The sequence below is a fragment of the Nycticebus coucang genome, chromosome 10, assembly GCF_027406575.1.
Source record: "Nycticebus coucang isolate mNycCou1 chromosome 10, mNycCou1.pri, whole genome shotgun sequence".
Lineage (NCBI taxonomy): Eukaryota > Metazoa > Chordata > Mammalia > Primates > Lorisidae > Nycticebus > Nycticebus coucang.
In genome coordinates, this window is record NC_069789.1 from 111,858,586 (window position 1) to 111,930,674 (window position 72,089).

At 43.2% G+C, this 72,089-nt stretch overlaps 1 protein-coding gene across 2 annotated transcripts; it reads left to right on the plus strand.

Annotated features, from left to right (window-relative positions):
• The first annotated feature begins 12,911 nt into the window (after positions 1-12,911).
• LOC128595857 (zinc finger protein 83-like) lies at positions 12,912-43,681 on the plus strand. Of its 2 annotated transcripts, XM_053604930.1 has the most exons (5): positions 12,912-13,045; positions 21,618-21,733; positions 26,121-26,207; positions 32,177-32,303; positions 41,000-43,681. In XM_053604930.1, the coding sequence occupies exons 3-5, from the start codon at positions 26,193-26,195 to the stop codon at positions 42,988-42,990; spliced, it is 2,133 nt and encodes a 710-aa protein (XP_053460905.1). In that variant the 5' UTR covers positions 12,912-13,045; positions 21,618-21,733; positions 26,121-26,192; the 3' UTR covers positions 42,991-43,681. The 2 variants fall into 2 exon arrangements, with proteins under 2 accessions (XP_053460905.1, XP_053460906.1); XM_053604931.1 differs by lacking the exon at positions 32,177-32,303.
• Positions 43,682-72,089: the final 28,408 nt, after the last annotated feature.

Sequence of the window (72,089 nt, forward strand, 5' to 3'; positions counted from 1 at the left end):
CTCTTACTGCACATCACTGTACCCAGGCACATCATTTGAAGATCACCACAATTAGGCACTGTTGGTTGAGACACTTAGAACAAATTTTTTGGTGAAATCCAAGAACAGATTCTTTGGTGTACATGCCCTTAGGTAGGTATGATTGCTACAATGTCATTGTTCTCAGTTGGAAAGTTATTGTCTCTAAGCTTGCCCTAGGATACTTAGGTAAGTCCAGTGAAAATTGCAGAGATACGACTTCAGACTCTTAGACCCTCAAACATGCATCATTGTGGGTGAACGTGCTCTGTGTGATGATATTTCTACACGCTTCTCTCCTGTTCCAAGTATGCTGCTTGGCACGCCCCTGGGTTTTCCTTAAGCAAAATGCACATATACTAATATGGAAGTTACGATGAAATAAAGGGATGTCTGGGCAAATAAGAATAAAAATAAATCAGCTTCCCTTTGTTCTTGGAGGACTCAAGGACATAATTTATTTATTTTTTTGGTGATGGAGTCTCAAGCTGTCGCCCTGGATACAGTGTTGTGGCATCACAGCTCACAGCAACCTCTAACTCCTGGGCTTAAGGAGCCTGCCACAATTCCCAGGTTTTTTTTTTTTTTTTTTTTTTTTGAGACAGAGTTTTACTTTGTCACCCTTGGTAGAGTGCTGTGGCGTCACAGTTCACAGCCACCTCCAGCTCTTGGGCTTAGGGGATTCTCTTGCCACAGCCTCCCGAATAGCTGGGACTACAGGTGCCCACTACAACACCCAGCTATTTTTTGTTGCAGTTTGGGCGGGGCCAGGTTCAAATTCTCTTGCCTCAGCCTCCCAAGTAACTGGGACTACCAGCGCCACTCCCGGCTATTTTTTGGTTTTAGTTGTCATTGTTTGGCAGCCCAGCCTGGATTCGAACCTGTTGGCTCTGGTATGTGTAGCTGGAGCCTTAGCGCTTGAGCTATGGGCGCCAAGCCAAGGACATAATATTTAAATATTATCCCTTATGCATTTCCTGTGTAGAATCAGCACTGAAAATGGGACTTTGTTTTGCTGGATAAACTAGGAGCCACCTGTATTCACTCTTGTCACACTGTACCTGGGTTTTACTTTTCACTCCCCTGGATCTTGGTTGTTCACATGCACCTGACCTTTGGTTGAGATATTGACAGTGGTGTGTACACGGAAGAGGTGTGAGAGTTTGTATTGCACAGTGAGGTTTCTGAGGTTTCTCTCCACCTGCAGGTGCACACATGGCTTGAGAGGAGCTGTCATGTAGGGGGTGTTATGAAGTTTATGGTTGGGGTGGAGGTGGAGTACCCACATGTGGTTTACACCCATCCCTGGTGCCAAAGGAGGGAGCACTCAGACATTGCTGGTAGCCGCTCAGATGAGCAGATGAGGAAAAGAGGAGACAGAGGTACAAAAGGTGTTAATAGTCAAATATCACATGGTGCAGTTTGACTTTTTTTTTTGTTTTTTTCTAGAGACAGAGTCTCACTTTATGGCCCTCAGTAGAGTGCTGTGGCCTCACACAGCTCACAGCAACCTCCAACTCCTGGGCTCAAGCGATTCTCTTGCCACAGCCTCCCGAGCAGCTGGGACCACAGGCACCCACCACAACGCCCGGCTATTTTTTGGTTGCAGTTTGGCCGGGGCGGGTTTGAATCCGCCACCCTCATCATATGGGGCCGGCGCCTCACTGACTGAGCCACAGGCACCACCCCAGTTTGACTTTTTAAGGTAACAGAGTTTTCTCCTGAAATCACTCAACGTGGTTAGGAAAGACCATGTTAATCACACACCACATTCTTTGGTTGCCCCAGAAGTTATATTGTACAGTGTGTGGGAGGTGGAGGCGTGGGGATCACTTAAGCACGGGAGTTCATTAATGGTGTGAACAAGTACAAGACCCTATCTCTACTAAAAAAAGAATAATTACCCTGATGGGTAGAGTGGTGGGCACCAGTGTTACCATCTGTTCAGGAGGCTAAGGCAGGAAGATCACTTGAGTCCTGGACATTGGGGTTGCTGTGAGCTAAATTGATGGCACAGCCCTCTACTCTGAGCAACAGAGGGAGATTCTGTCACCTCAAAAAAGTGGGGGAGGAGATATAATTTGGTTAAATTTCCTAAATTTTTTTTCCAGTTTTTGGCCAGACTGGGTTTGAACCCACCACCTGCATATGGGGCTGGCACCCTACTCCATTGAGCCACAATTTCCTAAAGTTTTTAAATGGTAGAAACCAGATTATTCTGTGGAAATGTGTATTATATTATAAAGATAAAGGAATTTTACAAAAGAGGATTTTTTTAAAAATTAAGGGGACAATTTTTAGATTATGATACAAAGAAATATATACCATCATTCATTTTCAAGTCTAATGAAATAATCTGGTTTGTATATGATATTTTAAGCTAAATTTTTGTCTTTAGAATACTGTCAGTCTGCATGTACATTATATATATGTATATACATATATATGTATATACATATATATATTTTGAGACATAGTCTCACTTGTTGCTCTCAGCAGAGTGCTGTGGCATCACAGCTCACATCAACCTCCAACTCTTGGGCTTAAGCAATTCTTTTGCCTCAGCCTCACAAGTAGCTGGGACTGCAGGTGCTGGCCACAACGCCGGCTATTGTTTGTTTGCAGTTGTCACTGCTGTTTTAGCTGGCAGGGGCCATGTTCAAAGCCACCACCCTTGGTATATGGGGCTGGCACCCAACTCACTGAGCCCCAGGCACTGCCCAATATTTAATATATTCTTTTCTATATTACTCTAGTGACAAATTTAGAGTTTGTAAGTTAGGTGTAGGTGTGAATACCAATGCTGCAGAAGGACAGCCCTGCAGCCTTTAGGGTTAAGCTCACTCTTGTAATTTTAAGAAATAAGGGCAAGAAACGGACTACATAGCATGGGATGGCATGTAGCAAAGTTCTTTATTCAGGGATTTGATTTTATACACGTTTAGTTATGTACACACTTTTCATTTGTTAGTTTCATCGTTATCTCATTTTATCTATATGAAATTAACTTGTAAGGAAATATCCTGTTACTACATCAACACAATCACTTTTGTAGTAAATATTCTTTTTTAGATACTGACTAATCTCTTGGGTAGGTATCTCAATAAAAATCACAAAGAAGAAAGCAGCCACAGGGGAACAGTTAATAGAAGAGTACCTTCAAGCATTCACTCAGTTTACTCAGCATGAAGTAACGACTGTGTCTCTCCTCAGGGCAGAGCACCTATGGACCTCCGACAATATGTTTTTAACATTTGTCAACCCTCTGGCCCGTATCTCTGAGGAAGGGTGGCATGCCCTTTGGCCTCAGGCTTAACGGGGTGCACAACTTCAGAGAATTGGCTTGTGGAATTTTAACTCCAAGCAAGTTAACTCTGCGTGTGCCTCAGGGGGGGCCAGGTCCCTTAAGCCTCTGTAAGAATAGCAAGCTGTTTTAAACTCACACTGAGTTCACTTTGTGTGCTTGAAGAAGGATATGTTTATTTCCAAATATTATCCTACAGTTAGGGTGCTGTTTGGAGACAGATTTTGTGACATGAGCATGAAAAAGTAGTGTACCTTAAAGTCATTAGTGTAGGCATAGCTTTGGGAGAGTACAAGATAGTGAACTGAAATTTCTTTTCTTCTTTTTTTTTTTTTTTGTAGAGACACAGTCTCACTTTATCACCCGTGGTAGAGTGCTGTGGCATCGCACAGCTCACAGCAACCTCCAATTCCTGGGCTAAAGTGATTCTCCTGCCTCTGCCTCCCAAGTAGCTGTGACAGGTGCCTGCCACAACGCCTGGCTACTTTTTGGTTGCAGCCATCATTGTCGTTGGTGGGCAGGGCTGGATCCGAACCCTCCAGCTCGGGTGTATGTGGCTGGTGCCTTACCTGCTTGAGCCACAGGTGCCAAGCCGGATGTTTTTGAACCCCTGTGGCAACCTGGTCCATGTGTACTGGATAGCAATTCCCGGGTCTGGTCTCACCCACTGGAAGGCAAACAGCCTCTGGCTTCCGGCAGCCATCCTTATACTGAAAAAGGCATCGTTTAAATCCAGGCAAGTGAACCCCTTAACTTCTGCTGGCAGCAGACCCAGTAGAGTATACTGATTAGGCACAGTAGAATGTAGTGTTACAGTTACACAATTTTTTGGGAAATTCTCATTTTAGGTTCTAATTTTTCCTGTGGCATATATACAGACACAGCAGATAACATTTAATACTGTACAAAGTTTTCCAGTGTAGCCAACAGGCAACCTTTGTTGAGTCTTAAGGCTTCAGAGCAAATATAACTACTGTATATAATTCTATACTCTTTGGCCAGTGTCTTAGTCCCATTTAACAGATCAGTTTAGTAAAACAGTTATGTCTCATTTCATGAGTTGACAGTGTAGACCAGGCGTCCTCAAACTGCGGCCCGTGGGCCACATGAAGCAGTGTGAATTGTATTTGTTCCCGTTTTGTTTTTTAATTCAAAATAAGATATGCACAGGGTGCATAGGAATGTGTTCTTTTTTTTTTTTTTCTTTTTTTTTGTAGAGACAGAGTTTCACTTTATTGCCCTCAGTAGAGTGCCGTGGTGTCACACAGCTCACAGCAACCTCCAACTCCTGGGCTTAGGAGATTCTCCTGCCTCAGCCTCCCAAGTAGCTGGGACTACAGGTGCCCACCACAATGCCCGGCTATTTTTTTGTTGCAGTTTGGCCGGGGCTGGGTTTGAACCCACCACCCTCGGCATATGGGGCCGGCGCCCTGCTCACTGAGCCACAGGCGCCACCCTGTTCATTTTTTTTTTTTAAACTATAGTCCAGCCCTCCAACAGTCTGAGGGACATGAATTGGCCCCCTTTTTAAAAAGTTTGAGGATGCCTGGTGTAGACAAAGCTGGGATTTAATACAGGTGGGGCACAGCCTTTTCTCTCTCTCTCTCTCTTTTTTTTTTAGAGACAGAGTTTCACTTTGTCACCCTCAGTAGAGTGCCGTGGCGTCACAGCTCACAACAATCTCCAGCTCTTGAGCATAGGTGATTCTCTTGCCTTAGCCTCCCAAGTAACTGGGACTACAGGTGCCCGCCACAACACCTGGCTATTTTTTTTGTTGCAGTTTGGCCAGGGCCGGGTTTGAATCCACCATCCTCAGTATATGGGGCCAGTGCCTACTCACTGAGCCACAGGCGCCTCTCCCTTTTTTCTCTTTGAATCATTTTTCTTTCCTCCATTTCTCGCTTTACTAAAGACAAATTATAGCAGAACTAAGTTACTTGCCAAAATAAACTTCAGTATACTGGGTCTGATTATTTGTATAAAGCATAGTAAGAATAATTATTAGTTATCTAGGCTCTCCTTTCCTTTAAAATTGGCTTTGCTTGAACCTTTTATAAGGAATCTAAGATTAACACTTGGAAGCCTTTCAGAGCCCAGGTTTCATCTGTGCCATTAGATACTTGTATGCATTGGGTAAATTCCTCTTCTCTTGAGGTCCCCAAGCACATTTTTGATTCCCAGACCAGTCAGCAAGTGACCTTCGTTACTTACTACAGATCAGGAAATGTTACTGAAAGGTATCTGGCCAGTGTTCCAAAGGGCTTTTTTTTTATTGGCCTTATAAAGTCAACCTTATTTATTTATTTATTGTAGAGACAGAGTCTCACCCTATGGCCCTTGGTAGAGTGCCGTGGTCTCACACAGCTCACAGCAACCTCCAACTCCTGGGCTTAGGCGATTCTCTTGCCTCAGCCTCCCAAGTAGCTGGGACTACAGGCGCCCACCACAACACCCGGCTATTTTTTGGTTGCAGTTTGGCCGGGGCTGGGTTTGAACCTGCCACCCTTGGTAGATGGGGCGGGCGCCCTACCGACTGAGTCACAGGCGCCGCCCTAAAGTCAACCTTAATTCTTTAATGCAGTCTGGACACCTCTGGAAATGCTAATTCAGCCAAAGCCTTGGTAAAATAACTAGTGCCTTCATCATGTCCTATAGAACAAAACAGATTTTTATTGAACTTATGCAAATGACTGTTTTGTCAGAAATTAAGAATACTTATAAATGGTTTTTAAATTCCGGAGAAATCAAGGAGAGAGAAAAAAATACATGTTTCAAATTCTGCTTATAAGAACATACATTGCTTGAAAAGCTACAAATAGCTCAAAAGACAGAAAATTCTTTTCCTGACTTCTGGAAAACAGAACATGGAAAGAATCAATATTTCAAACAAAAAGTTATAACACCATTCACACAAAAGTGCCAAAGAAGATGAAATATTTGGGAGTTTACCTAACAAAGGACGTGAAAGATCTCTATAAAGAGAACAATGGAACTCTAAGAAAAGAAATAGGGCAGCGCCTGTGGCTCAGTTGGTAAGGCGCCGGCCCCATTATACTGAGGGTGGCGGGTTCAAACCCGGCCCCAGCTGAACTACAACCAAAAAATAGCTGGGTGTTGTGGCAGGCGCCTATAGTCCCAGCTACTCGGGAGGCTGAGGTAAGAGAATCGCTTAAACCCAGGAGTTGGAGGTTGATGCCATGGCACTCTACCGAGGGCCGTAAAGTGAGACTCTGTCTCTACAAAAAAAAAAAAAAAAAAAAATGTTACTAAGAAAAGAAATAGCTGAAAATTTTAACAAATGGAAAAACATACCATGCTTATGGCTGGGAAGAATCAACATTGTTAAAATGTCCATACTACCCAAAGCAATATACAATTTTAATGCAATCCCTATTAAAGCTTCACTGTCCTACTTTAAAGATCTTGAAAAAATCATACTTCGTTTTATATGGAATCAGAAAAAAACCTTGAATAGCCAAGACATTACTCAGAAAGAAAAACAAAGCAGGAGGAATCACGCTACCAGACCTCAGACTATACTATAAATCAATAGTGATCAAAACAGCATGGTACTGGCACAAAAACAGAGAGGTAGATGTATGGAATAGAATAGAGAGCCAAGAGATGAACCCAGCTACTTACCGTTATTTGATCTTTGACAAGCCAATTAAAAACATTCAGTGGGGAAAAGATTCCCTATTTAACAAATGGTGCTGGGTGAACTGGCTGGCGACCTGTAGAAGACTGAAACTGGACCCACACCTTTCACCATTAACTAAGATAGACTCTCGCTGGATTAAGGATTTAAACTTAAGACATGAAACTATAACAATACTAGAAGAAAGTGCAGGGAAAACTCTTTAAGAAATCAGTCTGGGGTGGTGCCTGTGGCTCAGTGAGTAGGGCGCCGGCCCCATATACAGAGGGTGGCGGGTTCAAACCCAGCCCCTGCTGAACTGCAACCAAAAAATAGCCGGCTGTTGTGGCGGGGGTCTGTAGTTCCAGCTGCTCAGGAGGCTGATGCAGGAGAATTGCGGAAGCCCAAGAGCTAGAGGTTGCTATGAGTCCTGTGACATCATGGCACTCTACCAAAGGCGGTAAAGTGAGACTCTGTCGCTACAAAAAAAAAAAAAGAAAAGAAAAGAAAGAAAGAAATCAGTCTGGGCAAATATTTTATGAGGAGGACCCCCCAGGGCAATTGAAGCAGCTTCAAAAATACACTACTGGGACCTGATCAAACTAAAAAGCTTCTGCACAGCCAAGAACACAGTAAGTAAAGCAAGCAGACAGCCCTCAGAATGGAAGAAGATATTTGCAGGTTATGTCTCCAACAAAGGTTTAATAACCAGAATCCACAGACAACTCAAAAGTATAAGCAAGAAAAGAACAAGTGATCCCATCTCAGGCTGGGCAAGGGACTTGAAGAGAAACTGCTCTGAAGAAGACAGGCACACGGCCTACAGACATATGAAAAAATGCTCATCATCCTTAATCATCAGAGAAATGCAAATCAAAACAACTTTGAAATATCATCTAACTCCAGTAAGATTAGCCCATATCACAAAATCCCAAGACCAGAGATGTTGGCGTGGATGTGGAGAAAAGGGAACACTTCTACACTGCTGATGGGAATGCAAATTAATTCATTCCTTTTGGAAAGATGTTTGGAGAACTCTTAGAGATCTAAAAATAGACCTGCCATTCAATCCTATAATTCCTCTACTAGGTATATACCCAGAAGACCAAAAATCACATTATAACAAAGATACTTGTACTAGAATGTTTATCACAGCCCAATTCATAATTTCTAAGTCATGGAAAAAGCCCAAGTGCCCATCGATCCACAACTGGATCCATGAATAAATTGTGGTATATGTACTCCATGGAATATTATGTAGCCTTTAAGAAAGATGGAGACTTTACCTCTTTCATGTTTACATGGATAGAGCTGGAACATATTCTTCTTAGTAAAGTATCTCAAGAATGGAAGAAAAAGTATCCAATGTACTCAGCCCTACTATGAAACTAATTTATGTGTTTCATATGAAAGCTATAACCCAGTTATAACCTAAGAATACGGGGAAGGAGGAGAGGGAGGTGAGGGAGGGGCGGGGATGGGTGGAGGGAGGATGATTGGTGGGATTACACCTATGGTGCATCTTAGAAGGGTACATGCGAAACTTACTAAATGTAGAATATAAATGTCTTAACACAATAACTGAGAAAATGCCAGGATGGGTATGTTAACTAGTGTGATGAAAATATGTCAAATGGTATATAAAACCAGTGTATGGTGCCCCATGATCACATTAAGGTACACAGCAATGATTTAATAATTAAAAAAAAAAAGCTATAACAAACTAGCCCAGTTCCATAATTGATTTCTGTTCTATTTGATGTTAGGTTAGCAATACTCATAGATATGTTAACGTTCCAATAAAAGTTCTAAAAATCTGCTTTTAGTCCAAAGGTATTCAATTTCCAAAGACATCAGGAATTTGAATTCGAGAGAATTCATCAGCCTCTCTTAGTATTTCTTTTTCTTTTTAGGATAAACTTTGGACTCAGCCAGTTACATAAAAAAACTCTTTTTTTAGATGAATTAAAATTATTACCAACAATATATGTTAGGACAGACCAATGCTTTATAGGTGAGGACAAACCAATGCTTTATATATTAGAACATATATATATATATATACATATCCATAACCCATACAAAATTAATCACCATTTCATATTTGACAATGTTTCCTATATATTTTTAATAAATTGAATAAGTTTAATTTGTTTTCCTATGACTTTCAGTGGTCTTAATATTTCAAGAAGACCAAATTTAGAGTTGTGCTTTTTTGGGTATTTTTGTTGGCTTGGGTGGAGTTCGAACCTGCCAGCCTCGGTGCATGTGGCCAGCGCTGCAACCACTGCACTACATGCGCAAAGCCCTAAATTTAGAGTTTGGATTTTGGAAGTTTTGTCAAATATCAAAGGCCTAAATCATTGGTTCAAATAAGATTACAAGCCAAAAGATTTTAAAGGAAATACATAGTCAACTGGATCACATGTAAATTCTTTCACAAATTCCTTTTTATCAGCTTCGTTTAACCTGCACAGACAATCTACAAACATTCTAAACATTGTGTAACTTTTGCCCTGCCTTTCACTTTCTTACCCAAACATTTAGTTTCAGGATGAAATTTATCACACAAGATTTTTTCTTTACATAGTGCCATTCTCCTTTCTGTCTAATTTTTCTTCCTCTCAGAAACTCACTTCCCACAAAACAGGATCCCAGTTTACTATGAAGTCACCCATATACTAGGCCAAACTGATAATTAGAAGGTTTAAAAGGCAAGAATCTTATCCTTTGACAAACACTCAGTTTCTCCAACAATTTAAACAACCAAATTATTACAGTTTACAAATGAGGGACATTTTATGAGATATAATATTTATACAGGATTTTTACCACTCGGGCTGAACAGGGAGCTCCCATTTTTCAAGCTCAGGTGAGCTCAGACATCAGACTCCCATCTCCAGGCACAAACATGTTGCAGGCCATGCCCTCTGAGCCCTTTGTTCAGGTCATGAACAAAGCAGTCCCAAATGTTTTGGATGGCTCCACCCTGACTAGGGAGCACATGCCCTAATGCCTTCCCCAGACAAAAAACGGCTACAAAGACCTAATAACCTTGCCCAACATGAGGGACTACATTCATTCATTTGCTAGAACACCTATTCAGTTTATAAAGGTATTTTTCCATCTACCAAGTCCTGGCCAAAATATCTCTCAGGGCCAATTATTTACCCCTAGACAAAGGACTCATGCAGGAAACCTCCAACCTGGGTCTCCTCCCCCCTTCCAGAGGCTGTTCACCTTGGAGACATGCTGTTGATATGGAAGAAGCCCTTCCCATCATGAGATTTATACTTTCTCCCTCAGATTTTCAAGGGCCATCCAGAGCTCAATGGACTGCCCGAACCACAACATTTTCCAAGGTATGACCCCTCTGCCAATAGCTCTGGCATCGGTCAATCCCTCTGCATGCCCCTCAGTCCAACAAAATCCCATTTAATCACTGATCTGTGGCTTGTGGGCTCAATTCTCAAATTCCTGAGACCAAGGACTCACTGAAGAAATTCCACTAACAAAACCACAACACAGTCATCCTTTCTAATGTCTTTTCATTTCCCCCCAATTCCCACATGGCCAGAGACAGACAGCGGAAAACCTGGAACTTCCAGTTTCTCTCAGAATAGCCACAGGGCAAAGTTGGAGCAGGGAAGAAGCAGACACCCACACATTTGTTTCACCCTGTGAAGAAGGGTGGGGTCGAAACCTGACCTATTGTTACCCATCTCAGTCAGTCTCCAAGAATGCACATGCACACAATTCCAACTCACTTCTTAACCTGGGCAGCCTCGGTTTCCCACTCGAGCTGCCACTTAGCCATAGGAAGCAAACCAACAATCCTCTAGGCCCTGTGAAGGGAGGTCAACTCCACCCTTGGAGTTCTCTCAGTCACACCACATCCACAAACTCTCATACAGACCTGCTAGCAGTCGAATGCCAAAGGAGTTGATCAGGCTCCATCTTCCACTAAAACTATAGTGGGACCCCCAGATCAATCATACCTTACCTTAGACGTCTCCCTGTGTAGGTACCCGTTCCTGCATGCCAGTTCCTCCCAGTGTTTGACTCCTTGATTCCCACCGAGTGGATCCTTTCTCCACCCAGCTGAGACATCCACACAGGGATGCCAAGTTGCCTCCCTGGCACACTCAGTGGTTCTTGTCGCCCAGGCTGATCAGGGGCCCCCAAATGGGTGTCCAGAGGATTGGTGGCAACTACCAGTTCTCTGGTGCATGTTCTCTCCAATGGTGACCTTGCTCCCCAGTCAGGGAACCAAAAATGTTGCAGGAAGACGAGGCCCAACAGAGAGAAACAGCACCCAAACACCATGTTTATAAACGAAAGGGCTTTATTCACCAGCCGGGAGCATAAGGCATAGAATTCCAAATGGCCATGCTTCCCAATTGGCTTGGTCTTTCCCTTTTTATCAACAGTCAAAAAGTTCCACCCCACAGCTGCCACCCCTCTCATTGGCCAGTTTGAATCAAGAGGGAGATGCTATTCCAGCTCCTATAGTACTACAGGATTTCACAGAACTTGGAAATTTCCAAGTTCCAGGAAGTTAAGTTTACAAATTCCCAAGAGCTGAGTCACCGTGGAGAGGACCCTGCAGGTGTATCCTTGAGGTTTCCTTGAGAAGACCTGTTCTCCTAGACCTCACCCTGCTGGGGTATCCTCTCTCAAGAGGATGCCTTGAGCTCAAGATTTTAAGGTGGCTGTGTGCTATGATACCATATTCACTGTACCCAGGTGACAGAGTAAGATATTCGCTCTTAAAATATATTTATATAGATATACGTATATAAAACAATTTTTAAAAATGTATATTCTAACGACCCTCATATTGAACTGACATTCACATGGATTTACAGAACGTATTGATGTGAGCCTACAATAAGGCCAACAAATTTTAATTTAAAGGTACATAATCTCAGCTTGGCGCCTGTGGCTCAAGCGACTAAGGTGCCAGCCACATACACCTGAGCTGGAGGGTTCCAATCCAGCCCGGGCCACCAAACAACAATGACAGCTGTAACCAAAAAATAGCCGGGCATTGTGGCAGGCGCCTCCCTGGCATGCTCAGTGGTTCACATCACCCAGGTTGATCAGTCCCCACCCCACCCCCATGGTTGTCTAAAGACCTTCATATTGAACTTACATTCACAGGAATTTATGGTACATTCAGAAGTAGTGTGAAGAACACCTACGTAATTCCCATTTACATTCAAGAGTTAGTGCTTTTCAAAGCATTCCTTGGTGACCACCTTAATCAGCCCTGAACCCTACAGGCCCCTACAGGGTTGTCCTTCTGACAGTCTCTGAAACTGAGCTTGGGCTTGAAGCCCTCCTTCTGGAATGAACTGGGAATAGAAACAGAAAGGATTTCTAGTGTGTTCTGTCGGGCATCAGCCTGAAACTGAACATTCAGACAGGGAAGGTTGTGCAATTCACAATGTAGTTTGCCTCTCCTACACAGACATTCCTGGATATTTAATGTGATTACAGGACTTAATTTTTTTTTTTTGGAGACAGAGCCTCAAGCTGTTACCCTGGGTAGAGTGGCTCGGCCTCACAGCTCACAGCAACCTCCAACTCCTGGGCCCAAGCGATTCTCCTGCCTCTGCTGGGACTACAGGCGCCCACCACAACGCCTGGCTATTTTTTGGTTGCAGGCCTCATTGTTGTTTGGAGGGCCGGGCTGGATTCGAACCCGCCAGCTCAGGTTTATGTGGCTGGCGCCTTAGCCGCTTGAGCCACAGGCGCCGCGACAGAACTTAATTTTAATTCCAGAAACGTTCCTGGATTTAATCACCACCGGACGTTGACGCTCCTAGCTACATTCCAATTCCCTAACTACTGCACAGCTCCTGCTGCTTCCTATGTTTTGTCCCATAAACGCCTGAAATTGGGCACCTTGGGAAACAAAAACATTAGAAACGTAGGCCCCGCCCAGACCCGCCCCGCTCACGCGGCCCCGCCCCTTGTCCGTGCCCGCCCACAAGCTGTCCAGTTCCGCGCCTCTCCTGCCTGCGCAGTTCCTGCAGAACCGGAAGCCGCTGACTGGAACGGAGGCGAGCTGCGGCCGGCAGGTGAGTTTCTCTTTGCGATCACGTGTTTGCTTCCCAACCCCCGAGCCCCTCTATACCCGGGTTTCTGGGGTCGTAGCCACCTCAGACCCCCGCGCGGCTCCTTCCACTCCGAGTCAATTCACGTCCCAGTGAGCGTCCCGGGTCGCTTCCCTGTGAACTGAGTCGCCCTGAGGCAGGTCCTGGCCCCGGTCTTTCTGCCACAGGCATGGGAGACACCCCATTTTGCACCGTGTCGCTCCTAAAGCCCCTGGGTGACCCCTGCACTCCCTCCGCGCCCCCTAAATTCCTCACTTGGGAGGGGGTTCACGCACTTCCGGGTCCCCGGCCTCGCCCGAGTGTCCTTGGGTGGGCAGCGCCGCAGCCCCGCTCTCCCGGAGCCCCGTCCCGTCCCTGTTCCGGGGGTTCTGCAGACCCCACCTCTGCCCTAATCCGTCCCCTCATCCCTACCCCGCCATTGTTCTTGGCGAGTCAGCTCCCTGGGACAAGTCCTCAGTCCTTACAGTTCCTGTAAGTGGCGTGTGACACCAAATGTCCTCTCAGAGGTAATTCTTGTGCGCTGTTCAGGCGAGCATGTTATTCCTATTTATTAGGAATGTTATTCCTATTTATTATGATGAATGTGTGGAGTAACAGAGACGGAGAGGAAGAGGGAGGAAATAGGAAAACTTAGAGGAAGAGTGAGGGAGACCCAAGGAGAGAAGAAACCCTAGAAAAGTGAGGCCCCTGAGAACAGAGGGCTCTCCAGAAGGCCCCAAGGCCAAACCTGCAAGGTTCCCCCCGTGGTGACTCAGCTTTGAGAATTTTTTTTTTTTTTTTTTTTTTTTTTTTTTTTTTTGAGTTCTTTTTTTTTTTTTTTTTTTTTATTTATTTTATTTATTTATTTTTTTTATTGTTGGGGATTCATTGAGGGTACAATAAGCCAGGTTACACTGATTGCAATTGTTAGGTAAAGTCCCTCTTGCAATCATGTCTTGCCCCCATAAAGTGTGACACACACCAAGGCCCCACCCACCTCCCTCCTTCCCTCTTTCTGTTTCCCCCCCATAACCATAATTGTCATTAATTGTCCTCATATCAAAATTGAGTACATAGGATTCATGCTTCTCCATTCTTGTGATGCTTTACTAAGAATAATATCTTCCACGTCCATCCAGGTTAATACGAAGGATGTAAAGTCTCCATTTTTTTTAATGGCTGAATAGTATTCCATGGTATACATATACCACAGCTTGTTAATCCATTCCTGGGTTGGTGGGCATTTAGGCTGTTTCCACATTTTGGCGACTGTAAATTGAGCTGCAATAAACAGTCTAGTACAAGTGTCCTTATGATAAAAGGATTTCTTTCCTTCTGGGTAGATGCCCAGTAATGGGATTGCAGGATCAAATGGGAGGTCTAGCTTGAGTGCTTTGAGGATTCTCCATACTTCCTTCCAGAAAGGTTGTACTAGTTTGCAGTCCCACCAGCAGTGTAAAAGTGTTCCCTTCTCTCCACATCCACGCCAGCATCTGCAGTTTTGAGATTTTGTGATGTGGGCCATTCTCACTGGGGTTAGATGATATCTCAGGGTTGTTTTGATTTGCATTTCTCTAATATATAGAGATGATGAACATTTTTTCATGTGTTTGTTAGCCATTCGTCTGTCGTCTTTAGAGAAAGTTCTATTCATGTCTCTTGCCCATTGATATAAGGGATTGTTGGCTTTTTTCATGTGGATTAATTTGAGTTCTCTATAGATCCTAGTTATCAAGCTTTTGTCTGATTGAAAATATGCAAATATCCTTTCCCATTGTGTAGGTTGTCTCTTTGCTTTGGTTATTGTCTCCTTAGCTGTACAGAAGCTTTTCAGTTTAATGAAGTCCCATTTGTTTATTTTTGTTGTTGTTGCAATTGCCATGGCAGTCTTCTTCATGAAGTCTTTCCCCAGGCCAATATCTTCCAGTGTTTTTCCTATGCTTTCTTGGAGGATTTTTATTGTTTCATGCCTTAAGTTTAAGTCCTTTATCCATCTTGAATCAATTTTTGTGAGTGGGGAAAGGTGTGGGTCCAGTTTCAGTCTTTTACATGTAGACATCCAGTTCTCCCAACACCATTTATTGAATAGGGAGTCTTTCCCCCAAGGTATGTTCTTGTTAGGTTTATCAAAGATTAGGTGGTTGTAAGATGTTAGTTTCATTTCTTGGTTTTCCATTCGATTCCAAGTGTCTATGTCTCTGTTTTTGTGCCAGTACCATGCTGTCTTGACCACTATGGCTTTGTAGTATAGACTAAAATCTGGTATGCTGATGCCCCCAGCTTTATTTTTATTACAGAGAACTGCCTTAGCTATACGGGGTTTTTTCCAGTTCCATACAAAACGCAGAATCATTTTTTCCAAATCTTGAAAGTATGATGTTGGTATTTTGATAGGAATGGCATTGAATAGGTAGATTGCTTTGGGAAGTATGGACATTTTAACAATGTTGATTCTTCCCATCCATGAGCATGGTATGTTCTTCCATTTGTTAATATCCTCTGCTATTTCCTTTCTGAGGATTTCATAGTTTTCTTTATACAGGTCCTTCACCTCCTTCGTTAGGTATATTCCTAGGTATTTCATTTTCTTTGAGACTATGGTGAAGGGAGTTGTGTCCTTAATTAGCTTCTCATCTTGACTGTTATTGGTGTACACAAAGGCTACTGACTTGTGGACATTGATTTTATATCCTGAAACATTACTGTATTTTTTGATGACTTCTACGAGTCTTGTGGTTGAGTCTTTGGGGTTCTCTAAGTATAAGATCATGTCGTCAGCAAAGAGGGAGAGTTTGACCTCCTCTGCTCCCATTTGGATTCCCTTTATTTCCTTGTCTTGCCTAATTGTATTGGCTAGAACTTCCAGCACTATGTTGAATAGTAAAGGTGACAGAGGACAACCTTGTCTGGTTCCAGTTCTAAGAGGAAAAGCTTTCAGTTTTACTCCATTCAGTAAAATATTGGCTGTGGGTTTGTCATAGATAGCTTCAATCAGTTTTAGAAATGTGCCACCTATGCCTATACTCTTCAGTGTTCTAATTAGAAAAGGATGCTGGATTTTATCAAATGCTTTTTCTGCATCTATTGAGAGGATCATGTGATCTTTATTTTTGCCTCTGTTAATATGGTGGATAACGTTTATAGACTTGCGTATGTTAAACCAGCCTTGCATCCCTGGGATGAAGCCTACTTGATCATGATGAATGACTTTTTTGATGATAAGCTGTAATCTATTGGCTAGGATTTTGTTGAGAATTTTTGCGTCTATGTTCATGAGTGAGATTGGTCTGAAATTCTCCTTTTTGTTTGGGTCTTTTCCTGGTTTTGGTATCAGGGTGATGTTTGCTTCATAGAATGTGTTGGGGAAGATTCCTTCTTCCTCAATTTTTTGGAATAATTTCTGCAGTACAGGAATAAGCTCTTCCTTGAAGGTTTGATAGAATTCTGGAGTGAAGCCATCTGGACCAGGGCATTTTTTGGTTGGAAGCTTTTTTATTGTTTCTTTGATCTCAGTGCTTGAAATTGGTCTGTTCAGGAGCTCTATTTCTTCCTGGCTGAGTCTAGCGAGAGGGTGTGATTCCAAATATTGATCCATTTCCTTCACATTGTCAAATTTCTGGGCATAGAGTTTCTGGTAGTATTCAGAGATGATCTCTTGTATCTCTGTGGGATCAGTTGTTATTTCCCCTTTATCATTTCTGATTGAGGTTACTAGAGATTTTACTTTTCTATTCCTGGTTAGTCTGGCCAATGGTTTATCTATTTTATTTATTTTTTCAAAAAACCAACTCCTTGTTTCATTAATTTTCTGAATGATTCTTTTGTTTTCAATTTCATTGATCTCTGATTTGATTTTGGATATTTCTTTTCTTCTACTGAGTTTAGGCTTAGATTGTTCTTCTTTTTCCAATTCCATAAGATCTCTTGTGAGATTGTTGATGTGCTCTCTTTCTGTTTTTCGAATGTAGGCATCTAAAGCGATGAATTTTCCTCTCAAAACTGCTTTTGCAGTATCCCACAGGTTTTGGTAGCTTGTGTCTTCATTGTTGTTATGCTCAAGGAAGTTAATGATTTCCTGTTTTATTTCTTCCTGCACCCATCTGTTATTCAACAGAAGATTGTTTAGTTTCCATGCCTTTGGGTGGGGTCGAGCATTTTTGTTAGAGTTGAGTTCCACCTTTAGTGCCTTATGGTCTGAGAAGATACAAGGTAAAATTTCAATTCTTTTGATTCTGTTGATATTTGTTTTGTGTCCCAGGATATGATCAATTTTGGAGAATGTTCCATGGGGTGATGAGAAGAATGTATATTCTTTATCTTTGGGATGGAGTGTTCTATATGCGTCTATCAAGCACAGTTGTTCTAGAGTCTCATTTAAGTCTCTTATATCCTTGTTTAATTTCTGTTTAGAGGATCTGTCCAGCTCTGTAAGAGGAGTGTTAAAGTCCCCTGTTATGATGGTATTATCAGATATCATATTGCTCAGACTGAGTAAGGTCTGCTTCAAGAATCTGGGAGCATTTAAATTGGGTGCATAAATATTTAGAATTGAAATGTCTTCTTGTTGTATTTTTCCCTTGACCAATATAAAGTGACCATCTTTGTCTTTTTCGACTTTAGTTGCTTTAAATCCACATGTGTCTGAAAATAAGATTGCAACTCCTCTTTTCTTCTGAATTCCATTTGCCTGAAAAATTGTCTTCCAACCCTTGACTCGGAGCTTTAATTTGTCTTTTGAAGCCAGGTGTGTTTCTTGCAGACAGCAAATGGATGGCTTGTGTTTTTTAATCCAGTCAACCAATCTATGTCTCTTCAGTGGGGAATTCAAGCCATTAACATTTATTGAGATAATTGACAAGTGTGGTAGTATTCTATTCATCTTATTTTGTGAGAGTCCATTGCTTAGTTTTATCTTTTGCATCAGTGTGGAGGTTAGGTTCTGTCCTTTAATTTCTGAGTTCTTACTTTGCTGCTGATCCATTGTGGTGGTCAGTGTGCAGAACAGGTTGAAGTATTTCCTGTAGAGCTGGTCTTGTTGTGGCGAATTTCCTCAATGTTTGTATATCCGTAAATGATTTGATTTGTCCGTCAATTTTGAAGCTTAGCTTAGCAGGGTACAGAATTCTGGGCTGAAAATTGTTCTGTTTAAGTAGATTAAAGGTAGATGACCATTGTCTTCTTGCTTGGAAAGTTTCATTAGAGAAGTCTGCGGTCAATCTGATGGATTTGCCCCTGTAGGTTAACTGGCGCTTACTCCTGGCAGCTTGCAGAATCTTTTCTTTGGTCTTGACTTTGGACAGGTTCATCACAATGTGTCTTGGAGAAGCTCGGTTAGAGTTGAGGCGACCTGGGGTCCGATATCCCTCTGAAAGCAGTGTGTCAGAATCTTTGGTGATATTTGGGAAATTTTCTTTTATAATATTCTCTAGTATGGCTTCCATTCCTCTGGGGCATTCTTCTTCCCCTTCTGGAATTCCTATAACTCGTATGTTGGAACGCTTCATAAAGTCCCATAATTCTGACAGTGAACGTTCTGCTTTCTCTCTCTTCTTTTCTGCCTCTTTTACTATCTGAGTTATCTCAAAAACTTTGTCTTCTACCTCTGAAATTCTTTCTTCTGCATGGTCTAACCTGTTGCTGATACTTTCCATTGCATCTTTAAGTTCCCTGATTGACTGTTTCATTTCCTTCAGCTCTGCTATATCCTTTTTATATTCTTCATATCGTTCATCTCTTATTTGATTCTGTTTTTGAATTTCCTTTTGGTTATTTTCCACTTTATTAACAGTTTCCTTCATTGTTTCCATCATTTCCTTCATTGTTTTCAACATGTGTATTCTAAATTCCCTTTCTGTCATTCCTAACATTTCTGTATAGGTGGAATCCTCTGCAGTAGCTACCTCATGGTCCCTTGGCGGGGTAGTTCTGGACTGGTTCTTCATGTTGCCTGGAGTTTTCTGCTGATTCTTCCTCATGGGTGATTTCTTTTATCTGTTTACTTGCCCTAATTTTCCTTTCACTTCCTCTTGCTCTTTAAGTTCTTGTGCCTGTGGACTAAGGGTTACAGGACCAGAAGGGTGAGAAGGTTTAAGAGCAAAAAAGTGATGAAAGAAATGAGGACCAAGTGATAAGAAAAAGAAAAAAAAAAAAAAAATGAAAAAAAAGAAAAATAGAGAAAGGAGAGTGGTTGGGTGAAAGGAATATTGACAAAAAGAAGAGAGGCACAGAAAGAGGGAGACAGAGCAATATAGGTGTACAGTAGGGTACTTTGATACAACCTTAAAAAAAAAAAACACCTTCTGGGGGTGCCCAGTGGGGTGGTTCCCTTGAGGTCAGCAGCTCTTTGCTAACCTGATCAGACACAGTACCCCACCTCCACCAAGTAGAGAGGAAAGACAAAAATGCTATAAATCAAACCAAAACAAGCAAACAGAAAACTTTACGGGATAAAATTGGCTGGAAAAACCAAATAATAGTGGTAGAAACACTAACAAAAATGAAGTTCTGATTATTGAAATAGGCAGCAATGGGAAATTATAATTAAACTAGAAAAATTGAGAAAGAAAAAGGATGTGTATGGAAAAGGTTGAACTTAAAAAACAAAACAACAATCTAGAACGTCAAAATAAACAAAAAAAACAACCAAACCAAAAAAAAAAAACCAAACAAACAAAAAAAAACATACACGCAACCAAAAACAAAGCAGTATGTATATGGAATTGAATATTGTCTGGGCAACACGTGGTCTTCTGGGGTATGAGATGTTAATCACAGTTCTGATACGACTGGAGGCTGCTAGTTTCTCGAACCCCAGCAGGTAGACACCCTAAATCTCTCTTCAGCCCACTTAAAAGGCACTTTGAACTTGTTCACTTACTGAGCAGAAGCTTTCTCAGGGAAGTGCTTGTTGCTGGAATCACTGCTGAAGTGGCCATCCACTTACCCTGTGTGTCAAAACTGGTCTCCCTCTGCCCCCGAGGGTTAGGGCTGCAAGGCAGCTCAGACCCCGCCCTTAGGCTACTTGGTCGCTGGGTTACCAGCTCCCACCCAATTCCAGCTCTGCGACCCTGAGGGCGGAGCTTGCCAGGGCAGATCGCTCACAATGTCTGCCTGTGACCCAGAGCTAAACTCTATTAGCTCCGTCTGGCTCAGCGGCTCAGACTGGGGCCCTAGACAAAGGCCAAAGTTCTCCGCTCTCCCGCTCAGGCTCTCCCCAAGGCAGTTCAGCTGAGTGCCAAGTCCAAAGACACCAAAACAGTTCACAGGTAAGGCCTTTCTGGTTTGCAGTCTCGCTGCTACTGAACTTACAGTTGCGGGCGGGTTTAGGCGGATTGAACACACGCGACCACTTGCCGGTTTTCCACTGTTTTAGTCCTCCTCTTGGGGTCCAGAAGTCTCTCGCTGACTCCCTGTATCCTCTCAGGGGTGATGATAGGCAGATCCCACCAGCCAGAGATGCCTGGAGTCCTATATCCCCAGACTCACGGTGCCCAGATGCAAGGAAGCTGTTACTCGGCTGCCATCTTGCTCCACCCTCAGCTTTGAGAATTTTAAGACACTTAACTTCCTGGGACCTGGAAACTAATACTCGGTTCCAAGTCTGTAAAAGTCACAGCGGGCTTCTCTAGCTTGATACAAAGTCACCAATGCGAAAGGTCCCCTTGGGCTGGAACTTTCGACTGGACATAAAAAGAGGATGGAGCGGAGCCAGTTTGGGAGTGCGGCCATTTTGGACTCTATCAGCATTTGCTCCCCTGGTTGGAATAAAGCCCGTCCTCTTTTAAATTGCAGCCCTTCCGATTTTTTTTTCTTTCTTTCTTTTTTTTTTTTTTTTTTGAGACAGAGGTGGCATCCAACTTTTGTGCTTAACCAATTCTCTTGCCTCAGCCTCCAAAGTAGCTAGGACTACAGGCCCCCGCCACAACGCCCATCTATTTTTTGTTGTAGTTGTTATTGTTCAGCAGGCCCAGGCTTGGTTCCAACCCGTCCCCGTTGGTGTATGTGGCCGGCACTGTAACCACTATGCTACAAGCGCCAAGTCGAGCCCTTCCTCTTTTGAAGAGGGTGTTTGGGTGTTCTTTCTCTCCTCTGGGCCTCGACTTTCTGCAACACCATGAATACTGTCCACTAGAGGACATGGCAGGGATTTGCAAAGAGACTGGAGAGTGAAAGGGAAGGTATAAGATAGCAGTGGAGCCAATCAAGTCACAAAGCCTGATGTACAGCCAATAGCTAAAGTTTATTTGGTCCCTCAGTGAAGGTGGGCTGAGACTCAATAGGTACCATCTTGGAAAACCAAGAGTGCTTACCTTTTAAAGGTTTTAGGTAGACTGAGTAGGGAGAGTGTTACTTTGGTGTCCTAGTGACTGTTGCAATATAGGATTCCAGCTGGCTTCCTGCTGAGACCATTCTGTTTAAGGTTCAGCCTCCCCTGGTGCCATTGTGTTCCATAGTTCCTCCTTCCTTCTGGTTGAGTTCCTGAAGGGGTTGGTTTCAGCAGAGGTCACTGAACAACCAAGATGGAATTGGATAATGTATGCTTGCTCTGATTTTGCAGTGCTTCTGACAGACTTATCAGAAGGAAGGACACCAGCGATTGTGGGGAGCATAAGGGGAAGTCCCTGAAGCAGTTTCTGGAAAACCTCAATGTCCTGACAGTTGAAGAAAACCAAGGTAGGGCCATTGGCAGCAAATGGAGAGGTGTCTCAGACAGAGGGTCCTGGGAGGGCAGGAATGATTGGGAGTCAGGGCAGACAGGGAAGCCTAGTTCTGGGACACCAGAAGTGGGTACCTGGTGACCAGGAGAACATACATGGAACCAAAGCTGGATGGGAGAGAAGACTGGGTGTGTAACAGGGAAGAGGAAATTTAACAGGGGGAGCAGCTGGGGAAAAAAGAGGGAGAGGTAAGTGAGACTGGGATAGTCAGAAGATTGGGGAGAAAGAGCTGCAAAAGGTAACACCTTTTACAAACGGAGCAGAACAGTTAAAAAAAGAATAGAAGGAAGACAGGGAGAAAGAGCAAGGGTGGGGGGGCAACAAAATGAGCAGAAGCCCAGGGGGAGCCACAGAGGAGAAGAGAAAAGTAAGAGCAGGGGAGAGAAGGTGAGGATGAGAGGTTTGTGGAGAATTACGGGGAGAAACACAAGGAAATGAAGACCGTAGGGCCCTAATCCCAGATGAATCTTTTTTCTTTTTTTGAGACAGAGCCTCAAGCTGTCACCCTGGGTAGAGTGCCATGGCATCATAGCTGACAGCAAACTCAAACTCTTGGGCTTGACCCATTCTCTTGCCTCAGCCTCCCAAGTAGCTGGGACTACAGGCTCCTGCCACAATGCCCAGCTATCTTTTGTTGCAGTTGTCATTGTTGTTAAGCTGGCCTGGGCCGTGTTCTTTTCCATCAGCCTCAGTGTATGTGGCTGGCCCGGTAAACTACTGTGCTACAGGTGCTGACCCTTTTTTTTTTTTTTTTTTTTTAAGAGACAGAGTCTCACTTTATCGTCCTCGGTAGAGTCCCATGGCATTACACAGCTCACAACAATCTCCCAACTCCTGGGCTTAGGCGAATTTCTTGCCTCAGCCTCCCGAGTAGCTGGAACTACAGGCACCTGCCACAACACCCGGCTATTTTTCTGTTGCAGTTTGGCCAAGGCTGGGTTTGAACCTGTCACCCTTGGTACATGGGGCTGGCACCCTAACCACTGAGCCACAGGTACTGCCCTGGTGCCGATCCTTTTATTTTGTTTAATTTATCTGTTGATGTTTTCAGACAGTGTCACCTGGTAGAGTACGCTGGCATTTCATAACTCAGCAACCTCAAACACTTAGGTCAAGAGATCCTCTTGCCTCAGCCTCTCCACTAGCTGAGAGTGGAGGTGCCCACCATAACACTTGGGTAGTTTTTCTGATTTTAGTAGACACAGGGCCTAACTGTTGCTCTGGCTGGTCTGGAACTCCTGAGCTCAGGGGATCTTCCTGCCTTGGCCTCCCAGAGTGCTAGGATTAGAGGTTTGAGGCACCAGGCTGGCCCAAAATTTCCTTCCTGAATCATTTGTCATTTGTGTCCATACTCTGCCTTTCCTTATATCTCATGGTTTAAACCATGACGTGTCTCCGTTTCCCCTATTACTCTCTGCCCTGAACTCTGGAATTCGTTGTCTCATTGTGTCCTCACCTCTCTGGTGGGCCAAGTAACAAGCATCTTCACCTTCATGAGTCTTAAGGGGACTTTCTCAGTTCTGTGAAGTATGTTCTACAGTCCTCATGTCTTGGGGCAGAACGACCCTGTGCTCCCTGGGGCTCATGGAACTTCTTTTCAAATATTTAACATGGTAACCATTATGTGAATTGTATTTGAATTATGCATGTTTTGAACCTGGGCCCTCTGAGTATAAAGTATAAAGAGAAATGTATACTTTCTATACATATCTCTTGACCTGTCCACATAAGGAAACACTGGCCCCAAGGAACAATTTTGTTATACTGTGTTATAATATGTAAGACATGGTAAATCTTGCTGTGTCACTTGAGCTAGAGTGTCATGGCATCATCATAGCTTACAACGACCTCCTTGGGAATCATGCCATGCTCTTATCTCAGCCTGCCTAGTACCTGGGAATACAGGTGCCCACCATGACACCTGGCAATTTTGTTCTATTTTTAGTTGAGACGGGGTCTCAGTCTTTTTTTTTTTTGGACAGAGTCTCACTCGATTGCCCTTGGTAGAGTCCTGTGGTGTCACAGGTCACAGCAACCTCCAACTCCTGGGCTTAGCTGATTCTCTTGCCTTAGCCTTTCGAGTATGTGGGTCTACAGGTGCCTGCCACAATGCCCGGCTATTTTTTTATTGCAGTTTGGCCGGGGCCGGGTTCCAGCCCATCACCCTCCGTATATGGGGCCAGCGCCCTACCCACTGAGCCACAGGCGCCGCCTAAGACAGGGTTTCATTTTTGCTCAAGCTAGGCTCAAACTCCTGAGCTGGAGCAATCCACCTGTTTGGGGCTTCCAGAATGCAAGGATTACAGGCATGAGGCACCAGGTCAATACGTTGTATCTTAACACTTTTTTTTTTGAGAGAGAGAGAGTCTCGTTGTATTGCTCTTGCTAGAGCTCTGTGGTGTCACAGCTCACAGCAACCTCCAACTCTTGAGCTTAAGCGATTCTCTTGCTTCAGCCTCCGAAGTACCTGGAACTACAGGTACCCACCAAAACGCCCAGGTATCTTTTTGTTGCAGTTGTCATTGTTGTTTAGCAGGCCCGGCAGGGCTCGAACCTGCCAGTTTTGGTGTATGTGTCTGCCTACTCACTGAGCTACAGGTGCTGAGCCTTAACACATTGGTTTTCTTTCTTTTTTTACTCTGTTGCCCTGGGTAGAGTGCTGTGGCATTATAACTCACAGCAACCTTAAACTCTTGGGCTCAAGCGCTTGTCTTGCCTCACCCTCCCAAGTAGCTGGGACTTTAAGCAACCACTACGACACAGTCTACCTGTTCATACGCCCAGAGTGCTAGGATTACTCGCATGAGCCACTGGACAAGGCCAAAAAATACTTGGTAATTGATTTTACTCAGGAGCAATGTCATGTGACTGGTAATTATTCCTGTGTGACAATCAAGAAACCTTTTACAACATCCTACATTATTTTGTGTTTTAAAACTTGTAATACTGGGCGATGCCTGTGGCTCAGTGGGTAGTGTGCTGGTCCCATATACTGAGGGTGGTGGGTTCAAACCTGGCCCTGGCCAAACTGCAACAAAAAATAGCTGGGCGTGGTGGCTGGTGTCTGTGGTCCCAGCTACTCGGGAGGCTGAGGCAGGAGAATCGCCTAAGCCCAGGAGTTGGAGGTTGCTGTGAGCTGTGTGATGCCATGGCACTCTACCCAGGGCAATAAAGTAAAACTCTGTCTCTGTAAAAAAAAAAACCTTGCAATACCTAGTGCAAGTGCAGATATGCAATACCTTGTGATTGGTCAACAACATTTGGGTATGAAAACCCAAGTTAATTCATGACCAGTCAAGAGTGTGTTCAGTGCATTCTTGTGTAAAGCAAAGAAAAACAGTACATGTTTACTTACAAGAGCTGGGGAAATACATCCTTTTGAAAGTTCTCTTGAGACACAGGAGATAAAAATGTGTGGGCCTGGGCTCTCCCAGCTCTGCTTACCCAGGACCTCTCTGGCCTCCTCAGCTTGTGTCCTGCTTGCTGGCTCTGCTCCAGCCACTTGGGCCTCTTTCCTTTCCCCATATTGCTCCTGCCTCAGGGCCATAATGGTGGATGTCTGTCTTTCTCACACTCTCCTGTCTGTTGGCTACAGGTAATAAGCACCCTTCCTTTGTTACCTGTTTGTTCCTGATGTCACCTTCTCACAGAGGACTTCTGTCCCCTATTTAGTATTTCAGCCACTTCCTCACCCCCACCAGGCCCCGATAGTCCATATAGGTTGAACTGTACATTTCTTTTGGGTCCCTCACCATTCACTGTCGGGATTGTGTTCACAGGTCTCCAAAGGGAAAGCAGAGAAAGAAGGTGGGAGGGATCCTGGCCTTGACCCTCTGAGTAGAGCTCAGGCCTAGTATCATATTAGAGGTGGAGGCTTTCCTCAAACACATCTCTCTAGTCCCCTTCCTCTCCACACAGTTAGGTTTGGAACCACCTTCAGTAATGGATCTACTGACTAAGTGTGTCCAGTCTGTGTCCAGCTCTGAACACAAAGGCTCTGTGTTCCCCATTGCTGAGGGCTGAGGTCAGTCTGTGATCACGGAGGGGTGAGGGCTTGTGCTCTGCTTGTGTTTTGGGACTGTGCCCTGGAGGGGAGCTCAGTGCAGCGCAGCTCCCCTCTGCTGCCCTGTGTGCAGGATGTTGCCAGGAGGGAGGCGGTATCTGGTGAGGGGGTCAGAGAATCACCAGTTTATCTTTCTTTTTTCTTTATTTTTAAATTTTTTTTGAGACAGAGTCTCACTATGTTGCCCTTTCTGCAGGGCATAGTCTACCCTATGTGAGTGGTTGTGTCACAGGGAGGAGGTGTGTTGGTTCTAAACAATAAGAGTATTTTTATTATTCAGAATTGACTTCTAAAGAATCCAGTTCATTTACAAGAAGAAGAAGCCCAGAAGAGGAAAGAAAAGGATTCAGAAATGGCTCTTACTCAGGTACAGTGATGTTCTCGTTGGGTCCTCTGAGACCCCCTCCTTTCTGAAATGCTGGGCATTGGACTTGCTGATCCCTGACTCTGCAGCGTCCACCCTGACGCGTTTGCTGCCACTCAGCCCTGCCTTCTTCCCTCAGTCCCTCTCCCCATGACCCAGTGACTTGAGTTTATGCAGAGGCTCCATTGGGCGGGGACCTGGGAAGGACTTCAGTTAGAGAGGGGATGTGGCCCCTGTGGTGTCAGTGCTGTGGGGCAGCAGGGACTGTATAGGGGCCACATCTGGGTGCACTGTCACTCTGTAGACCAGGATTAGAGCTTCGTCTAGAGAATCTACCCAGAACAGGTGAGATTTTTCCCTCATTATACAAAACTTGCTACTGTGGTCTTTTTGTACTTTTGAAAACCTGTGGAAAATGATAAACCTGTTCAAATATTTTTCAATTTATTGTGTTTATAATTTTCTTTATTTTGTGGAAGTGTATATATAAAATGGATGTTCATACTTTGCTCAATTTTCTTTATACTTATTTTAAGATCTATTTTATATCCTTAGGATTATATTCTTTATACATATCTTGATGTCTCTTTATAAATTCTGCATTTTAAAAATGTGAAACAGAAATCTTTTTTTTCTAATGCCACCTGGCTTTTCTTTTTTTTTTTTTTTTTTTTTGGCCGGGGCTGGGTTTGAACCCGCCACCTCCGGCATATGGGATCAGTGCCCTACTCCTTGAGCTACAGGCGCCGCTCAGCCACCTGGCTTTTCTTGTGCCTTTGTTTGTTTCATTTATCTTTCTTTGAAATTCCTTGCCTGATTACAAAATACTGTTTTATTTAGTCTATAGTTTGTTTTCTTTTTTTTAAAATTGAGATGGAGTCTCAGTATGTCGCCCTTGGTAGAGTGTCTTTGTGTCACAGCTCACAGCATCCTCAAACTCTTGGCCTTAAGGGATTGTCTTGCTTCAGCCTCCCACGTTGCTGAGATCACAGGTGCCCGACATAATGCCCAGCTGTTTTGTTTTTGTTGTCACAGTTGTTTAGCATGTCTGGGATGGGTTTGAACCCGGCAGTCCACTGTATGTGGCCAGCACCCTAACCACTGGGCTGCGGGCACCAAGCCTAGTCAAAAGTTTTATTGTGTAACATTTTCTTATGTTTCTGTTTAATTTGAATTATTATGTAGATCTTATTTTAGGTATTTAATGTCCTAAAGGGTTCATGTTTAGTTTGGTAAATCCCTCCATTTTCTTCTTTTCACAATTACGTTTGTTCTCCTTCAACGTGACACAGATTCATTGACACCCAAGTATTTTCCTTGTCTTTGAATGGCTCTGGACTTGTTGTCACAGAGGCCTTTACATATCCACATGTTCTGATGAGAATTGGGTTTGGTGGTCCTTGATCATGTCTTTGAGATGTCCTTTAGTAAAGTTTGTTGCTTTGCATCTTCACAGTTCAACAATGTTAGGTATATTGACATTATTCCACTCCATGTTCCTCGAACTTTTTTCCTCGATACTGGGAAACCGTATCCCCAGCAACACCAATTCCCCCTCTGACTTTTCCTTTCTCTGCCATCTTTCATAGTTTCTTTGTAAGAAGTTAACAACATTAAGTATTCCATAGGAGCAGAATCCCACACTATTTGTCTTTTTGTGACTGGCATATTATTCTCAGCATAAAGTCCTTGAGGTTCATCCATTTTGTAGCATGTGATAGAATTTCCTTTTTTTTTTTAAGGCTGAGTAATGTAGCAGTACATGCATATACTATATTCTCATTACCCCTTCATCTATAGATCATGTGCTCATTCCTTCCTCTTCTTGGCTCTTGTGTATGATGCTGTGATGAGCTTGGGTGTGCAGATATCTCACTGAGAGAAACCTTTCCATCTTTCACATATACACTGGTAGAAGTGGAGTTGCTGGATCATGTGGGAGTTGTATTTTGAATGTTTTGAGGCACCCCTTTCTGTGTTCCGTGGTGGATGTGCCATTTTACATTTGCAGCAACAGTGCATGAGAGTTCCCACTTCTCCACATGGGCATAGGATGTTCTGTTCTAATAGCTCAAGTATGTGGTCAAGTCTTTCTGTGGTGTTAATTTGCACTTGTCTTATATGATCAGTGATGATGAGCATCATTTCATGTGCCTGTTGGCCATTTGCTTATCTTCTTTATCTAATGGTCATGGAAGTCCTTTGCCCATTCTATAATTGGCTTATTTGTTGTTGTTGTTCTTTTTTTTGAGACAGAGTCTCATTGTGTCGCTCTCGGTAGAGTGTGGTGCCATCACAGCTCACAGCAACCTCAAACTCTTGGGCTATAGTTATTCTCTTGCCTCGGCCTCTCAAGACACTGGGACTATAGGCACCTACAAAGCCTGGCTTTTTTTTGTTGTTGCAGTTTTCATTATTGTTTTAGCTGGCCAGGGCTGGGTTTAAACCCACCAACTTTGGTGTATGTGTGTGGTACCTTAACCACTGTACTATGGGCGATGAGCCGTTGTCTTTCTTTTTTTCTTGTAATATTGTAGATGTTCCTCGTATAATCTGTGTATGAATCCCTGTCAGAGACATGATTTGCAAATCTTTCTTCCCATTCCATAGGTTGCCTTTCCCTCTTTTGGTTGATAACTTTAATGCATGGCAGTTCTTTTTTTGTTCAAATCTTATAGAAAATACCAAAAGAAGAAATACTTCAAATTCATTCTACTTGAGCTGGATATACCTGATATTAAAAATGGAAAAAATAGGGTGGCGCCTGTGGCTCAAAGGAGTGGGGTGCTGGCCCCATATACCAGAGGTGGCAGGTTCAAACCAGGCCCCAGCAAAAAACTGCAAAAAAAAAAAAAAAAGAAAATTATTGTTCAAATAATGTACTTTGGTCGAAATTAAATCCAACTTATGTGACAATTAGTCACTATTTTCTTTCTTTATTTTGTCTTTTCCTCACTCCCTCCTTCTCTGTCTGCTCTCCCCTTCCCCCAACGTGTCATTGTCATTAATTGTCCTCATATCAAAGTTGAATACATAGGATTCATGCTTCTCCATTCCTGTGATGCTTCACTAAGAATAATGTGTTCCACCTCCATCTAGGTTAATACAAATGCTGCAAAGTCTCCATTTTTTTAAATGGCTGAATAGTATTCCATGGTATACATATACCACAGCTTGCCAATCCATTCCTGGGTTGAGGGGCATTTAGGCTATTTCCACATTTTGGCACTTGTAAATTGAGCTGTGATAAACAGTCTAGTACAAGTGTCTTTATAATAAAAGTATTTTTTTTCCTTCTGGATAGATGCCCAGTACTGGGATTGCAGGATAAAACAGGAGGTCTAGGGTGAGTTCTTTGAGGTTTCTCCATACTTCCTTCCAAAAAGGTATTAGTTTGCAGTCCCACCAGCAGTGTAAAAATGTTCTTTACGGCGGCGCCTGTGGTTCATTGAGTTAGGGTGCTGGCCCCATATACCGAGGGTGGCGGGTTCAAACCCAGCCCCGGCCAAACTGCAACAAAAAATAGCTGGGTTTTGTGGCAGGCGCCTGTAGTACCAGCTACTTGGGAGGCTGAGGCAGGAGAATCCCCTAAGCTCAGGAGCTGGAGGTTGCTGTGAGCTGTAATGCCATAGCACTGTACTGAGGGCGGGCGACAAAGTAAAACTCTTTCTCTAAAAAAATATACAAAAGTGTTCCTTTCTCTCCACATCTGTGCCAGCATCTGCAGTATTGTGATTTTGTGATATGGGCCATTCTCTCTGGGGTTAAATGAGATCTCAGGGTGGTTTTAATTTACATTTCTCTAATAATTAGGGATGATCATTTTTTTCATATGTTTGCTAGCCATTCGTCTGTCTTTTTTAGGGAAGGTTCTGTTCATCTCTCTTCTGCATTGATGTATGGGATTGTTGGCTTATTTCATGTGGATTAATTTCTCTTATAGATCCTAGTTATTAAACTTTTGTCTGATTCAAAATATGCAAATCTCCCTTCCCATTGGGTAGGTTGTCTATTTGTTTTGGTTGTTGTCTCCTTAGTTGTACAGAAGCTTTTCAGTTTAATTAAATCCCATTTGTTTATGTTGTTATTGGCATGCCACGGCAGTCTTCTTCATGTCTTTCCCCAGACCGATATCTTCCAGTCTTTTTCCTATGCTTTATTTGAGGATTTTTTTTTTTTTTTTAATAGAGAAGGGTTTTACTTTATGGCCCTCGGTAGACTGCCATGTCATCACACAGCTCACAGCAACCTCCAACTCCTGGACTTAAGCCTTAAATTTAAGTCCTCTGTCCATCTTGAATCAATTTTTGTGAATGGAAAAAGGTGCAGGTTCAGTTTCAGCCTTTTACATGTGGATATCCAGTTCTCCCAGCACCATTTATTGAATAAGGAGTCTTTCCGCCAGTGTACGTTCTTGTTTAGTTTATCAAAGATTAGTGGCTGTAATGTAAGTTGTTGGGTTTCATTTTCTGGTTTTCTTTTTGATTCCAAATGTCTGTGTCTCTATTTTTGTGCCAGTACCACGCTGTCCTGATCACTATGGCCTTGTAGTACAGCGTAAAATCTGGTATGGTGATGCCCCCAGTGATGCATAGCAGTTTTTTATTTGTATATAGTTTATTTTGTCTGAATTAGCTTTTCTTGCCTGTGCTTTTGGTGTTATATTGCAGAAAGTCTTTCCAAGCTCAATGTCTTATGGTTTTTTTCCTGTTGGTACTTGGTTCAGTGTTTTTTTATTTTAAAGGGGTGCCCAATGTTGTCTACTATTTTTTTCTTAGAGTATATTCGGGGGTGTCCAACCTGAGGCCTGGGCATCACATGTGCATTATTTCAGGACTGTTTTGCTCATCTGTGGTGCAGGATTTTGCAAAAATCATTCACAGCCCTGTCTTTGCTCATCAGCTTTTGTCAGTGTTTGTGAATTCAATGGATGGCTCAATACAATTCTTCTTCCTCCGAAGTGTGGCAGGAAAAAAAAGGTTGGACACCCATATATGACACAGTTCTCAGTAAACTAGCAGCAGAGCTTTCTCTCCTGGGTATTATGTTGGTATATGGTATTTATTTATTTTTTATTTTTTGAGATGGAGTCTGAAGCTGTCACTCTGGGTAGAATGCAGTGGCGTCATAGCTCACAGCAACTTCAAAGTCTTAGGCTTAAGCGATTCTCTTGCCTCAGCCTCCTGAGTAGCTGTAACTGTAGACACCATGACAGTGTATGGTATTTAGCATAACGCCTAGCACAGGGAATTGTTCAGAAGCTTCAGTCACTGCTTTTGCTGACATTATCTCGGATTTTAGATTCTTGCCGTTCCTTAAAGGCACCATGAATATTGTCATATCTGAAGTCACCACTCATCCTAACTTATCTTGACACTCAATATTACTTTCTGTATCAAAAATAATATCTAGGCTCAGAGTCTTTAGCATAGTGGTTATGGCACTCGCCACATACACTGAGGTTGGCGGAGTAGAACCCGGCCTGGGCCATCTAAACAATGACAACTATAAGAAAATATAGCCAGGTGTTGTGGCAGGTGTCTGTAGTCCCATGTACTTGGGAGATGAGGCAAGAGAATCGCTTAAGCCCAAGACTTGGAAGTTGCTGTGAGTTGTGACAGCACTGCACTCTACCAAGGGCAACATAGCGAGACTCTGTCTCAAAAAATAAAACTAAAAATAAGAAATAATATCTAACACATGTACAGATAACCCTGCATTGATGTTATTATTTTTCAATTTCCTAAATAGTTCACAAGAATGAAAAATATCCTGTAGGGGATATTAGAACCTTCAGTGGAAGAGTATAATAAAACAGAAGGAAAGAGTTATATGCTCAGATATACTTCGTTTGGATTTGTAGGAACACTCACCTCAATGAATCTATCCTCTCACCTCTGCTTCTCCTCTTTGTGTAAATAAACATAAGAGCTCTACCTATAACCCTTTGGTACAATGTGTTTTCATTTCAGAGGCGTTTAACATTCCGGGATGTGGCCGTAGAGTTCTCTCAGGAGGAGTGGATGTTTCTGGACCCTGCTCAGAGGACTTTATACAGGGACGTGATGTTGGAGAACTATAGGAACCTGGTCTTCGTGGGTGAGGATTACTTTTCTCCAGAAGTTAGGGTCTATCCTTGCATTCCTTTCTATTTTTCTTTATTTCCTCTTGGAACCCCCTGCATTCTTGACTGAGATCAAAGCTGTATTTATTCAGAAATGAAAAGCTTCTCAGTGTGCCATCTGGACCTTACCTATCCCATTGTATATATTATATGCACCCTTTACCATACTAGAGCTGAGGTATGCTGGAACCACAAGCCTTTTTTTTTTTCTTTTTTGCAGTTTGTGGCCCAGCCTGGGTTTGAACCCGCCACCTCCGGCATATGGGGCTGGCGCCCTATTCCTTTGAGTTACAGGCACTGCCCCCACATGCCTTTTTTTTTTGGAGACAGAATCTCACTGTGTTGCCATTGGTAAAGTGCTGTGCCATCACAGTTCACAGCAACCTCAAACTCTTGGGCTTAAGTGATTTTCTTGCCTAGTAGCTGGGACTATAGGCACCTGCCATGCCCGACTAGTTTTTTGCAATTGCCATTATCTTGGGCTGGATTCGAACCCACCAGCCTCGGTGTATGTGGCCGGTGCTGTAACCACTGTGCCAAAATCACATGACTTTTTAAATAGCCAATTCTGTATTCTGTACCCCTGTGTTCTTGGTTCAGTGGTTTTGGGAAGTCCTTGGGACATCAGCATCTTACATTGTTCCCTCAAAATTCAGAAGTCGATGTTTAGTGGATGAATTTCTGAAATATTTCCCTTAATCTCTCTGTAATGTCCCCCCTCCTACCTTCACGTGGACCTGAGATTTAGAATCGCACCAGGACTTGATGTTCATTTATTTTTTATATCCATGACCAAGAATCTCTCCTTTTGACCTAAGTGTTGTATGTATGTTGGAGCAAGGAAGAGGCTGTGGACTCAGGAGAGTGAAGTGGAAATAACATAAAGCTCCAGATGGGTGAGAAAGTATCTGTGAACTACAATAAAATTTTCTTTTTTTTTAAATAGACAAAGTCTTAACTTTGTTGCCCTGGGTAGAGTGCTATGGTATCATAGCTCACAGCAACCTCACTCTCCTGGTCTCAAGGGACATTCCTGCCTCAGCCATCTGAAGTGCTAGGACTATAGGCACTCACCAGAAAAGCCCCACTAGTTTTTCTATTTTTAGTAGAGAGAGGCTCTCGCTCTTGCTCAGACTGGTCTGGAACTTCTGAGCTCAAGCAACCCACCTACCTCACCCTCCCAGAGTGCTAGCATTATAGGCGGGCACAGCTCACCTGTCATAAAATAATATCCTAAGTTCTGCCTGCTGACCAAATGGACCCCACTCTTTGCCAAGAGGACCCAGAAATACCCTGAAGTTGAGTTTCTGGCCCTGAGAAGGAAAGTGAGATCTTCCTCAACATGCTCCCCCTTCTCTTCTTGAAGATATTCTTTGTAGGTGATGCATGTGGCTCAAGGAGTGGGGCACCAGCCCCATATACTGGAGGTGGTGGGTTCAAACCTAGCCCTGGCCAAAAATAAAAAAAGATATTCTTTGTACCTCATCAACAGGCCTGTGGCTGTGCAAGATAAAACTTAAACCACATTTGTATGTCATAAATTTACTTAACTGGTTCCCATTTCTTTAAACAATTACAAATCATAGAATTTCTTTTTTTTTTTTTTTTCTTTTTTTTTTTGAGACAGAGTTTCATTATGTTGCCCTCAGTAGAGTGCCATGGCATCATATCTCACAGCAAACTCCAACTCTTGGGCTTAAGCTATTCTCTTGCCCCAGCCTCCCAAGTAGCTGGGACTATAGGCACCTGCCACAATGCCTAGCTGTGTTTTTGTTGTAATTGTCATTGTTGTTTGGCAGGCCCGGGCTGGATTTGAACCTTTCAGCTCCGGTGTATGTGGCTGACATCTTATCTGCAGAGGTACAGGTGCTAAGCCCAAATAAATAAATTTCTAAACCCACCTATAAGTACAATGGCCCACTTTGAGATGTCCATCCTTTTCACTCCAATCCTATGTACGGCTTCTATGTATTGATTTATGTCTTTACATGTCTTTCCTCTCTTCCTGACATGTCTGACACGTAAAATTGAACTGTAACCCTGCCATGGGGAGACTACTTGCTCAAGGCTTCTTGGGTTATGGTCCCACATATTTGTCTCAGAATAAACCTCTTTACATTATTTGCATCCTTTTCCTTTGGCGTATCAAGGGTGGTAATGGGTCGGAGTTCCATTGGACAGAGAGAAAGTTGTGCCATTAAATAGCGTTTGGGAATCTCTCCTTGTGCCAAAGAGTTCTATGATAAAGTGAGACTCTGTCTCTACCAAAAAAAAAAAAGTTTAAATCCTGTGAACTCTGAACAGCAGCCTTTGTTTGTCACTCTGTTCGTTGTACATGTAATGGTTTATTTTTTCGCCCTATGTTGAGGACAAAGGCAAGTCTTTATTGTGATGGAGAACACGTCGTCTAGCTTTAGTGAACTTTTGGTTCTCTTCTCCATTTATGGCACATGAGGGGCTATTTCCAAGGATCTCTTTCCCCTGTGGTATATCCTTCTGTACTTGATTCCATCTGGTGTTCAGTTCTCTGTTGTCAGGGTTAGATCTAAGGCCTCCATAGACCTGACACCTTGCTCTATTTAGGTTCCTCCCCATTTCCAGTACTTAGAAGACCTAATCAGGATGTGGGCAAACAATGGCTGCTGTTTCTTTGCATCTGGGGTCAGGAAACTACACGAGCTGTCTGCCGTCCCATCTGCATGTTCATATGTATCTGAGATAGGAAAGAGCCACAGTGTTTTTTTTCTTCTCTAACACACTGCTCATCACACAACACCTCTTTTCTGGTCCCCAAAATGGGTGGAGATTTCTCTCCTCCCACAGCCAATTTTCTGACCCACATCATCTGCGTGTCCTGTAATTGAATTTAGTTGTGACCTTATTTACCTGGAACTAGAGGCCCATACCACAGGTTAAGGGTCAGGTTCCCAAGACTGCCAGTTGCAGGCAGTGAGTTGTCAGCTCTCCTTCCTGCCTACAAATCAATGTTACTATGACTCCTCTGGTTCTACAGATGTGTTACAGTGGCTCACAGAACTCAGGGAAGCACTTAGGTGTACTGGTTTGTTGTAAGGGATTTTTCAAAGGACACAGGTGAACAGATGAAGAGATTCACAGGGCAAAGCTCAGGGGAGAGGGCCGAGGAGCTTCATGGCCTTTCTGCGGGCACCGCCCACCGAGGAACCTCCACGTGCCCAGCATACAGAGGCTCTCTGAGCCCCATGGTGAGGGATTTTTACAAAGACTTCATCATGTGGTTAGGAGCAACATTAGCTCAGTCTCTAGCCCCTCTCTCCTTCCTAGGGGTTTGACTTTGGGGTTTTAACATTCCAGGCTTCTCATTACGGATGTTGTACTCATTTGCCACCTGGAAGAACCACTTCAGGCATAAATCACATGGTGATTTATTACACCTGCGCAGGTGGGTCACTGCCTAAAGGCGAACGGCCATGAAGAAGGGAGCAGGGTGATTTTTATACTCTTTTTGTGCTATGTGGCAAGCCAAGCCAAAACAGAAGCAGAACGTGGCCATTTAGCTCAGGGGTGGGGTTATAGTCAGGGGGCTACAGCATGGCGATTGCATGGCAGCTGGCATGGGGCCACCATTGTTTAGCTATTGCTAGGGGGTTGGGGTAAGTTCTGTTGCTAGGAGTTCTTGGGAACTCAGGGAACTTCCTTGTACTGAAACCTGTTCTCAGAATTAAACCAAGTTGGCGTTTGAGACATGCGGGGACTCAGGCTAAGACGGGCCTTTAGGGGTCCTTTTGCTGGGTATGACACGGCCTGGTCTTTAGACCAGCCCCTGACCAGGAGATCACCAAAGTTGCCTTCTTAGAACAAATCACACTCCTGTTACCCAGGAAATTCCATGTGATCAGAGGTTCTTTGTCAGGATGTGGGGTAGAGACCTATAAATGAATTTCTTCTTTTTTTAGCCATTCCTCAGTTCTACTTTCTCTACATGTCCTTCTTGTGTGTAGAAGGGGACTAGGTTGGCTTTTTGAGATTGTTACTCAGCAGAACAGGAAGATCTGGTATTAGAACATGGAGCATCACTCAGTGGAATGATGCCTCTGTTTCTCTTGTCTTCTGTAAATTGTGTAAACTTCTGCTGATTTCCTTTATACATTCCCATGTTTTAGAAATGAACTTGGTTTTTATTTAATCAGTAGTCCCATATTTTTGTGACACTCTTTGTGTTCTTTGCTTTTTATCAACAGGATATGGAATTGTATCAAGGAATGACAGTTCAAGGCCGGGCATGGTGGCTCATGCCTGTAATCCTAGCTTTCTGGGAGGCTGAGACATGTAGATTGCTTGAGGTCAGGAGTTTGATACCAGCCTGAGCAAGAGTGCCACCCCATCTCTCCTACAAAGCAAAAAAGTACGTTGGTGTTGTGGCGGGTAGTCCCAGCTACTTGGGAGTCTTAGGCAAGAGGATAGCTTGAGCCCAGGAGTTGGAGGTTTCTGTGAGCTGTGACACCATGGCACTCTACTCAGGGTGATATCTGTCTCAAAAAAAAAAGAAATGATTATTCACTCACATATTTTAGAAGATTTCCTTCTGTAGTGCAGAGGGTATGGCTCAACAGAAGTGACAGATACTGCACAACTTTCTTTTTTTTTTGTAGAGACAGTTTCACTTTGTCATCTTCAGTAGAGTGCCGTGGCGTCACAAGTCACAGCAACCTCCAGGTCCTGGGCTTAGGCGATTCTCTTGCCTCAGCCTCCCGAGTAGCTGGGACTGTAGACTCCTGCCACAACGCCAGGCTATTTTTTGTTGCAGTTTGGCCAGGGTTGGGTTTGAACCCACCACCCTCAGTATATGGGGTCTGTGCCCTACTCACTGAGCCATAGGCACCTCCTACTGCACAACTTTCTAATTATTCCCTTACAACTGTTTGATCTGAGTACTTAGTATTAAAGTTTCTTACATTAAAGTGTTTAAATAGGACTTTTTGATATCTTAAAATTTGCTTTTTTTTTTTGTTAGTTTACTGTTTTTTTGGTTTTTTGAGACAAGAGAGTCTCACAGTTACCCTTGGTCAAGCTCAAGCAACCTCAAAGTCTTGGGCTCAAGCTATCCTCTTGCATCAGTTTCCCAAGTAGGTGAGAGACTGCAGGAGCCCGCTACAACACGGAGCTACTTTTTCCACTTTCAGTAGACACAAGGTATCGCTCTTAGTAAGGCTGTTCTCCTCAACTCAGGTGATAACCCACATAGACCTCCCAGAGTGCTAGGATTACAGGTGAAATCACTGCACTGAATTTTGTCTTTCTTTTTTTGGAAATAAAGTATTTTTGTGTTGCCCAAACTTGAGCAACATGACATCAGCCTCGCTCACACCAACCTCAAAGTCCTGGGTTCAAGTGTTTCCCCTGCCTCAGCCTCTCAAGTAACTGGCACTTCAGGCACACATCTAATTGTTAAATTACTGTCGTAATCCCGGAAATACCATTAACTTGACTTGCCAACATTTGTTACTTAAGGTACATTGAGTTTTCCATAGGGTGTTTTTAATTTCCTAAACATAATTTGTGGATATTGTTTTCATTTTATTTTTTCTTTCTTGGAACAAATATATTCTAATAATTATTTTTTCTGGATTCATCATGTTTGTTTTGATATACTAAATTAATATTTAAGTATCTAATCTTTGTTGGAATGTTTTTTTTTTTTTTGAGACAGAGTCTTACTATGTCAACCTCAAACTCTTGGGCTTAAGTGATTCTCTTGCCTGAGAGTGCTATGGGCACCCACAACAGCGCCCTGCTATTTTTTTATTGTAGTTTTCGTTGTTTGGCGGGCCCCAGGCCTGGTTCTAGCCTGCCAGCTGTGGTGTGAGGCTGCACCCTAGCTTCTGGGCTACAGGCGCCAGACATTTTGTTGGAATCTTACCACATTTCTTATATACTTCGTGACCCTTATATGCTTCGTGACCTTCTCAGCTATTTTTTTTTTTTTTCTTGAGACAAGAGTCTCACTATGTCCCTCTGAGGAGAGTGCTGCAGTGCAGCATCACAGCTACCTCCAACTCCTGCGCTTAGGCGATTGATTCTCTTGCCTCAGCCTCCCAAGTAGCTGGGACTACAGATGCCTGCCACAACGCCTGGCTATTTTTCATTGCAGTTATCATTGTTGGTTAGCTGGCCCGGGCCAACTTCAAACTCTCAAACTTTGGTGTATGTGACTGGCACTGTAACCACTTTGCTGCAGGAGCCAAGCCTCTGCTATAGTTTTTTTTTTTTTTTTTTTTTTTTGGAGACAGAGTCTTACTGTAGAGTGCTACAGTGTCTGCTGTTGTTTATATCACCTGTATTTTCTGTATCATTTCCTGGGTTTTGGAAGATGCATTTTTTTATTTTTTGTTTTTTGGGGGGGAAGTTTTGTTTTCGTTTTTCTCTGAGCCCCAGGGAAATAATCTTTTCTTTTGGGTACCTCTTTCTTAACCATTCTGTCCTTAGGAAAGTGTCCCATCCATTCCTCCTTCTACAACCACCATGCATTTCCTTCCTCTGACACTACAGTAGTGCGTATGTGTGTTTTCTTTTTTCCTTTTTTTTTTTTTTTTTTTCAGTTTCTGGCCAGGACTGGGTTTGAACCCACCACCTCCAGCGTATGGGGCCAACGCCCTACTCCTTTGAGCCACAGGCTCCGCCCTTAAGCCATTCTCTTGCCTCAGCCTCCCAAATAGCTGGGACTACAGGTGCCTGCCACAATGCCTGGCTATTTTGTTGTTGTTGTTATTGTTTAGCAGGTCCCAGGCCGGTTTCAAACCCAGCAGCCCCCAGCCCTGATGTATATGGGTGATACTGTAACCTCTGAGCTGTGGGTGCCAAGCCAGGAAGTTGTATTCTTGAGGTAACACAGGAATACTGTTTTGTTCCTCATTTTTGTTTCCATCTGAATTTTTTTATAACTGTCACCAGGTCTCTGTCAACCCACCTCTTTGTGCCATCTTTCTGTTCTCTACTTCTGTTCTGTTGATGTTCCTGCCACTTCCTTCCAGTGGGTTTCTGTGCCACTGGAGTATCTTCCAGTGCAAACCATTCCCCACTGGGGCTCATTTGCTTATTTTCTCCTAAATGTTACAAGTGTTCTCCTGGCGTTATCTGTGAAGTCAAATTGATTGAGTGATTGATTATTTGATTGATTGACAGAGTCTCACTCTCTTGGCCAGGCTAGAGTGCCCTAGAGCTCAAGGGATCTTGCCTGAGCCTCTCATGTAGCCTGGAGTACAGGTGCCCGCCACAACACTGAGCTAGTTTTTCTACTTTTCTAGAGACAGGGTCTTGCTCTTGCATTAGCACAGGCAATCTACCTGTCTTGGCCTCCCAGAGTGCTAGGAGTAGGATTGCTGGTGTGAGCCACCTGGCTGGGTGTAATAATTTCTTTTGAGAAAGAAGTTATTGTGGGTGTCTTTGGGTTACGTGAAGTGGGACATGGTTGGGTTTCTTAAAGTGGTATGTCCATTTCTTTCCTTCAATTTGGGATGTTTGGGAAATTATTTCTTCAAATGAGTTCTCAAATCCTCTTCTCTTAAGTTTCTCAAAATACGTATATTCATTTGATGTAACATAAAATATGTCTGTGACTGCATACCCATGTAAAGACGTATAATATATTTAATGTTTTAGTAAGCACATGGAGATTTAGCATATTACTTTTTGCATTCCTGACCATACCAGTTTTGACAAGACCCCTTCCCGCCAACACTGCTCTCCCCATGTAAACCTAGTTGCTTACCATTGGCAGACTATTGCAGGACACTCCCTATGTTGTTATTTTCACTGATGCCTATATCAGGATATAACCTGGGAGATGACTTACACACCAATATCCATGAAGCATTACTGAATAATCCTGTTGGCAACACAGCCGAGACCTTCTGTGTCTCTCGAACTGTTTCTTCCTTTGCTCATCTGTTTCCTATGACCTGTTGTTTCTGGTACTGCTTGGAACAAACAGTGGCTTCTAAGAACGTGTGTGACCCTGCACATCCTGGGTCAAGTCCTGTTGTTCTCATTGAATGTGCAAATTGGAGTTAGATGCATAAATGCTGTGGACCTGCTGATTTCACATAAAACATAATTTATCTCTTGGTTCCGCTTACAAGTTCGTGCTGGTTGCTGGCTAAGAATACTGCATGGTATTTGTGAAGACTGCTAAATTCTGCATAGGACCTCAGCATATGAACTTTGACCAACATGAATGTTCAAATCATTCAGTTGCCTGAATTATGTTGTATAGAATCGTATTTCTCAATTTGTTCCGAGTAATGTTTTCTGTGACCCTAGTTCATACATTTTCCAAGTACAAATACATCATTCCCTTCAATCAGTGAACACACTTGTGCTTTCAGCCCATTGCAGTGCTTTGCCTGCAGGGTAAAAATACTCTACTTTCAGGATTAACATGGGTTTTTGAGAGGTCTTTTGCTCACAGATTGTTTCATGTTAGCCTTCCCTGCCTACTCTTTTGAATTACATGTAATCCGCTTTTCTATATGTATATAAAAAAAGATTTCTATTTAATAGTTAGGAAATTGTATGTTTTATATCTCTGTATGCTGTGCCAATGCTACTGTTGATATAATGTCGTATATTTCAACAGGAGGTGTTTAATGACTATCTGTAATTCATCAGAACTGTGGTTCTTTATATCTTGTAGGTATCTCTACTTTATGTGTGATAAATGAATGGCCACCTGCAGAGAGCAGTAGTACAGAAGAAATATCCCCCACAGTGATGTTAGAAAGGAAAGAAAACCATGACATTGAAGACTTTTGCTTTGAGGAAATCCAGAAGAATATACATAACTTTGAGTGTCAGTGGAGAGATGATGAAAGACATTGCAGTGGAGTCCTTATGACCCTTCAGGGAAATCTCCCTGGTAGGAGAGATCAGCATGATAGGAAGGATTCAGCAAACAAGCTTGTTAATAATCAGCTGGGATTGAACACCCCGTCTGATATACCAGAAATGAAGCTTTTGAAGATTGCCGGGAAAATTTTTGAATGTAATCCCATGGAGCCATCTGTCAATAGTGATTTCTTGATTTCCCCATCCCACAGAATTCCTGCTGTGAAACCTCACTTTTCCCATGAACGTGAGTATGATCCTAAGGATTCATCATTCCCACAAGGAGACAAACCACACATCATGACAGAACATAACAAAAGTTCTGATTGGGAAAAGACCTTTAATCAAGGCTTACATTTGAATATTCAGGAAAAAATGAATAGGGAAGGGAATCGATTTAAATGTGATATATGTGCCAAGGTGTTCAATAAAAAGTCAAGACTTAGAAATCATCAGAGAGACCATGCTGTAAAGAAAACTTACAAGTGTAATGAATGTGGCAAGGTGTTCAATTGCATTTCACAGCTTGTACAGCATCAGAGAACCCATAGTGGAGAGAAAGCTTACAAATGTAGTGAATGTGGAAAGGTATTCCATGAAAGTTCCTCTGTTGTGGAACACCCCAGAATTCACCCTGGAGAGAAACCTTACAAATGTAATGAATGTGAAAAGGTATTCTGCATAAGTGCATCTGTTACAGAACATGAGACAATTCACACTGAAGAAAAACCTTACAAATGTAATGAATGTGGCAAAAAGTTCAGTCATAAATCCTCCCTAATACCACACTGGAGGATTCATACTGGAGAGAAACCTTATGAATGTAATGAATGTGGAAAGGTATTTAATCATATTTCAAACCTTGCAAAACATCAGAGAGTTCACACTGGAGAAAAACCTTACAAATGTGATGAATGTGGTAAAATGTTCACTCGTAAATCATCTGTAGCACATCACCGGAGGATTCATACTGGAGAGAAACCTTACAAATGTAATGAATGTGGAAAGGTATTTAATCGTATTTCATACCTTGCAAAACATCAGAGGATTCACACTGGACAAAAACCTTACAAATGTAATGAATGTGGAAAGGTATTTCGTGAAAGTTCAGCCCTTGCATGGCATCAGAGAATTCACACTGAAGAGAAACCTTACAAATGTAATGAATGTGGAAAGCTATTCCGTGCAAGTTCAATCCTTGCACAGCATTGGAGAATTCATACTGGAGAGAAACCTTACAAATGTAATGAATGTGGAAAGGTATTCCGTGATCGTTCAGCCCTTGCACAGCATCAGAAAATTCACACTGGAGAGAAACCTTACAAATGTAATGAATGTGGAAAAGTATTTAATCGTATTTCACACCTTGCACGACATCAGGGAATTCACACTGGAGACAAACCTTACATATGTAATGAATGTGGCAAAAGGTTCACTCGTAAATCCTCCCTAGCATATCACTGCAGGATTCACACTGGAGAGAAACCTTACAAATGTAATGAATGTGGAAAGGTATTTAAGCATATTGCGCACCTTGTAAAACATCAGAGAATTCACAATGGAGAGAAACCTTACAAATGTAATGAATGTGGAAAGGTATTTAATCGTATTTCAAACCTTGCACGACATCAGGCAATTCACACTGGAGAAAGACCTTCCAAATGTGATGAATGTGGCAAAGTGTTCAGTAGCAAGTCATCCCTTGGAAAGCACTTGAGGATTCATGCTGAGAGAAACCTTACAAATGTAATGAATGTAGAAAAGTCTTCAGTTGAAATTCACACCTTGCATAACATCTAATAATTCATACTGGTTAGAAACTTTATAAATGTAATAAATAGGAGAAAGTGTTCAGTCAGTATTCTCAGCTTGCAAATCACTGGAGAGTTCATATTGCAGAGAAACCTTATAAAGAATGTGGGCTTCAGTCAAAATTCATGTCATACTGAAAATTCTTTTTTCTTCTAATCTTTTTTGGTTTTTTTATTAAATCATAAGTTTGGATTGATGCATTTATTGCGTTCAGTGTACTGATTTGATATACAATGTGAAATGCTTACATGGAACTGATAAACATCCATCACAATTAGTCTCTCCTTAGTTCTGAAATGTACAGTAGCATCATGTACAATGGGTGAGATCCCTCAAATACTCTCCCTCCCGCCTCCTCTCTCCCTATTCCCTTCTACTTTTTGGAGTACAGTTATGTTTTACCATTCATATGAATGCGTAGGGGATTATAGGTTGATTTCATGTTAGTATTTAGTACATTGTATACTTTTTTTCCGTTCTTGAGATACTTTACTAAGAAGAATATGTTCCCGTTCCATCCAGGTAAACTTAAAAGATGTGAATTCTCCCTCTTTTTTTGTGGTTGCTTAGTATTCCATGGTGTAAATATACCACAGTTTGTTAATTCATTCATGGGTCGATGGACATTTGGGCTGTTTCCATGTGTTGGCAATTACTAATTGGGCTCCAATAAACATTCTGGTACAAATGTCTTTGTTGTTAAATTATTATTTTAGTTCCTTTATTCTCCAGACTTCTTTCCAAAAAAGCCTTATTATCTTGCATTCCCACCAATAGTGTAGAAGTGTTCCCTTCTCTCCGCATCCACACCAACATCTGTAGTTTTGGGATTTTGTGATGTGGGCTAAACTTCTGGAGTTAGATGGTATCTCAAAGTGGTTTTGATTTGCATTTCTCTGTTGATTAAGGATGATGAGCACTTCCGTTCTTCATCAAAGAAGTTTCTGTGCAAGTCTCGTCCCACATAGAAATGGGATCATTTGTTCTTATTGATTCGTTTGAGTTCTGTGTGGATTCCAGTTATTAGAACTTTGTGGGAAACATAACCTGCACAAATTTCCCATTGTGAAGGTTGTCTGTTTGCTTTACTTACTGTGCTCTTGGCTGTGCAAAAGCTTTTTAGTTTGGTCAAATCCCAGTAATGGATTTTGGGTATTGCTTCAATTTCCTGGTGTGGGGGATTCCTCCTCATAAAATATTCTCCTAGGCCAATTTCTTCAAGTGTTTTCCCTACACTCGCTTCTAGTATTTTTATAGTTTCATGTCTGAAGTTTAAATCTTTTATCCAGTGAGAATCAATTTTTGCTAGTGATGAAAGTTGGGGGTCCAGTTTCAGTCTTTTACAGGTTGCCAGCCAGATCCCAAGTAGCTGGGACTACAGGTGCCTGCCAAATTCCCGGCTATTTTTCTGTTGCAGTTGTCATTGTTATTTAGCAGACTTGATCCAGGTTTGAACCCCCCAACTTTGGCACATGTGGTTGGGGCGGTAACCAGTGTGCTAAGGGCACTGAGCCCAGGTATAAGATCTTACTATCTGCAAAGAGTGGGAGTTTGATCTCCTCTGACCCTATTTGGATACCCTGGATCACCTCTTGCCTTTTTTCAATGGCTAAGGCTTCCATTACTATGTTGACTAGCAGTGGAGGAAATGGGCATCCTTGCCTAGTTCCTGATCTGAGTGGAAATGTTTTCAGTTTTACTCCATTCAATATGATATTGGTTGTGGGTTTGCTGTAGATGTCTTGCATCAGTTTAATAAATGCCCCTTCTATGCCTGTTGTCTTAAGTGTTATGATCATGAAAGGATGCTGGGGTTTGGGGGGGTTTGTTTGTTTATTTTGAGACAGTCTCACTATGTCACCCTTGGTTGAATGCCGTGGCATCACATCTCACAGCAACCTCCAGCTCCTGGGCTTAGGCAATGTTTTGTCTCAGCCTCCCAAATAGCTGGGACTACTGGCACCCACCACAACACCCAGCTATTTTTTTATTGCAGTTTGGCTGGGGCCATGTTTGAACCCGCCACCCTTGGCTTAGAGGACTGGCGCCCTACTCACTGAGTCACAGGCGCTCCCCAGGATAATGGATATTGGATATTATCCAAAGCTTTTTCTGCATCAATTGAGAGAATCATATGGTCTTTGTTTTTTATTTTATTTATTTATTTGTCACTTTTTTAAATTATTTTTCTTTGTTGTTTGAGATAGAGCCTCAAGCTGTTGCCCTGGGTACAGTGCTATGGCATCACAGCTCACAGCAACCTCTAACTCCTGGGCTGAAGTGATTCTACTGCCTCTGCTTCCCAAGTAGCTGTGACTACAGGCGCCTGCCACAAAATCTGGCTACTCTTTGGTCACAGCCGTCACTGTTTGGATTGCCCAGGCTGGGTTCAAACCTGCCAGCTTAGGAGTATATGGCTGGTGCCTTAGCCACTTGAGCCACAGGTGCTGAGCCTGTTTTTTATTTTATTGAAGTGATTTTTTTTTTTTTTTTGTAGAGACAGAGTCTCACTTTATTGCCCTCAGTAGAGTGCCGTGGCGTCACACAGCTCACAGCAACCTCCAGCTCCTGGGCTTAGGCGATTCCCTTGCCTCAGCCTCCCAAGTAGCTGGGACTACAGGCAACCACCACAATGCCTGCCAATGTTTTTGTTGCAGTTCGGCCGGGGCTGGGTTTGAACCCGCCACCCTCAGTATATGGGGCCGGCACCCTAACCACTGAACCACAGGCACCACCCATATTTTATTTATAGATTTGTGTATGTGGAACCAACCGTATAACCCTAAAATAAAACCAGCTTGATCATGGTGTATAATATTTTTTTTTGTTTGTTTTTTAGAGACAGAGTCTCAGTTTACCGCCCTTGGTAGAGTACTGTGGTGTCACAGCTCACAGCAACCTCCAGCTCATGGGCTTAAGCGATTCTCTTGCCTCAGCCTCCAGAATAGCTGGGACTACAAGCGCCCACCACAATGCCAGGCTATTTTTGTTGTTGCCGTTTGGCCGGGGCTGAGTTCAAACCCACCACCTTCAGTATATGGAGCCAGCACCGTACTCACTGAGCCACTGGCACCACCCCATGGTGTATAATTTTTTTAATGTGTTGTTGGTTTGCTAAAGATCTTATTGAATAATTCTGCATCCATATTCATTAATGATATTGGTCTATAATTTTCATTCTTTCTTGGATCCTTTCCTTGTTTGGGGATTAGGGTGATATTTGCTTCATAGAATGTGTTAGGAAGTATTCCTTCTTTTTCTATGGTTTGGAAAAGGTTGTTAGGTACTATTTTCTCTTGGAAGATTTGATAGAATTCAGATGTGAAGACATCTGGTCCTGGAGTTTTCTTTCTGGGGAGATTTCGTATTGTTGATGCTATTGATTTATATGGGTCTATTCAAGATCTCTAATTCTTTTTGGTTGAGTCTAGGAAAGTGGTATGCTTCCAGGTCTGTTTTCTTCAGATTTTCATATTTCTGAGAATAGAGGGGGTTTTTTTTAGTAATCATTGATGATTTTTTGAATTTCTGAGATGTCTGTTATTTCTCCTTTATCGTTTCTGATAGATGATATTAGAGATTTTACTTTTCTTTTCTGTTTAGGTTGGCCAAAGGTTTATCACTTTTATTAATCTTTTGAAAAAAACCAACCTTTCAATTCGTTGATCTTCTGAATGACTCTTTTGTTTTGAGTTTCAATTAATTCTGCCCTAATTTTGGTTATTTCTTCTGTTGGGTTTGGGTTTGGCATGTTCCTCCTTTTCCATTTGCTTGAGATGATCCATTAAGTTGTAGAGAGAGAGTCTCACTTCATTGGCCTCAGTAGAGTGCTGTGACATCACACCTCACAGCAACCTCCAGCACCTCAGCTTAGGCAATGCTCTTGCCTCAGCCTCCCAAATAGCTGGGACTACAGGTGCCCACCAGAAGGCCTGTCTATTTTTTTGTTGTAGTTTGGCTGGGGTCGGATTTGAACCTGCCACCCTCAGTATATCAGGTCAGCACCCTACCCACTGAGCCTCAGGCGCTGCCAGAATAAATTGTATTCTTTTAAATTTCCTGAGGTTAGAATTGTGCCCTAAATTATCATCAGTTTTGGAGGATGACCCATGGGCTGATGAGAAGAATGCACATTCAGTTTTACTAGGATGAAATGTTCTGTAGAGGTCTGTTAAGTCTCTTTGTTCTAGAGTCAGGTTTAAGTCTAATAATTCTTTGTTTAGTTTCTTCCTGGAGGATCTATCCAAAGCTGTCAAAGAGGTGTTAAAATCTCCAACTATTATAGTGCAGATTGATAGCAAGTTGTTCATCTCCATTAGTGTTTGCTTTATAAATTAAGGAGTATTCTTATTGTATGTATAAACATTTATTATTGAAATCTCTTCATATTGGGTGTTTCCCTTGACAAATATTTAATGACCATCCTCATCCTTCCTTATCTTTGTTGGTTAACGCCAATTGTATCTGGAAAAAAATTGCAACCCCTGCTTTTTTCTGATTTCCATTTGCCTGTATTATAGATATCCAGCTCTTCACCCTGAATCTCTTATTATCTTTTAAAGTAAAATGAGAGTCTTGTATGAAGCAGCTATCTAGTCTGACTTTATGTATCCAGTTAGCCATCCTGTGCCTCCTTAGAAGACAATTCAAACCATTAATATTAATTGAGGGGATTGATAAGCCTGGTAGGTTCTGGGGTCATGTTTTTCGAATGTCCAGTGGACATTTTTTATCCTTTCACCACTGTGGAAGTTGGCTTTTTTTTTTTTTCCAAGATGGAGTCTCACTATGTTGCCCTTGGTAGGGTGCTGTAGCATCACAGCTCACAGGAACCTCAAACTCTTGGGCTTAAGTGATTATCTTGCCTCAGACTCCCTCGTAGCTGGGAATACAGGCATCCACCACAATGCCCAGCAATTCTTTTGTTGCAGTTGTTTTTATTTGGCCGGCCCAGGCGGTCATACCCACCTGCCCTGGTGTATGTGTCTGGTGCCCTAGCCACTGAGCTACAGGCACCAAACCTGGAAGTTGGGTTTCATTCAAAAATTTCTGAGTGAGTTTACCTTGATGGTGGAGTATTGTGACAGTCATTGTGAAGGATGGGTCTGCAAATATCTTGGAGAGCTAGTTTATTTTTGGCAAATCTCTTCAACATGTGTATGTCATTGAAGTATTTGATTTCTCCATCACAGATGAAACTCCATTTAGCTGGATACAGGATCCTTGGCTGAAAGTTGTTTTGTTTTAGGATATGGAAGGTCGATGACCATCCTCTTCTGGATTGAAATCTTTCAGCTGAGAGATCTTCAGTCATTCTGATATTACTCCCTTTGTAGGTGATGCTTTTCTTATGTCTGGTTGCTCGCGGAATATTCTCCTTCATCTTAACTTTGGCAAGGTTAATCACAGTGTGTCTAGGAGATGCTTTATTTCTAATGAGTCTTGCTCAGGGTCTGAAACTGTCTACTGTCTGTACCTCTTGCAATGCTTGGGAAATTCTGCTCTATAATCTCTTGGAGTAGAGGATCCGTACTTTTAGGACCATTCTCTTCTTCAGGAATTCCTATAAGATGAATGTTTGATCATTTGGCATGATCCCACAGCCTCTGAGGGAATGATCCATTTTTGCTCTCTGCCTCTTTGAGCGTTTGGGAATGTTCAAAAGCTTTGTCTTCAGTTTCGGAGATCCTTCTGGTTGGTCAACTCTATTACTGAGGGATTCTACTATATTTTGGAGGTCCTCGAATAACTTTTTCATTTCCTTCAGCTCTGCTATCTCTTTTCTCATTGGGTCCATATCTTTGGTGATTTTGTCTTTGAATTCATTAATTGAGACAATTTTAGAATTACTGTTTAGATTTCAATTTCTAACTTTTCTTCCATTCTGTTCATCTTAATTGCCATCCATATTCTGAATTCAATTTCTGACATTTTAGCCATTTGTCTATGCATGGTATCTTCAATTGTACCTCCTCTGTCATTCCTTGCATGGGTTCATCTCTGGTTATTCAAGTTGCCCAAGTTCTTCGGTTGGTTCCGCACAATGTTTTTTTCCCACCGTTTGGTTGTTAGAACTGGTGAGATTCTAGTAGGGTGAGATTCAGTTAGGCTTCCCAGGTAGTAGAGATAATCAGCCCTGTACCAAAGCTGTAGGCTTTGTAATTGTGCCTTATCTTCTAAAACCTCACAAAGTCCCCTTTCAGAGTTTTGGCCAGAGACTCTGGGGACCTACTTGGTGAAATAGCGCAAGTTAGCTCTACTTTGATATCAAACTACCTCCACCCTATCCTAAAAAGCCACGGTATTGGGTTTAAATGTCACCTGTGGAGAGATACACGCTGGTGCAGTGTCCTGCCCCCACCCTTCAGTTCTTTTCCACTACAGAACTTTGAAGGTCAGCCTCAGAGTGTACCAGGTAGACAGCCCCAGACATGAGTTCCAATCAAATTGTCTCAGGCAGTACCAACCCAGCTCAACAGAGAGGGATCCAAGTGTATGCAACAGCACAATTGGAGCCAAGAGGTTCATGCCTCTGGTCACCAAACTCAGTGCACAATGGTATCTGCTCCTCTGCTCACCAGACAAGTTAGAGCCAGAGACCATGCCCCTTGCCTCCCTTTCCCCTCACCCATACCAGTCTCAGTCCACGCCTGGCAAGTCTCTGCTCTATGGCCTGGTTGGAGTCATGGGGCCATGCCCTTGCCCGCAGGTCTCAGTCCACACCGGGAGGCTTGCTGGCTCTGTTGGAGTCAGGCAACCATGCCCTTGTCCTCGGGTCTTGGTCCACACCTGGCAAACTTCTGCTTGTCAGCCCAAGTGGGGCCAGGGACCAGCCCCACCCACCAAACTCAGTCCATACAGGGCAACCACTCCTGCTTGGGGGCACCATCAGGGATGGTGGTTCTGCACCCCCTCCTGCCAGACAGCCCAAACAAAGGGTCAACACCACCACTGCCCAGGCAAAGTAATAACCAGGGGACTGCTCTCCTGCTGAGTGTCCCTTCCCATGCCATCTTTCTTCCCCAGTAATTTACAGGTTCCATCCTGATGTTTCGTGGGCCCCATTATGTCCAGATCTCTCAGGAAAAGACCAAACAGTCTGCTCTGCAGGGGGCAGAACTTCAGATCCCCATGCATGGGGGGAAGGGTGGACTGTGAGTTTGGAATTGTAGAAGAAAATACTTGTTTAATTTTATGCCTGGTGGGTTGGTGTCTAGGTTCATAAGTGGGACCTCCCTGGAGAGAGAGACCTGGTGTTTAGCGGCTCTCTCCAGTGAGGTAAAATGAGAGGTCTTTGTACGCTGCTTACACGCAGAGAGCCCATGGTAGGCCTCCTGCTTGGGGGAGGGTTCTCTCTTTCTCTAGTCCTTAGGCTTTATACCTGTAATTTCTTTTCTTGAATGCTCTTCCTTGGAGTCACAGCTTGCTGAACTTCTTTTTTGGCTCAGCTCCCCACCTTTCGCTTCCTAGTGTCTGATTCTATCCAGTTTTTTCTCCTCTAGTCAGGAGCCTCTGCCAAGGGTTGCTACTATTAGGCCATCTACCCAGAATTCCCATTGGAGCATTGTTTTTTGTTGTGCTGGTGGTTGACACATAGTCACACTGTATGCCCTGAGCAGAGTGCAGTGGCTCTGGCTGTCAGCCAGACATCATAGCTCACTGCAACCTCACTTTGGGTGTGAGCATCCCGCTGCCTCAGCCTCTGAAAGCTGCTGGGATTACAGGCACTCACCATGGTACTCAGCTAGGATTTCTATTTCATTTTGGGGGGAGTTGGGGTGTCACTCTTGCTCAGGCAAGTCTCAAACTCCTGAGCTCAAGCAATTCTCCCTCCTCAGCCTCCCACAGTACTGGGATTACAGGCGTGAGCCACCAGACCTAGCTCCCATTGGGAAATTCCTATTGTAGAGAAACCTTATAGATGTAATGAATGTGGAAAACTTTTCAGTCCTAACTCATGCTTAGCGTATCATCACAGGGTTCATACTCAAAAGAAGCGTTAGAAATGTAATGAGTGTGGCTAAACATTTTTGTTCTTCATTCTAGAGAAACCTTTCAAATAAATAGAACATGGCAAGGTTTTCAGTGACAATTCCTACCTTGAACATCACCAGAAATTTCTTTCTGGAGAAACACATCAGTCTTGTGTTTTCGTTTGTTTGCTTTTATTTTGGGGGATTCATTAAGGGTACACAGAACCAGGTTACATTGATTGCTTTTATTATGGGAGCAGGACACAAATATAAGAGGGTCCTTATCTAACAGAAACAGGACAGTGTGATTAATGTAGGAAGGTATTTTCTTCAAATTAAAGCCTTACAGGACATTAAGTAATTCACACATTCCAAGTGTGAGGAATGCAGCAAAGTCTTTATTGTCATGTAAAGATTAACCATCAGTTAATGCATGGAAGAGGGCAACCTTGGAAATATATTGAAGGGGAAACATTAGCGCATAAGTTTGACATTTGAAATTTTTGAACATTCCTTGCTGGAGTCAAACCTAAGACACGACCACAGCAAATTGTTTAGTGTCTGTTCATCTCAAGCACATGAGATAACCCATACTGGAGAGAGAGAGAATTCAAATCTAATACACATGGCAAGATCTTCTGCCACAATTCACACTTCACACATTGTGAGAGAATTCCTACTTGAGAGAAATCTTACAAATACAATGAGAGTTTTGAACCCTTCATTATGAGTTCAAGTATGAATTGACACAGGAAGTTCGTTGTAAAGGGCATTCATGTAAATTGTATGTAGCAGAGATATTATCCTGGCCTCAAACAAACTGGGCCTCAAGAAATTTATCTTTGGTGAAACCATACAAATATATGGTGTGTGGTTAGGCTTTTGAAAGGCATTGAACATCATCAGAACTATCATATTGGAGAGCAGCTACACAAACGTAGTGAATGCATCAAGCTGATTAGTCATGAGAGGTTCATGCTGGATAGAAACGAAGACAAATGAAGTGAATCTAGAAAGTTTGCTAATGCAATTTGCATCCTTAGGATTCATTAAAGAGTTTAGGGTCAATAACTCAAATGCAGTGGTATGGTAAACTATTTAACCAATTCTCACAATTTACATTCCACATTGGAGAAGTGATACAATAAAGAAGTCTGTAATTCTCCAGGATTAATTTGGGTGTATGCTGTATAATAATCACAAGTGGAAATATGTCATCAAATCACAAGTGGAAAGAGTCATGCCAGGCTGGGCTGGGGGCTCATGCCTATAATCCTCGCACTCTGGGAGGCTGAGACCAGTGGATTCCTTGAGCTCAGGATTTCCACACTATGTTGACCATGGGAGAGTCTGCCTCTAGAAATAGCTTGGCATTGTGCTGGGTGCCTGTAATCCCAAGGAGTCAGAGTCACATCACCGTGGGTGAGTCTTTCTTGTGTCCATTAAGTCTGGGATTACAGTCCACCAGCCCTCCCATATCCAATGACCCATGTAGGAGATACCTGAAAAGAAACATCTTGATAATAAGGGAATGGGGAAGGGATTGGTCTCTCATTAAACAGCATGAGAGCACATACATCATTGATTGGCAGTATCCACACCTGCGGTGTAAATAGCCATGGAATCACTTCCGTAAATAGTCATGGAAAACATTAGTCGAGGCTCCTGCTAGGTTCCTCTGAGGCTCCTCTTACTAAGACTGACTGCTACACCATTGAGGTGCTCTGGCACCACTGACCTGACTGAGATGACTAGCTCCTTGTAATGGGGAGCCTTACCTGGCTGAGACCACAGGCTCCTCAGCACATATAGGGAGCAATACCCCAAGCAAGATGGTACATCGGTCCGTGTCCTGACAGTTTTATGGGCCAGGCCGGCAACCTAGCATCCCAGCTCCAACAGACCCAAGTTTCCTACAGTCCTTAAAATCTCACACATGGCCTCTTCACCCTATGTGAACTCATGTTCTCCGGAACTCCTAGGGTCATGTACCCTTTTCTTGAAATGGCTCAGTGATTGGTCTCATCCCCTGTCCATGCCATGTACACACCTCCTGACACCCTGTTTTCTTTATTGAAACCCTTTACTGACTTCTCCTCAGTTTCCTTGCCATGTATAGTCCTCACCTGCCAAGTGGATTCAGGAGTGTGAATTCAAGATTTTTGTTCCCCCACCTACCCAAGCCATGGGCTTATCAACCCTGGAGGACAGCACCGCATCCCCAGTCAGGGAGGAGCTGCTTCTTCTCCAGGGTTCTGGGATTCTTCTGACCTCACCAGCTCCAAATCTCACTAGCACCTTTTCCTCCTGGTGTTGGGCCTTTCTGCTACCCAGGCTTCCCCCTGATGACCATCACATAACCTGACCTGGTACAATGTGGGCAGGGATGCCACTTGGATGTTCCCTTTGACGCTTCTTCTTCCTTCCCAAATGACACCTTGCCGTCCCAGAGGCTGTCTTCTTATCCTATGTCTATCTCTGTCCCTGTGCATGTGCATCTAAGAGTGAGTGTGAGTAAATAGAAAAACTGAGGAGAATAGAAAAATGAGGCAGACCCAAAGCAGAGGGTGGTGAATGGGGAGGGCTAGTCACCATAGGAGTGAAAGAAGCTGAACACGTAGGAGAAGAAAGTAACTAGAGAGATACGGCGAAGAGCTCCATGTCCAAGGAGGTGAAGGGCAGAAAAGGAGGGAGTGGGGCAGCAAAGGGCAGGCTCCTCAGACTGACAGTGAGGGAGAGGAGGAAGGATTTAGAGCCAGGACACAGCATCCTGGTGATGGGACTAGAGGGAGGCACCTGGTGAAAAGGAGAGCAGAGGCAAAACCACAACAGGAAAGAAGCCTGAGCAGGTGGGGTGGGGGGAGGGTGCCAGAAAGTGGGGAAGGTGGTGTCAGAAGGGAGAGAGAATTTACCAGGGAGTGGAGGAAGCAGGGACAGGGAAGAAAGAGGCTCAAATACATGAGATTGAGGACAATGCAGACATTGGAGAGAAAGAGCCCCAGCATGTGAAACAAGTTTCCAGAATGGAGCAAATCAGGTATAAGAAAAGGAATTGAGAAAAGAAGTAAAAGCAGGAGAGGTGGGGCACAAAATGAGGAGCAGAAGCTCCTTGGAAAACGTGGAAAAGAGAAAAAGAGCAAGACAGAGAAGGAGAGTGAGAGATATGTGGGGAATGAGGGTGGGAAAAAAGGAAAATGAAGACAGAGGGAACCCTGAGCCCAGATGTGCAGTCATTTGATTGGACATGGATGATTACATTATGATGTATTGATTTCTGCCTTTGTAATTTCACAAATTTAAATTTTGTTTACATCATACAGATGAGAATGAAAATTGCAACACCTCTGTCTGTACTGCTGGTGCATTTGATAATTACAGGTGTCAGTCCAGCTTCCATTTCCAATCCCGGTTCATCCAGAGGGCAGCCTCATTCAGTCCTGGGTCTCTCTCTTCCCTTTTGGGAAAAACAAGTTGGTTGAGGAGAGTGTATGAGCTGGGAGGAGAAACCACAGTGGTTTTTTCTCCTCTTGTCACACTGAATAAAACCGTGAACACTCAACACAAATACTTCACCTGTGGTCACCAAGTAGTCACTGGGAATTGCTGCCCATTGTCTATCAGATGCAATTGGTGTCCTATAGTTTAGCTGAGTTCTGACACTGTCTACCTGGAGTTAGCATCTGGTCCCACAGTGTTAGTGTTCAGTTCTGTGAGACTGGCCACACTTCAGATGCCAGTCACAAGTCCCAGATTGAAGTTCTGACTGACCAGCCATATATTGGGAGTTTCCCTTGCCTCTCCTCAATCTGTATTAATTTACCAGAGCAGCTCACAGAAATAGGAAGCATTCACTGAGGTTTAATCAATTTCTATAATGAATATTACAAAAGATACAGAAGAGCTAGATGGAATGTTCGTTCTAGAAGATGAATCTAACATTTGCCCCCTTTTTCCAAAGTCCAAAAGTGCAATTAAGACAAGTCCCTCGAGGAGTTTCCTCAGGCTTCAGCCATGCATTGACCAGCCAGCTCTCAGTATGTGGCCAGAGCAGGGCATGTTGACTGTCTCTAGATGTCATAAAAGACAATCTATGCCTTGGGAGCAGTCTTTCTGTGCAGAGTGTCCTAAAAGGAGATCATTGACATATTGGAGCTGCTCACATTCTAATTTTTCAGTTGGAAATTTCTGGAGGTCATGAGCCAGTGCTTCTTCAAAAATCATGGGTATTTTGAACTCCTGTGGCAAATTGGTCCATGTGTATGGATTGTGGTTTCCATGGCTGGTCTCTCCTCCTGGAAGGCAAACAGACTTTGGCTCTCTGGAGCCAGCTTTATACTGAAAAAGGGATCTTTTCAATCTAGGCAAGTGGGCCACTTGGCTTCTGCCAGCAGCAGGCTTAGCAGAGTAGATGGATTGGGCACAGTAGGATGCAGTGTTACAGTTACACCATTTACTGGGAAATTCTCATTAGGTTTTAATTTTCTTGAGGTATCTATATAGACACAGTAGATAACATTTAATACTGCACAAATTTTCAGTGTAGCCAATAGGCGATCTTTGTTGAGTCTTTAGGCTGCAGAGTAAATATAACTACTGTATATAATTCTATACTCTTTGACCAGTCTCTTAGCTCCATTTAACAGATTAGTTTAGTAAAACAGTTAAGTCTCATTTTACTGAGTCGACATTACAGACAAGGCTGGGATTTAATATAGGTGGGTCACAGCCTGTTTTTCACTTTGAACCATTTTTCTCTCTCTAATTTTTCTCTTTATTAAAAACAAAATATAGCAAAACTAACTTAGTTACCAAAATAAACTGTACATTCAGTATACTGGATCTGATTATTTGCATAGAGTGTAGTAAGAATAATTATTAGCCATCTAGGCTCTTCTTTCCTTTAAAATTGGCTTTTGTTCAACCTTTTATAAGGAATCGCAGGCTGGACTTTCTTGAAAGCCTTTCATGAGCCCAGGTTTCATCTTTCCCATTAGATACCTGTGTGCATTGGGTAAATTCCTCTTCTTTTGAGGTCCCCAAGCATATTTCAATTCTCGGATCTGTCAGCAAGTGACATTTGTTACTTACCACAGTTCAGGAAATGTTACTTATGGGTCTCTGGCCAGTTTTCCAAAGGGCTTTTTTGGCTGTATAAAGTCAACTTCATTTTTTTTTTTTTTTTTTAGAGAGAGAGCCTCAAGCTGTCCCCCTGGGTAGAGTGCCATGGCATCACAGCTCACAGCAATCCCCAACTCCTGGGCTTAAGTGATTCTCTTGCCTCTGCCTCCCAAGTTGCTGGGACCACAGGCACCCACCATGATGCCTGGCTATTTTTTGGTTGCAGCTGTCATTGTTGTTTGGTGGCCCTGGGCTGGATTCGAACCTGCCAGCTCAGGTGTATGTGGCTGGCCCCTTAGCTGCTTGAGCCACAGGTGCCAAGCCTCAACTTCAATTTTTTAGTGCAGTCTGGATACCTCTGGAAATGCTATTCCAGACAATGCCTTGGTAACTAGTGCCTCATTATTCTATAGAACAAAACAGATTCTTATTGAACGTATGCAAATAACTGTATTGTCAGGAATTAAGAATACTTACAAATGGCTTTTAAATTTTAGAGAAATTAAGGAGAGAGAAAAATACATGTTTCAGATTCTGCTCATAAGTACATACTTGAAAAGGTATAAATACCTTAAAAGATAGAAAATGGTTTTCTTGATTTCTAGAAAACAAAACACAAAGAATCAGCAATATTTTAAACTATAAGAAATCAGCTTAGTTTTATGTAGCTGATTTCTGTTCTGTTTGGAGTTAGGTTAGCAATACTTATAGACATGTTATCTTTCCAATGAAAGTTCTAAAAGTCTGTTTTTAGTCCAAAAGTACTTCAGAGATGGAGTTAACAAAAGTAGGTTCATTGCCAGAGCCTGCTCTTCCCCTGCATGTTCATTACTCTATTGGTGGGCTGCTGTCACAGAGGACCACGGTGGGACCTACCTGCCACCCTGCTGGGGCCCTCCTCTCTGTGTAATTAGTACAGGAGGGCTCTTAGGGAATGGCGTCAGTCAGGGTGCTGGGGAGCACTCTCATCAGGGAACCAGAATGTTGTAGGAAAACAGTGAATTAACACAGACAGACAGTTATATTAACAATTTAGAGGAAGAAACCTCTAATTGCTGGCAAGAACTAGAACTCAGGTGTCTCAAGTTATAAAATGCTGAGTTGTAGGGAACCTTTTTAAAACTCTTTTATACTTGTTTTCTTTTTCTCTTCAGTTCACATTTAGTCTCATAGTCTCACACTCTCAAATTGTCAAATTTCTCTAAAGTTTAAAATCAGAACCAGAACACCTTCTCATACACCTTTTAACAGGCCTATGGGTGATCTAACACCTTGGGGGTTGATTGGACGCCCACTTTCATTTTTTATTATATTTATTTATTTATTTATTTGCAGTTTTTGGCCATGGCTGGGTTTGAACCCGACACCTCCCACATATGGGGCTGGCGCCATACTCCTTTGAGCCACGGGCGCCTACCCCACTTTCATTTTAATAGTGTTTCTGGAGACGGGTGCGAACATACATTTCTGGGAGCCTCCGACTGGCCAGTAGGGCTGAGGCTTCTCGTGCCTCCAAAGGCTTCTGACAGGCCAATAGCCCAGCAACTTGAGGTCCCTTTCTCTTTGGCCTTTCCTCAGAGGCTCTACACAAATTACAACAATTGAATTCAACAGTTACATATTTTTCTAACAATTCACAACAAAAATACCATGAATAATTATATTAACATCTGCTGACACTAGCCAAAATTAGATGTTAAAGTGGCTTACCTCCAGAGGTGGACTCACAGTTGAATTTAGGAGTGATTGTCAGCTGGTCTCCTGGGTGCTTGAGGTTCTCTGGGGACCCTGGGATGTTTCCAGGGGGCGCCTCCCTTCAGGGGGACTATAACCTGCCCTCATCCTGGAGGCCGCCTGAGGATTGGCAGAATACGTGCCAACCAGAGTGGTGCCAAGCAGCTACTGTTTTAAAAAGTAAAAAGGACTCTCCCCCCCCCTTTTTTTAGTTTCAAATGGGTAATTGACCTTGGGTTTTCTGCTGAGTGCCAGCACCTTATCTCAAGATGATTCATAACATAATAACCACAGTTGTTTTGGCAGCCAAAAAGAGGAATAGTTTTTTTGTTTTTTTTTTTTGCCAGGGCTGGGTTTGAATCTGCCACCTCTGGCATATGGGACCAGCGCCCTACTCCTTGAGCCACAGGCGCCGCCCAAGAGGAATAGTTTTAACAAACTGTGTAGTAACTCTTTAATTGCTGGAAAGAGAGGGTCTCAACTGTAAGTGGGTTATTTACACTACAATGTCAAAATAAAATGAGGAAGTACAAAAGGGCCATATAAGAGAGAGAAGGTAAAAAGGCTAGTTGGCAGGGTGAGGCAGGGGGGCAGAGTCAGTCTTTCACCAGGGGCTGAGAAATTCTCAGCGGCCGCCCCCTGGGTGAAAATCAGCTCTTGTGCCCCAGCCACAACCAGTGGCCATAGCCTGGGTTAAAACAAATTGTACGTGGACATTTTGACAGACAACAAGAAAACATAGATGTTGACACCCAAACTTGGAACTGACCAATCTTCAAAAGGAATTCTAACAAACCATTGGAAACAGCAAACACAAATTTGACAAACAACTCACACACACCAGTGCTGATATAAACTTGGATTTTACCAGGGACTCACCCCCTGTGAGTCTAAAGAGAAACCACAGAGAACAAAGACTCACCCCCTGTGAGTCCAAAGAAGAGAAACCAACAGACCCATACTCTGCGAGTCCAGAGAAGAGAGACCAACAGACCCACATTCTGTGAGTCCAATGAAGAGAAACAAACAGACCCACAATATGTGAGTCCAAAACAAGCCAAAGGGACAGTCTCTCCTGACCCCGGGGACTGACTTTTAGCTGCGTCCACCTAGTCTAGTCCCCCCCAAATTCTCTAGAGATCCAAACAAACTTACAAAACTCACCCGAGTGTCACTGATTAATCACCAATACCTATGCCCTGGCTCCACATGTCCGAGGACTCTGGGACGGAGGAACGTCTCTCTGGGGCCTTTCCCTGGAGCCATCAGGCAGAGGCGGGCCTAGGTGGGATCCAGGGATAGCAATCTCACTGGGCCTCCAAAAATGTTGTACCCATTGCAACCTGTAAGAAAAACTCGAACCCCACTTCAAGTATAAATCAGATGGTGATTTATTACATCTGCGCAGGGGACTGCTGCCCTAAAGGGCAGGCGGCCCCAAAGTGAGGCTCAGGCTGATTTTTATACCATTTTTGTGCTGCATTGGCAGGCAAGCAAGCGAGCACAGAAGTGGAATGTGGCAGTTAGCTCTGGGTGGGTTTACAGTGTGGTAGTTGGCTCAGGGGGGTTACATCATGGTGGTTGGCATAGGGACAGCTTGGGAAACTGAGCTTGGGTAAGTTTCTGTTGTTTGTTCTTGGGACTCAGGTACACTTCGGGAACTTCCTTATTCTATTCTGAGACCTGTTCCCGGATTTTGCCGGGGGGTGGTGTGGGGGTTGAGATATGTGGGGACTCAGGTTGAGACAGTTAGGGGTCTTTAGGGGTCCTTTGCTGGGTCAGTTATTACACTTTGAGCCCAGCTCGGACCTGCCAAATAGCAACAACAACTGCAGCTAAAACAATACCCAGGCATTGTGGCATGCGCCTGTAGTCCCAGCTATTTGGGAGGCTGAGGCAGGAGAATCGCCTAATCCCAGAGTTTGAGGTTGCGGTGAGATGTGACACCACAGGACTCTATAGAGGGTGACATAGTGAGACTCTGTCTCAACAACAACAGCAAAAAAATCAGATGACCAGATGAGAAAAGCTGTGCTTACTATAACATTAATTGCATTCACAATGAGGCCTTTCAGCCCCAACTTTCACAGACTTCTGTAACTTAGGCACTTCATTGCTAAATGAAAAGAAAATCACACTTTCCCACATCAGGGAAAATTACATTAGACTTAACACTTTAAAATGAGGAATAACTCAACACTAGAGAGAAATCACCTCTGGCCTTAGGAATGCAAAATAAATTCTCTAGACTTTCTACTCTATAGACATTATCACTCACTATTAAGGCGTGAACCTCAGTAAGCACAATTTAGGAAGGGAAAGAGACTTCAGCAGGAGTATTGGCTAGAATAGGCATGTCCTGCAGGGAGCTTCTCTGATTGTTTTTGTTCAGCATTCTCTCAGTCTTTTTAAAACCCACTCCATTCCTAAGATCATGGAAGAGAAGAGTGAATCATAAGGCCCTGATAGCAACCTTCATCATGTCAAGGCAATGTTTTAACTTGTGTCTCTGATATATCATCCCATTTCCTATTAACAGTGTCTCCCCATTTGTTAGAGTATTTGAGGTTCTTTGTGTGACAGACCCTTCCCTTTCTGGCTTTAGGCATAATATTTGCATTTTTTGACAAAATAGGTTTAGCATATATTCTTGAAATTCTGTAGCTAATTTCCTGATATGTAAAGCATGGAGTCTTGATTTGCCTTGGGACTGTATGATGCTGACTTTGTTAGCATTTAGATAGATTCCTTAACTTCGAAGTTTTCCTTAGATAACTTAGGCGAGGACTCAGCGCCTGTAACTCAAGTGGCTAAAGCACCAGCCACATATACCAGAGTTGGTGGGTTTGAATCCAGCTGAGGTCTGCTAAACAACAATGACAACTACAACCAAAAAAAAAAAAAAAAAAATAGCCGGGCCTTAGGGCTGGTACCTGTTTTGTCAGCTACTTGGGAGGCTGAGGCAAGAGAATCAAGCCCAGGAGTTGGAGGTGGCTGTGAGTGCTACAGCCCTCTACCCAGGATGACACTTGAGGCTCTGTCTCAAAAAAAAAAAAAAGAAAAGAAAAGAAAAGAAGAAAGAAAACTTAGGGGAGAATTCATAGAAAACTAATTAGATGTGAAATACCCATTCCAAACGTAAAGCAAAAGTATACAACATAGCAATCTCCATTTATTAACCTTTGTCTCGTGCAAATTTAAAGAAAAAAATAATTTCAGGCCCCAATATAGATCATGAAGCTACTTCAACTAAAACATGGTAAAACACATTTCTGAAATGTTCCAGTCATTGAGAGAAGTGTACTGTTATTTTTTTTTCTTTGTTTTTTTTAGAGATAGCGTCTCGCTTTATCACCCTCAGTAGAGTGCCGTGGCATCACATAACTCACAAGCAACCTCCAACTCCTGGGCTTAGGCAATTCTCTGGCCTCAGCCTCTCAAGTAGCTGGGATTATAGGTGCCTGCCACAATGCTCCACTATTTTTTTGTTACAGTTTGGCTGGAGCCAGCTTTGAACCCACCACCCTTGGTATATAGGGCCAGTGCCCTACCCACTGAGCCACAGGTGCTGCCCAGAAGTGTAGTGTTTTAATCAACTTTATAGATCAAATGTGTTGCCAGGGAACACAGTATCTGACCTGGTCACAGAAAATCATTCTGATAACGTGACACATGGCCAAGATTCTAAGACTAGAATTCAAGGTATTCTCCTGGGATTCTGTCCTTGCTTCAGGTTCAGTGGAGACATAGATCAAAACTTGGTAAAAATAAGCTGGTTGGAAGACTGTGGGTGATGTTCTCCAGCAAATTCAACAGGCTACCAGAGTTTTTCAATGGTCTGTGCCATTTCTCCATGGCGCCTCTGTCAGAATCATAGTCTTGCACACACTCATCTCATACCTGGTCCCCAGAAGGCCCACATCCCTACTGCTTGCCCTCCTTAAAGTCTGTACCCCATTTTTTCATCCAGACAAGTGCTACTTAGGTACCACATGGTGTTTTCTGCATGTGCTCTTGAATAGTATTGCACAAAACCAAATCCATGTGCTGTTCTTTCCATTTTATCCAGACTCATAATGATTTTCTTTACGTCTCTGCTGTGGCTGAAGAGTTCATAGACCTCTTCTTCAGTTGTGTACAAAGAACAATTTTCAATAATGTACAGTTTTTCTTTCCTTTTTTATTTTTTTAAATTGAAAAATACTCTCACTCTGTCACACTGGGTAGCATGCTGTGTTGTCATAGCTCATAGCAACCTCAACTCTTGGGGTCAAGTAATCCTCCTGCCTTAGCTGCCTGAGTAGCTTGGATTACAGACAGCCGCCACAATTCCTGGCTGATTTTTCCATTTTAGGTAGAGATGGGGTCTTATTCATATTCAGTCAGGTCTCAAACTCCTGAGCTCAAAGGATCCTCCCTCCTTGGCCTACCAGAGTGCCAGGATTACAGGTGTGAGACACCACACCACACCCTAGTACAGTCTCTCGAGTAGTTTTTCTTAGTCTTTAGTGTCACACTGGAAGTGCAGGTCCCAGTAGTGGCTCAGCTTCTTCCCTCCACCCTCAGGAGGCAGCCAATATAGTGCAGGAGGTGGACAGGCACTGGGACACTCCCTACTCTATCACATTAACGAGTTGTTATCAGTAAGAAGGCTAACGTATCAGCCGCATACACTGGTGTATATGAACATAATGACCTTTATGCAGTTGCATGTTCTCACCCTTCAATTTGTTTCAATATTTCTCAATTAGATAATTCTCTGTCAATTTACCTCTGAGTCTGGTCTGTTTCTTAAGGGTTTGAACTATTAAGTTCAATCCTAGTACCCAGTCACCTGGGATCAGTGCTTACTCTGCTCCTTTTAGCCCATTGACCCCAGGGAAGGTTTTTCTTATAGTATCTGAGACATGGTTGTCTCCTCAGTAAGATGGGAAGAGATCTTTCTCTCATGGCTGTTGTTAGTACAGCAGGTAGTCCAAGTATTCAGAGTCATGCTTATCACATAGGAACTGATCAGTAGCTTCTGACAAGGCTGTTGCTATCATCATACCAGTTTTTAGATTCTGATATCTGTTTTTTGTTGTTGTTGTTGTTGTTTTTTTGAGACACAGTCTCATTACGTCACCCTCAGTAGAGTGCCATGGTGTCACAGCTCACAGCAACCTCAAACACTTGGGCTTAAGCGACTCTCTTCCCTCAGCCTCCCACGTAGCTGGTACTACAGTTGCCCACCAAAACACCCGGCTATATACATATATATATATATATATATTTTTTTTTTTTTTTTCCCTGCGACAGAGCCTCAAGCTGTTGCCCTGGGTAAAGTGCTGTGGCATCACAGCTCACAGCAACCTCCAACTCCTAGGCTCAAGCAATTCTCCTGCCTCTGCCTCCCATGTAGCTGGGACTACAGGCGCCCACCACAACACTTAGCCAGTTTTTGGTTGCTGCCATCATTGTTGTTTGGCAGGCCTGGGCTAGATTCATACCTGCCAGCTCAGGTGTATGTGCCTGTTGCCTTAGCTGCTTGAGCCACAGGCACAGAGCCTTTTTTTTTTTTGAGACAGAGTCTCACTGTGTTGCCCTTGGTAGAGTGCTTTCGCGTCACACCTCACAGCAACCTCCAACTCTTGGGTTTAAGGGATTCTCTTGCGTCAGCCTCCTGAGTAGCTGGGACTACAGGTGCCCACCACAACACCCAGCTATTTTTTGGTTGCAGTTGTCACTGCTGTTTTTAGCTGGCCGGGTCCAGGTTCGAACCTGCCACCCTCAGTATATGGCGCTGGCACCCTACCCACTGAGCCACAGGTGCTGCCCCCAGATTGTGAACTATGGACATAATCATCTTTTTTTTTTTTTTTGAGACAGAGTCTCTAGCTGTAGCCCTTGGTAGAGTGCCATTGCATTACAGCTCACAGCAACCTCAAACTCTTGGGCTTAAGTAGCTAGCTGGGACTAGTGGTGCCCGCCACAGTGCCCAGCTATTTGTTGTTGTTGCAGTTGTCATTTTAGCTGGCCTGGGCTGGGTTCCAACCCCCAGGCTTGGTGTATGTGGCCGGCCCCCTACCCACTGAGCTACGGGCAATGCTGGACATAGTCATCTTGAAGACAACACTCATTTTCTAGTTTAGGGGGACACTGAATAATATTTGGGGTGTCAAACAGATCTAATACCTCTATAGAGGAAAGGTATAAGCCTGTGTTAATGTCATGAGTAGCTGGGCATGTAGTTGTTTCTCTTTAATGTCCTCAATAGTGAGATCCACACTAATTTAGAGAATCCTCTTACTACTCAAGGAAAGGTAGAAAACAACTCATAGCAAGCTGAAAAGTGTATTAATATGGATCTTACAAAACACTTCAATCACATCAATTTTATCAATGCTTTTCTCATTTTCTGTGAAGAGAGAATTTCTTTCCATCTCTTTTTGGTGAAACATATTTTTCATTTTACCGACACTTGGCATTTAGGAATATGACCATAGAGTTATCTGAGGAGTGGCAGTGCCTGGACTGGGCTCAGAGGTCTTTGTACGGGCCATGATGTTGGAGAACTACAGGAACCTGGTCTCCCCACGTGAGGATAACGTGGCTCTGTCCTGTGTTTCTTTGCATTTTGTCTTCTGTCTCTCCTGGGAGCCCCCGCATAGCTTGGCTGAGATGGAAGCCTTATTGACTCAGAGAGAAAAGCTCCATGTGCTTTCTGGACTTTCACCATCTCCTTTCTTCAGCTGTTGTGCCCCTTCCTGACACAACACTTAGTGGTGCCACAACTTACATATGCAAAAAACTCTTATGGCAGACTTTTAAAAGTGTAGTTTTCTCCTCTGGTCCTTTTGGCTCAGTAGTTCTTGGCAGAGAGCTAGATGTTTGCATAACACAGTTTCATACAGCTGCATGTGGACAAATTTGTGAAAAAAGTGCTCATTATCCCTAATCAGCCAAGAAATGCAAATCAAAACCACCATTTCTTGATCCATTTGTAATTTTCTTTCTGTTACCTAACTGGAGGGCTTAGATTTCAGCAAAGCCACAGCACTTCTTTATTTCTTGTTTTTACAAGCAGGACTCTTGCTTCCTGACCTGACTCTGTTTTGCATGTTGGAGGGAGGAAAAGAGCCCTGGACTGTGCAGACTGAAGTGAAAACACCAAGAATTTCATATGAGGGAAAATGGATCAAAGGAGTGCACTCAGGTAAGAGCTCAGGTGGGCACAGTGGGAGCCACACTGTTACACAGTGTGTGGGAAAGTCTGCAAGTGGAGAGGGAATTCTCAGGTTGAGCAAAACATTAACTCCTGTGAGCTCTAAGCAAAAACCTTTGTCTCAGCTTACAACTGTGTTCTTTAGACGAGGAATAGTTTATTTCTCACCCTTGAGTGGTGCTGCAGCTCAGAGACCAAGGAAAATTCTTTATTTTATCAGGATGCCCTCTGGGAACTCTTTGGTCCTGTGACTGTGTGAGACACAGGGAGGGCCATTTGAAAGGCATCTCTTTCCCCTGTGGTGTATCCTTCTGTATTTGTTTCCATTTGGTGCTCAGTTCTCTGTCCATAGAGGTCAGACCCGAGGCCACCAAAGACCGGAGGCTTTGACCCCTTCAGGTGCCACCCCATTTCCTGTACTTGGAAGACCTGATCAGGATGTGGGAAAACATTGACTGCTCTTTCTTTGCATGTGGGGCTGGGAAATAGCACGGAGCTGTCTGCAGCCCTCTCTGCCTGTTCAGGTCAGTTGGAGATAAGAGAAAGCCAAAGTTTTTTCTGTTCTCCCCTGCCACTCAGCACAGAATGTCTCTCTTCTGGTCAGCAAATTATGGTGGGTTTCTACCCACCAATAACCAAATTTTTGGTGGTCTTCGAAGGGTTTCCTGTACTTCATCTGTGACCCTATTTACCAGAGTTACAGTCAGATCCCACAGGCTGAGGGCTGAGTCCCCAAGCCTGCTCCCCAGCTGATACTCCACTCCTAAGTAGGAGATTGTCACCTCTCCTTCTGACCAACCAGCTGTAGGGTGGAGGTGCCTTGAGGCCCTTCTCAGGTGTGAGTATTTGCTAGGTTGGCTCACAGCCTTCAGTGACATACTTTGTGTGCCTGTGGTTTATTATAAGGGGCATTTGAGAGGATACAGATAAAAAGCTGGAGGTCTAATTTTAGTTCTTTGAGAATTCTCCATAGTTCTTTTTTCAAAAAGGCAGTATTAGTTTGATATCCCTTCTACAGTGTGTAAGTGTTCCCTTGTCTCCACACCGACACCAGCCTCTGCAGCTTTGGAACTTTGGGATGTGGGCTATTCTCACTCAATTGCTTACCTAATTGGGGTTAGGTGAAACCTCATGGTGGTTTGGACTTGCCTTTCTTTGCTGATTAGGGATGATGAGCACTTTTTCATGTGTTTGTTGAGGTCATCGGTCTTCCTGAGAGTTTTTGTTCTTGTTGTTTGCCTAATGATAAATGGAATTGTTTGTTCTTTTCTTCTTGATTACTTTGAAATCTCTGTACATATTTATGTACGTTAGCTAATTGCTCCAGAGAAAGCCCCTCCCCCAGAAAAGCCTCTCCTACTTTCTACAGACCAAGATTGACTATGGCCTGCCCCTAACGCCTCTTCCGACCAGGGAAGTAACTCCTTATTGACTATTCTACCCTCCCATCACCATTCTAAGACTTCCCCTAATCGAAACTATATAGCTCTCTCTTGTACACGTGCTCTCTCTCTCTCCCCCCTCCTCTCTCTCTGTCTCTCTCAGTCTCCATCTCTCCCCCACTTTCCTCTCTCTCCTTTTCTCTCCTCCTTGGTGCTGCTCTGCAGCATCCCTCCCTCGCCAATAAAAACCTTTTGTACAAGCCTTGGTGGTCTGTGAGATCTTTGCCAGTGGAGTGCCCCCACTTTCATCTGGTGTCAGAAGTGGGATGTAATTAGGAAATGCTCCCAAGGGTAGCTTCCACCTCTTCCATGGGAGTTTAGCTCCTGGGAGCTCCCTATCCTCCTTTTGCACTCCCGGCGCTCACCACCACCTGGGCTTGTGTCCATTCGCCAAAGCGCTCTAACCAGCACCCACCACCGGCCCCATCCAGACTTGGTGAGTACCCCTATGGGAGTAAATTTTCCCTAATCGTGGGCTGGGTTGCTTACATTCCTGGTGATTCACCTGTTTCTCGAGGCTTGAGTTCCCTATTCCCCTTGACCTTGCGAGGCTTAGCGCAGAGCTTCCACATCTTTGCGCGAAAATTCCTGGCACCAGGTCTCAAGCTGGCCTGACACTGCTCTAGTGTACAGTGATGACCGGCCTAAACTGTGTTCTTGTTTTCTCAGCCAGCATCAAAGTAATGAAGACAGTTGTTCTTTGTCCTGGTCCTCCCGTGATTCTACTCACGCTTTATTTCTGCGACGAATCACCATGAGTGCAAGCCATTCTAGCCCATCTAACCCCCCCAGGGTGCTTCTTACACCACCTAGTAGAATTAAGAAACTCTCTACCCAGGTTTAACCACTTTATTTAGTTTTTCTTTAATTCAAAACTTATATAACTATTATAAGCACCTTGGCAAATGGAGTGAGGTCCTCTACATTCAGAACTTCTTATATCTTAAAATCAAGCCTAATTTATGTTCGGATAATTCCAAAATTCTCATAACAAAGGGCTCTCCTACTCTCTATCTCCCTAAACCAAACCTATTCGACCCACAAATAAACCTCTGCCATGAGACGAATGGCCACTGGTTCCTAGTAATTTTTGTTCTGGCCTGCCATATTCGATCCTCCCTCAACCACAGTTACCTCCACTCTCTGTCCCTCCTACTTCCCCGTCAACCAATCTGAGCTTGTCTCCTAACTCCTCCCCTCCAATTAGCACTCAGTTCTTCCGCATTATCTCTCAGTCCACTTCCAACTACTTCAAGAAACTCTTCCGGACTTCTTTACTCCTTTCTCCCTCCAGCTCCTCCATATAATAATCCTACAGTGCCACCATATAACAATGTATTACTATATCCTATCAACTTACCTAGCATAATGTTTTGTTTTGTTTTGTTTGTAGAGACAGAGTCTCACCTTATCGCCCTCAGAGTGCTGTGGCGTCACACAGCTCACAGCAACCTCCAAATCCTTGGGCTTAGGCAATTCTCTTGACTCAGCCTCCCAAGTAGCTGGGACTACAGGTGCCCGCCACAACGCCCGGCTATTTTTTGTTATTGTTGCAGTTTGGCGGGGGCTGGGCCCGAACCTGCCACCCTGGGCATATGGGGCCGGCGCCCCACCCGCTGAGCCACAGGCGCCGCCCCCTAGCATAATGTTTTTATTATTTTAACCAATACCCTAACCTGTAACGAGTGCAAACGAGTGTGGGAGAGGGCAAAAGAGGCAGCCAATCAATTTCATATATCAAACAATAAGCATCCTACAGGTGACACTACAGTCCCTAACTCCCAGTCGAATTGGAATTATAATAATAATACTAAGAAAAAATAGAAACATTTTTATTACCTACATTCTTTGCGGACTTAGAGCTTCCGCCAAAAGACTATCAATTATAATAAATTAAGGAAATCATACAAGATAAGTCTAAAAATCCTTCAGCTTTCCTCCAACGCCTTACTGAGGCTTTTATTAAATATACTAACTTAAATCCTAAAACAATAGATGGGAAAAACATTCTCATACCTTATTTCTTTAACCAAAGTTACCCCAACATCAAACTTAAGCTAAAGCTCTTGGAGCACAGACTCCCTGACACCCTAGACTGTAATTTTAAACACGGCCTTTAAAGTTTACATGGGATGAGATGATATTTTCCGAAGGGAAAATAAAAAATCTCAAACCCCAAATTATCAAATGCCAGCTCAAAACATTACACTATCTCTAAAGCCATCATTCCTAACCTACCTAAGTAATCAGGGATAAAAGACGGCTTCATGACTCAACCACCTGAATCATACTACAAATGCAATTGGTAAGGCCACTGGGGAATACTTTGCCCCAATCCCAAGTCTCCACCAGCCATTCCCTCTCTGCAAAAAAAAAGGGTCACTGGAAGGCTGACTGCCCCTTGGCTCAGAGAGGACATGGGGCCAGCCAACCTACAGCACCTACAAGCAGACTTACTGGGAGTTACCTCTCCTGAAGACTAACGGGACCCTGGCTTCTCTCACCTGATGAAGATTACCTCTATGGAGCCAAGAGTAACCCTGATGGTGGCAGGTAAGATGATTGCCTTTCTATGAAACACAGAAACTAGCATCTCAGTTCTTTTTTTTTTTTTCGTAGAGACAGAGTCTCACTTTATGGCCCTCGGTAGAATGCCATGGCATCACACAGCTCACAGCAACCTCCAACTCCTGGGCTTAAGCCATTTTCTTGCCTCAGCCTCCCTAGTAGCTGGGACTACAGGCGCCACCACAACGCCCAGCTATTTTTTGGTTGCAGTTCAGCCGGGCCGGGTTTGAACCCACCACCCTCGGTATATGGGGCCGGCGCCTTACCAACTGAACCACAGGCGCTGCCCAGCATCTGGGTTCTTAAAGAGTTCAGCCATCCGGGCGGTGCCTGTGGCTCAGTGAGCAGGGCGCTGGCCCCATATACCGAGGGTGGCGGGTTCAAACCCAGCCCCGGCCAAACTGCAACAAAAAAATAGCCGGGCGTTGTGGCGGGCGCCTGTAGTCCCAGCTACTGGGGAGGCTGAGGCAGGAGAATTGCCTAAGCCCAGGAGTTGAAGGTTGCTGTGAGCTGTGTGACGCCACGGCACTCTACCGAGGGCAATAAAGTGAAACTCTGTCTCTACAAAAAAAAAAAAAAAAAAAGAGTTCAGCCATCCTACCTCCCTGTTGCCCACCTCTATTGTTGGGAGTAAAGGTTTTTTCCCACCATCTACATCAAACTCCTTTTTTACACTGCATAATTGGCAATTTCTCATTTATACATTCCTTTTTAATGTTACCTTCCTGTCCAGTTCCCCTTCTGGAACGTGACATACTTTCCAAATTAAGTACCACCTTAACTTTTAATCTTAAACTGATAAATGCTCACCCATCTCCCTCTGCCTCACTCTGCCTCATCCTTTCCTAAGCTATAAAAAACTTGTTGCCCTAGCCCATTCCACCAGAGCAAGTCAATCCTAAAATTTAGGATACTAAAACCCCATCAATTGCCTCCTGCTCTCTAATTCTTATTAAACTAAAAAAACTCCTCTATTTTTCCTTCTCAACGTCAATATCTACTTCCCAATCTAATTTCCTAGAACTCCAACCTATTATACAAAATCTCCTAAAAAAAAAGGGGGGGGTGTTACAACCTGCCCACTCACCATATAATACTCCCATGCTAGCAATTAAAAAACCTAATGACACCTATCACTTAAGACAAAATCTAAAACTCATTAACTCTACACTCATTCCCTTACATCCTAATTGCCAGAACCTATTTGCCTTCATATAGACTGACCCTACTTCTCAGACTCCCTCCCAACTTACTTAAACTATACTCCCCCAGGGATTTCATGACAGCCCCTACTTATTTGGCTAAACATTACTATAAGACCGCCAATCCTATAATCCTCTCCTTCAACCTTAATTCAGTATGTCAATAACCTCCTACTCTATAATCCCACCGTACATGACTCTAAGCAAAACACCTATTCCCTCCTTAATTTCCTTGCAAATAGGAGATATCAGATCTCTCCCTCAAAAGTTCAATTATTCCAACAGAAAGTCACATACCTTAATATCCTTTTATCTCCAAACTTCAAAACTATTACCATAGATAAAAAGCCTTCTTCGCAACTTTTCTCTACCCACCACAAAACAAGAACTCCTCTCCTTTTTAGGAGTAGCTGGATACCTCAGAGCATGAATTCCCAACTTTTCTCTCCTAACTACTCCTTTATATACTACTACTCAAAATAACCCTCATAAGCCTCTCCTAACCTCCATTTCCACGTCTTTTAAATCTTTACAGCATACTTTATTAAAAGCTCCAGGTCTCCACCTTCCTAATCTTTCTCACCACTTCCTCCTATATATTACAAAAAACCATATATTTTCTCTCGACATACTTAAATATCAACTAAGCCCCACCTTTACTCCAGTTACTTATCTCTCAAAACAGATCACACTGTTCAAAGTTGAACCCCCTATCTCAAGACATTGGTAGCCACAATTACTCTAATACAAGAATCCAAGAAACTCACTTTTGATTCCCCAACTACTGTCTTATCCCCTCATTCTCTATCTGATCTTTTGACATACAAAAATCTTCAAACCCTCCCACCATACCACATTCTTAACCTTCAAACCTCTCTTATCTGACCCGTCATTATCTTTTAATACATGTGTCACACTAAATCCTACATCCCTCTTCCCTACTCCCTCTGACTCGTCACCCACTCATGATTACCTTCAAACACTAGACACTCTTCCCCCTTACCTCTCCAACATACAAGAAGGACCTCTCAACTCTCACTTTATTATCAAACTACTAAAAGCTTCTCAATTACCTAAGACTATAAGCATTGTCCATTGCCATTCACATCAATCTAACCACTCATCTATATCAAAGGTTAATAACCGAGCCAACCATGCAACACATACGGCTACTCTCCAACACTCATCTCCTGACACCTCCTCACCTCCTACTTATTTCTACTCCTATCACTGCTACAGTAGAAGAAACAAATCAACCTCCCACTCATGACCTCCTCATCTATCTCCACAAGTTATTTCACCCCAACTCTCAAACTTTACTACAATTTCTTAAAGCTTTCTTTCCTCTCTCACAAATAGATTCTGAGTTTCTGAATCAACTTACATCATCCTGTGAAATCTACCAGTGCTCTAACCCACAAACAAAGTCTCGCCTCCCACACTTTCCAACTCACCAGGCTAGGGGACTTCTTCCTGGAACAGACTGGCAACTTAATTTCACACACATACCTAAAATCAAACATTATAAATACCTCTTTATATTAATAAACACCTTCTCAAATTAAATTAAAACCTTTCCTACTACAAACAAAAGAACTACCACTGTTGCCTCTATCATACTCCAAGACATTATTCCCCGCTTTAGAATCCCCTGTTCTTTACAGTCCGACAATGAACCTAAATTCATCTCCACCATTTCTCAAACCTTAACCAAAGCCTTAGGTATCCCCTGACATTTTTTTTTTTTCGTAGAGACAGAGTCTCACTTTACTGCCCTCGGTAGAGTGCTGTGGCATCACACGGCTCACAGTGACCTCCAGGTCTTGGGCTTACGTGATTCTCTTGC

Bases quoted from the DNA above. Each gene is read 5' to 3' on its own strand.
- LOC128595857 (XM_053604930.1), top strand. The intron at 32,304-40,999 runs GTGAGGATTACT...TATATCTTGTAG, and splicing joins TAGGAACCTGGTCTTCGTGG to GTATCTCTACTTTATGTGTG.